Genomic DNA, 58,492 nt, shown 5'->3' with positions numbered 1-58,492 from the left:
GAATCGGCGCCCGGCGCCGGAGCCGCTGCCCAGGCCCCGCTCCTGCCCCGCGGGCGCCGCCAGCCGCTCGTCCCTCTGCTCCTTAGCTGACAGGTTTACGCGCGCGTCGGGCGAACGCCAACTTTGGCAGAACAATTACTAATAAACTCGAAGCACTCGCGGCCCCTTGGTTTCCATCACAGTGGCCAGTGCACAGAATTCTCTAAAGACATTGCATAAACTAGAGTGTAGAGGTCAGACAGCCAAGGACCAGTGCTTGAGCTTAGAAGTAGTTATGGTGAGAGAGAAGCAAGAGCCACGTTAAGAAACTACCTCTGCGCTTTGCAGAAGCGCTTGGGAATGTATTTCATTTTTAGCTGCGCTGGCTAGTAGTGGCATTTTAAAATATATAAGTTTAAGATAACATATATACTATATATGTATATAATATAATACATATTATATAATATACATAGGAATTTCTTACAATACATAGCAGGAACCCCCACGCGATCTGCTCAGTAGTAATAACTGAATATACAGAATGCCACTATAAGTGTCTGAGGCACTGTGTGCTGGAGAGTAAATATGCAGCTTTAAAATCCGTTTGGCTGAGTTATACCTGGATACCTGAACTGAGTTTTAAGTTGACATTCATCAAGGATGTGCTATCAGCACGTCAAAAGAAAAGCAAAACAAAATACAAGTCACTGCTAGGTTTAAGAAGAGAGTACAAGTACCTGAATTGAGTGAGGATAGTGTGTAAACTGTCCCTGAGGGTTTTTTAAACAGTGTGTGTACAAGTTGGATTCCTAAGAACATTAGTTTAACTTACATTGCGGACTGATAAAATACCAACGTCTGACAATTTAACAAGTGGAGGTTAGAAAGAGTTATGAGCAAACACTCAAAACATGTTTTATACATTTTAAAGCAGCAGTAAGCTGCTGTAAGCAGACATCCCATCAGTACAAGCAACACATGGGACTCAGATAAAGGTTTCTATTTGCAAAAAGCCCATCATATATCAATAAGTAAAGAATATTCACCTGCTAAATTAGAATGCACCTAGTTACAGACTAGCAATTCAAGATTATTTTTTTTAATCAAATACTTTGCTATACTTTGCTATTACATACTAAAATTCCTTAAGCTCACTAATGCTGGTATTCTAATCTATTTTTAAATGTTCCCCCTTCATTTAAGAAATATACCATTCCACAACTTAAACATTAAGATCCATTTTCAGTCCTCAGATGTAAAAAGCACGTCAATGAGTTTATATTAAAAATTTACATGGTAAAAAGGCTTGAATTTCAGCCAGAGATTCTAAATACTACTCATTCCCTGAAGGCATAAGGGAGAAAGAATCCCTACCCATTTTCCTTGTGATATATATATTTTTTCAAACTGAACACTAAGCAATGGTCCAAAATGATTTTTCAGTTTGGGAAATATCCCCTTCCCTACCCATCATCCCAGATTCCAAACGCCAAGCCCTGCAATGGCCTATTGAAATGATTAGTTACAATATCAGGCATGCATACATCCCCTGCCTGAACTTCAGAATTTATTGTTGTACTATTCTTTAAAAGACAGACTAGTATCCCAAGAGAACTTGTCATCTGACCTGAAAAGCAGTTAATGATCCTAGATTGTACATTTACAATATCTCATAACCTGAAGACCAGATTTAATTAAGACTCTGGTGTTGTAACAGAAAAAGTGCTGCAGTTATTTATCCCTTTTCTAGTACTTTAGAATCGGTCAGACAAGTGCTTTTATAGTGATGGGGAAGTTTATATGCTTCCATGCAAGCATAAAAAACATCTGCAAAAATATCTGAGAAATGTAGCACCAAGTAGTGGATAAACTGAATTAGTAGTTGTAAAACTAGATTAGTAGTTGTAGTAGTGTTTTCATTATTCCTGCATGGGATAAAACTTTATATCAGATTTACTAGCTAGTGTTTACAGAAATTATTTTCTCATATTAACTTTTCCTGCTCCAGACAGGGTGAAGTCTGTGTTCTAAACCTAAACCCTAAACTCTGTGTCCATCAGACAGACTTTTGAGTCTTTCAGAATTCTACTTACCAATTCTGTAGAGACAAGCATGAGGTTTGTTTGTTTTTAAGAAAGTGAATGAATATCTGGGATAGACTAGAAAAGAATCCCTATTCCTAGTACTTAACCCAGGAAAACATACTTTGCACCTGGAATAATTGCTTTTTGTGAGGATTAAATAAAGCCATCTTAACATGAGGTTTTCCTGATTACACCTGCACGCAGGCATAACTTGTCAGGACATGAAGTCCAAACCTGCTGCTCTAATACTAGTATGCAGACTTGGCCCCTGTTAAACCCAAGAACATGGGACAGAGATGGACACTGGAATGCCATAAATACTTACAGATTTTTCTGGTACACGTGGAATGCATCTATGGATCATTTTGAGTCCATAATATCTCTCTGTTTAGTGATCATCTTGGTATATCTATATAGTTAAAAATAACTATAGTGATTATTGTATTTGCTACATTCAACAGAACTGCAAATAACTAGTAGTAGGTTTTTGTTTGTTTGTTTGTTTTAAGGTTTCTGCAGGTTCTAATTAGTGAGATTTCAATAAAACTCAAGAGCTAGTGGAAACCTTAATAGTACCAAAATTAGGCTCAAAACAGAATTGTATAGGCATAGCTTTTAACACCAATTTTGGGAAACAGTATCTACTGCTGCCGAGAAGAAGCAAGATTTACCTAGACTGAGATTACATTTAATTTCTGACACATTTTGTAGAGAAACACAAAGTTTCTGATCCTCATGAAAATGCAGGAAACAACCCTTCCCATTCTATCTTTAACTTCTGGCAAGGAAGATAAAAACATTGTGAAAAAAGCTTTCAGTAGAAGTTCAAACATTTGCCTTCATAAGAGTTTGGACTCGCAACAGGCGTTCGCATGGTCACACCGAAGAGTTAAAATCCTGTCTTCACTGCAGAAAGAGCTCTCTACTCTACAGATGTAGCCGCACTGTTTTTGAGAAACAAACAAGGGAACTGCTCAGCGTTCCCTTCACTCCGTGCACACCGTGTTCTTCTCCTAATGGCTCAAGGACAGCTCAAGAGAATTAATCCAAACTAAGCTGAAAAGAAGCATACGATAATGCCAGTTTTGCCTGGGTAGCAATTGTTGCAGTTGATATAAAAAGCAGTTCAATGAGAAGGAAAAAGTTGTTGCAACCTATACAAAGCTTACTCAACCCTACGGCCCCTGAATCATTTTGCCGGTTCCTGGGAATTTCCAGGGGGAGGCAACGTGCTCGTCGGGGGTCTCATCAAGGAAATATTTAGACTCCAACGTCGGCCTGCCATGAGACAAAGCACAGACTATTCCTTGTCTGCTCCTAACTGGGCTAAGCACAGACACAGTTGCCTCCAGTGTCTAGGAATACCACTGAGCACGGGAAAGCTCGAGGGAAAATAGGAATTTCTTGAGAGAAATTGATTTCTTGAGAGAAAACTCAGAGGCTGAATGTGTTCCCTTACCAGAGGGACCATCCTGACCGGGTGCATTTGTTAGAAAAACACATTAGCTTTCTGATTTTAATGAAAATTCAGGGTTAGACTTCTGGTCTAGCAGTAGCGTTGGTAATAAGAGCATCAAAACGAGTTCTGCAACAAGAAGAAAGCAAAGGCATATCTGTATTGCTTGTTCAGCAATTTCCGCATTACAGGAAGAAATAAGAAATTTGAAGTGAAACCGTGACTTGAGCATTAAGAAAAAAAAAGATAGAGGATGACTGAGAGTCTTTTGCCAGAAATGAAATGAATTCAAATGCGTGTTCCTAAAACGTCGGAAACGTTCAATTCTTTATAGCTCAAGCATTACGGCCACGATAATGCCTACAACACTGCGGAACGAGGATCCAACTGGCTGAAAGTGAGGTAATAGTTTGTAATAGGTCAGAGTTCTAAAAAAGCACTTTTACACCTTACAAGTCCAAAGAAAAAGAAATAAAAGGACACATTTCATACATGTTGGGCTTTCTCACCAGAACGGTACGATAATTAACTCCACACCAGGACCCCTACCACACTAAGCCTTACTCATCGTCAATTATATGCTGCAGCAAAGATTTACCAAGCGACATCTAAACTTCAGTACAATATGAAACTTGATTCTTAAAACTTTATACACACAAAATAGAAAATTACTTCTCTAGGATAGGGGCAGGGGAGCAGGATTCTCCTTCATGATACTTGGACTGAAAAACTAGTTTTCAGAGACTGCCACAAATATTATTCACAGTTTCTTGCTGTCAGGCTTTTTCAGCTACATCAACATAGTACACAACAATACTGTTAGTCCAAGAACTACATCAGGTGGACGTTCTCAGGAATGAGAGAAAACTAGTGACGAAAAATATCCAAAAGGCCTCCTCCTAAAGATGTCTCCATTTTTACAGGGTTGCAGTTTGTCTATGTTACACGTTAATGCGATCTCAAAAGAGTAGCAGGAGCAAAATTCCAAGCCTTATCTCCTGTCCAAGTGATCCAAGTAACATAAGCATCCACTTACCAGAGATAACATGAGAAACAAGGCTTTTGTTACAAAGACAGCAGTGAACCACACCTTCCCACACCAAAATATGGTCAACCAGGGATTTTGGCCATGCAAACTGCTGGTCAGCAGAAAATTAAGCATGCTAATGGACAAACATTAATTCCAATCATATATTTAAAATGATCTCAAATACTACTAGATAGCTACACTGAAAGCGCCTGTAAAAAACGTAGTGAAAAAAATGAAACAAAATATTATTGATCACTGCAGCACTTAGAGTGATACTAGCCTTACGTGATGAATCACCTCAGAGAAAATACATCAGATGGGACTTTGAAACAAAAAGTTAACATTAAAAGGTGCACCTGAATATTACCGACTAAATTTACAAAACCTACAATAAGGTAAAATATATATCTTTTGAATATTCAGCAGCTTTTTTTTTAAATTTGTTTTTATTTTTTTGAGAGGCTCATGAAATTTTAAAAAGGGACCACTAACTAATCTCAACCATGCTTCACAAAACAATAATGGCTATTTTATATTGCAGTTACCAACGTAATGCAATTAGTGCTTAAAAAATAATCTACACTTTTTTCTTTCTTTTTTTTTTTTTTCCTTTTTAAACAGAGACCTTTGGAGGAAATACAGTTGTTCAAAAGCTTCTTGAAAAAGAAGGATTACCTGAATATTAAGTTATCACAGATCAAGTGTTGTGTTTAAAAGCTTTGCAGACATGAATATTACAATCTTCAGGTCTCAGGACATTTAAACTGAGAAAGTTACGCGTTTGGTTTGTTGTTTTTTTTAAATCCACTTTCTAACCAAAGCAAAGAAAGAGTACTCAACTTCTCACTATCTATTTACAATTCTTAGCCTACAGTCAGAAATGCCAAGACAAATTCTCTTTTAAACTGCAGCATTAAAGGGTAGGCACACCATTCTGCTGCACGATTGTCACCCACTTAAACATACACATACAAAATATTTAGGTTAGTAAAATGAGCACTCCACTTACACTACAGTGAAAAGTTTTACAAAACTCAACTCCTGTTGCTTAAAGAAAGACAACTGCAAAAGGTTAAACCTCTCTGAACAGTAAAACTGTTGCATTTTTGTTTTTGAACTTGCAGCAAACTTTCTACCGTATCCTCCAAGAGCAGATGAAACCGCGTGTTTAACTGCACCTTTATTGCCAACAGCAGCTAAACTGGAATGTGCTGCAGAGCTTAATATACTGCTACTGAGCTTTAACTGCTTTGAGTGCTGAGATGACAACGAGATAGCTGAGAGGAATGGGGATTTTGAGTGCTAAAATATGTTAAGGAAACAAAAGAAACAAAAGAGTATATAGCTGGGGCCAAAAGCCCAATCCTTTTCAAGAATGAGCAGTGCATATTTAAAAGGACAGCAATGGTGTGCCTAACCTTCGACAAGAGTTAGTCGCTGGGGAGGGGAGAGGCCAGGGCTGCCTGTTCCAGAGCCCAGGCAGCATCTCACGGGCCCCGCGGGCCGCCCTCCCTGAACTGCAGAACCCACTTTCAGTCACTGACATCACTTAATGCTCTCTCACACACAAAAAAATAAAAAAATAAAAGATCCAATGCTTCTTTTGGTTGTGCAAGTGGGAAAAGAGATATTTCGATATACTTTTTGCACAGATTAAGACCAAATTATTTCTACCTGAAGAACCTGATTTGGTCAAACTGCAGTAAGTCCAGTAAGCAATATCTAGTTACTGACCACTCCCGTAGAAAGTATTAAAGATAAAAAGTTCTGTACAAAACTTGTCCTGGATCTCAACGATAAAGATATCACCAGAGTGAAAACGACCGGGTTTGTGGTTTACGGAGTGCTTTTACGGTGTTTAAATGCTTTTTCTAGCATGTGCTAAACCACTATCAAAATAGGTTAAATAAAAACAAAATCAAAAAATACACGCAGGATTGAGATTATTTCCTGCTACTGGCAACTGTAGTATTTAAAAAGGAAACACCCATTCACTGGGTGCTCGACCCTGACAGTATTACAGCTAGATATGATGCAGAGCCTGAACCAAATCAGGCTACCAGTGTTTTACTTCTTCCCTGAACATTAACAAGCTCCTTCACTAATGTGGATATTTGGGCAGACTACTGAGGTTGTAACGTTTGAGATCATGTTTTTTTTGTGTGTTTTCTTTTTTTGCGCAAGATCACAGTAGTTTGTTACACACACCCCCCTTCCCCAGATTAGAGTCATTTAAACTAGTTGTTGGAACCACGTAGCTTAGTAAACTCAGAACCAAGTCTGTAAAAAGCGTGAAGGTCACCAAGAACCAGAGTTCGGTTAAAACGAGGCATACCCTAATACATCATTTAGTGTACCCTGACTGCTCCTGACCATGAGAAGCTTGTCTTCCGTGAGATAAGGCTACATCCTCAAGCAGGTGAGTCTAAATATCACCCTTCAAAAGTATCAAACAAAATTACAGCGAAGGTAGTGTTACAAAGTAATTAACCAAAGTATTCCAAGGTAGTGTGTGTAAGGTCTCCCTCCCTCCCCTCCGGGTGAGCACTAAGCAGGCCGTGAACAGCAAGTACATTTAATTTAGAAAAGGAAAGAGCGGAGAGCCTAAGTAGACCCAATTGATTATGCACCTAATATACAAATCTCTGAGTTCAAGAGAGGTACCATTCCTAAATGACTTGATTTAGCTTAAATCTTTCAATCAACTGGATCAAATTAAAGGAGGAAAAAAAAAACCAAAAACAACAAAAAAAACACCTTTCTGAAACATTTTGAAGGACAGTCTGATTCTCAATGAAAAAAGCCTGGTTTTAAGAGAGAATCAGTTTAACCAAGTGGACTTATTTTCTTCCCCTCTAAAGGCAAATATTCCAAAACAAATCCAACAGCAGAAGTTCAGGCAGGCTCTACAGGCAAGGTGTCCACTTCCACAGGTCTGCATTCCTTGTGAGGTAACTCAGCTCTCTATTACAGAGAAACATGCAAAAGGCAAAAGAAAAAAAAAAAAGGAAAAAGGAAAAAAGGGGATAAAGGGTTAGTGGACGGGTGAAGGAGGGGGGAACTGAGCCATACCAGGCTAGAAAAATTTACAAGCGTGACATTCAGAGCACACCTTTCACCTGCGTCCACGCGAGTCTGTGTTAAACTGCAAAGGAAAGTTGCAGTAAACAGAGGAATCAGGTGTGCTCAGGGGTGGTTGAACTATGCAGTAGTGCTCACCCAGTTTGCAAAGTAATTGGCACTCTACAACATCCCTACTCATCTTTCAATTCATTTGCACTTTGTGCTGCTTCTCCCTGGGGATCTAATTCAATCTTCACTGAAACATCCTGCCCCTCCGACCTCATTAATTTCATTTTTTTCTTTGGAGGGTTTTTCAAAGTGCCCAGCCTCTCTTTAACTTTGTACTCCAGTGTACTGTGGGGGATCCCATAAATACTCTGAGCTTTGGAAACACTCATTTTCCCGCTCATAACCACAGAGATTGCTTCCTCCAGTATCTCGCTGTTGTACTGTCTGTATCTCCCTCTCTTCTTCCTAGGTTGCTTGGAGCCAGGATCTCCCTCTTGATCTGAGGTGGGATATGGCTGTCCAGAGGTAGACTGCTCAGCATCTGAGCCCCAGGAATCTGGTCCAGCATCCAGCAAACTTCTCCTGTTCTGTTTTGGAAGGATAGCCCTTAACTTTTTGCTAAGCGCGCTCTCCGTTTGTGAACCCATTACCAAAGAGCTATAGCTGTACTGGTCACCAGTGCGGGACTCCCATGAAAGGTCCATGCCTCGAACTTGTGGTATCTTTAAATCCACAGGAGACGAATGGCTCACGTCCTTTTTCCCATCCTGTTTAGTTTGAAGTGCCATTTTTTGAAAGGCAGAGTTTTCTGTAAGAAAAGGAAGGTCACTGATGTTGCTGAGTGCACCATTTCCCCTGAATTTCATGCGGCTGAAATTGAATTCGTAGTGTGGTTTTGCCCAAGAAGCCTCCCTGGATAATATTAAGTGCTGTCCATGATTCTGTAGTCCAGATGGCCCATGGCTGGCAGCCGTAGCAAACTGGTTTCTGCTCAGCAGTTCTTCACTAATCTGGAGTGATCGAGCCAGCGGAACTTTAAGAGATGTGGAGTGGCCATAACCTTCCCTGGTTCCATCCTGCAAGCTTCTCGGAGGTCCCCCATCACCACTCTGTAGTCCCTCCGGATGGTGCTGGCTGGGTCTCCCAGGTCGCCTAATTGGATGGAAGGAAACTGATGTGAGCAGGACTTGCACAGGTAGGGAGGGATGGGTGAGGGGGCCACTCCTTTATTAGAAGGCCTTGCTTGGGTAACATCACTTTTTGAGTTATTTATTTTTCTCTATTTTTTTATTTTTTAATTTTTTTAAAAAAGTCTCAGCATCAGTCAGTTTTAAAACTTGTTTGCAAAAAAAGAGAAGCTTTTTGGGCAAAGAAAAAAAATGAAACCTGTTGGCTGGTCTCTGGTTGGGTTCACAAATTCTCGGAGTAGAAAAGACTTCGCGCAAGCGTCTGAAAATAGCACCTTAATTACAAAGTAATAGTCAATCTCCATGGATCTATACAGAACTGTGTTACTGGTGTGACGTTACCACTAAACAAGAACAGTAATAAAAGAGTAAGCCAAAATGCAACATGTTCAACATGCAAGTATGACTGCCACCTGCAGCATCTACACACAGGTGGAAAACTTGGATGATGTTTGCTTATATCATATTGAAGATTTTGCTACTCGGAATAAAAATGCTTAGCAGGCCTCGGATATTGTCTGGCTTTCACTAAGCATCAAACACAAAAGCTGGGATACTGCAGATCACACAGACAGACACTGCATTACACCAGACTTACCAAATTGCTCACTCAACCACTAGTTACACGTATACACGTCCCTCATCCTCATTTGATACATGTCATGACTAGAAAAGACACCCCCAACCCACCCCCAAATTCCAACTGTAAACTTTAGTCAAGGTACAGGGTTAATAGTTTAAAAAAAAAAAAAAAAGTAGTGTGCATTATTATTATCCTTACACCTTATGTTTTTTTTTCTCTCTTCTATGACACAAACTGCTACTACTATTGTAGATAAACATATGAATTTTAATATATTCCTTGGTTACGTCCTTCTAATAACTGAGTCACACTGGCCAGGAAATGACATAGTTTCCAAAAACACCTCCAAACTTCTCCACACTCAAGACAGAAATTAATGAAGAGACTAGGAATCAATTATATTGTGATGCCTTAGGACACTATACTGATCTGATGCCATCTAGATCAACCAGCCTTATTTAAAGATAAGCGCTATTGAAAATGTACATTATTGACTGTCACATTTAGACTGTAATAATTTTTTAGAGTAAAAACGTATCCACTGAAAGGACCTGACACGTCACATGTAAGGCACGCAGTGCTCAATACAGGGGCAGGTAACTCCCCTCCAGGAGCTGGTAGGTCTTAGTGGAAGCGGGTAAGGAGTCAATGCGGATTCAGAACAAAATCCAGAAGATGGGAGTACGAGGCAGCCGTGCCAGGCAGCCCTCTCCAGCCACGTGCATCCTGTGCCCCTCGGGCAGCAGCACGAGCCTTGCAGCGTGCACCAGCCTCCCTGCACCCGAGGGCCACGCGGGCAGCTCGCCAGGAGACGGGTGTCCCCCCTGGAAGCGGAGCAGACCGCGTCCCCCTCATGACCACGCACCTACACAGGTGCCTACAGGTGCCAGGATGCCACGTCCTCCCTCGATCCGCAGGAGCCGTGAGGACAGCGCCAGGCGCTGGCCCTGCGCTCCCCACGTGCCGCCCTTGGGCCCTCCCTCGATACGCAAACAGACTACGCAGCCTTGGCCGCTTTTACTGTCCTCATAGGAAGATAAGGCTCAAAATAACCCCTTCTGCATCAAAACGGGGGAGCTGCGAGGGAAGTTTTATGCTGAAGAATTTTTTTTAAAGGACTAAGACTGAATGTTAAGGAAGGACTGAACTATTTTCTTGCTAGAAATTTTAAGATGGAAATGTAATCCTGAAGAGGAAGACTGAGATACTATTGTTTTTCCAAAGACAGCTTAAAAAGTCAAATAAGTTGTTAGCAGAGAGGGGGGAATGGGTGGGTGCACTCGCCTGGGATGGCGTTAGATTAAAAATACATCAAGTCAGAGGCTATTATAAGGTTAGAACCAGGAATTAAGTATTAATTGAATCCATGTACTCCTTCTGTACCTTGCTAAAAAGATGATCACTTGTTCACAATAGCTTCAAACTAAAATTCTTTCATAAGCACCCAAAATACCTCTTACCCCCAGCCAGTCTCTCCAAAAAAGGTAAAATCCTAGCCAAGAGTCAAGGGTTGCCAAGCATATGTAAGCTCTGACCATTAGAAATAGGACATATAATAGTAATTTTGGGGGCAGAACATTCTTTTGCACCTTGAACTAAGGAAGACAAGAGTACACCATATATTTTAAAGTCTTTTAAACTCCTTCCGTGCTACAGTACAATCAGAAATCGAAGAAACTGTAATTAAAGTTTTCTGAACTCTCAGACTTTCTCCCCCCTTTAAGTAGTGATATCTGCTAGGAAATATTAACAAAGATCATTCAGTGACTTAAGTCTAATTCGGCTTGGTTCATCACTCAAATCATTGCTAACTCTAAAATAAATAAATTTGGGGTTATTTAGCCTTCCTCTAAGGAAGGGAATCTAAATTACACTGCCAAAATCTTCATACATTTAACTGCCTCAATCCCCATCTCCATAGACATCACATCACTGAATCCAAGAAGCAGATAATGAAGAGATCTTTGGCTAAATACTAAATTAGCCAAAATAACAGATATTAGACTTCTTAAGTTAAACCTGCTTTGGTTTACAACAGCTCTTATTTGGCAGGTGGGGTGAAGGTTGCCAAAGGTCCACATTGAAATTACTCCAAAGGGTTAAAACCAAAAATCAGTTAACATTAACAGGAGGCAGACAACACAATATTTTAGTACAAAGCAGTTTAAAAGGTTGTAGAAAGTTGCTCTCTCTTACCCATTCCCTGGAGTAGTAGAGCACCCTGGAGAATGACTCAGAGAGGTGCTGCCGGCACAAGGACTCTTCTTAGTGGATAAATCAAGCACTCCGTCTATGGAGACAAAAGAATGACTTGAGCACGTGAAGAAACGGGATCAGGCATATTCGCACGGGTAGGATAGCACATGGATTTTTCTTTTCTAAAAAAGTTGGGTTTATTAACAATTTGGTTACAAACTTCTTCAACATAGTCATCAAGAGTCTCAAAAAATGGCAAAGTTAAAAGTACATCCCTGTTACCAGTGTCAGGGCATACAAATGACAGTTCAGGATACAACACAAGCTACAGTGCAACTAATCCTCAGAGGTCCCAAAATGAGACAGTCTCCCAACTCCTGAGACTTTGGAGGTTTTAAGCCAATATTTGAAAAATTCTTGATCCAAATCCATGGAGGAAAGGTCATGTCAGAATTTCATATTCTAAATTTGTTCTCAAGTGCAAAGTGAAAAGCACCATACCTGACTTGATCCTTTCTCCGTATCTCTGTTGGGCACTTCCTGGCAAAGCTGTTGTTACTTTTCCCCTTTCCATCCCGTCACTTTGAATCTCTCTCTCCTTCCACATCCCAAAGTGTTTCTCCTGCTAGTCTGCTGCTTCCACTCTCGTCTGGACACACACTAATGGCACTTCCCCTTACCCAGGCAGGCTCCTCTGCAAGCCCTTATGCGAGCTATGTGCTTCCAGACAACAGAAAGGGGAGAGGAGAGCACTTTGCTAGGCAAGCCTTGCTTCCGTCTCACTAAAACGATTTGAAATTCTGCTTATTAAAATAGGGCAACATTGCCATAGAAGCAGCACAGCCATCTGAAATTCCTGGAAACTCTGAAATAAGGAATTTATGAAGCAAGGATAAATGAAATCTGTTGGCAAGGTAAACTGCCGACTTTTCAAATCTACTCGCTCTTTCTATTTTACTCAAGTAAGCGCCACCAAATGCACGAACAATACAGGATGGCTTTCACAGTGCTTAGAATTCTCCCCTGACGTATGGAAAAAACACAAAATGATAAACGGTGAGCTAGAACTGACCTCCTATGGAAAGCTGTTCCACTCACCCCTTTTGGGAAGTTACCGTAACCCAAACTTAAGCAAGCAGAGACTTTGGGCTTCCTTTGAACAGGGTGCTGTCCAGGCACAAGATACGGTAACTCAACTCAAGGGGCTCCTCCTTTTCCAGAGGAGGACTAAATCACACAGACTGCTTCCAAACAGGCTTCATCCGGGTGACTATTGGGTCATCAGGACCCTGCAATCTGTGAGAACAAGCTGGACCCAGACTCACTCCCCACAGAGACTGATTCCCTTTGGCCTTCTACAACAGAAACACAGCAGAAAGCCCCAATGGAACTCTCTTGGGATGACCTTTTAAACTGCTCCTAAGTCTGACAAATTCCCTGTCTAGATATGTTAATATAAATTGAAATAAAATACATCAGCTAAGGGATTACTGCATAAGTTAATATGCGCATGCTCTAATTCTGACAAGTGTATGAACATTGTAAGTTATCTTGAAGCTTTTTCATAGGTTGGGAGCTAGATAACAACTCAACCTCATTCTCAACATCTATGGGTAGGTATATGTTCTCTCTCTCAGCACTGAATGCTCATTAAAAAAACAGAATCAAAACTCAGAAACAGAGTCTCTGTCTTTCAGGGAAGAGCTTCACAAATGTTAAACTGCTTTGATCATTATAAATACATATGTTAAAGACACTAGTTAATTACATCTATTATAAAATCAGCTACAAAGATAAGTGTATCAGCTAAACAAACGTATAGAATTTATTCTAAAGAAGTCATCCTACCACAGAACTTTCCTTACAATATTTTAACTGAAGTGTTGAGGCTTTAGCAGTAAGTGATACAAACAGCAACTTCCCACATGTCCAAGCTGTATATCGTAGGACACACAAAATTAACCTTCTCACAAAAGACTCCATAACCCAAGTGTAAAAGAGAACAAAAAGATACCCACAAACACTGTCCAAGCTAGCACATGGCTTTTCTACTTGAGGATGAACAGCCTACCTTGTGTTGGATAGAATTGTATTTGATTTCAGGCACTTAGCAACACATTTCTAAAGAAGGGTAAAAGGGCTAATTTTAACCCCATCAGTAAGATGCTCTGATAACCTCTATTCCATATTTCAGAAAAAGAAACATTCACATAATCTCCTGCAAAATTTGCTTGTTAATTTTTTTTGATAGAAAGCAAGTTTCCCATTTGAAACAAGCCCTGCAACAGTACTACAAGTTATTCATCTGTGCTCTGCAGAACAAGTCTATTTTTAAGATTGAAAAAAGACATTTCTTGTAAACACATAAACAGGGAATCTATTATACAGTTCATGGGTATCATTTTTACAGCCTTTACCAGGCTGTCCCAGAATTAGTATCTTTAAAAGACACTGCTTTCACACTATGAGCAGAAAGAAAATAAATCAATCAGTCCTTTAGTCAAATTATGTATTGATCATCAGAACAAGGGACAACATTATAATTTCCACGACCACGTGACCTTGCCTTAGCAGCAAGTGTGCAGTCTATTTGATACACTACTTCTTGCAGCTCCCAGCAGCAACAGCACACTTGTCCCCAGAGTTTGGAGCACGTCCAGCCCTTTTGCCCTTCTTCAGAAAGACTCGTGTCTGCGAGCCTCCAATCTTTCAACAGGTCTTTTCTCTAGGGGCCGTATCGAACTAGTCATCGTTTTCCTGTAATGACATCTACCACTTTTCCATTTAACATTTTAGGTAAACGTGCAAACGCCGAGGTGTCTGTCTTGGCGACAAGAACGTCGCTAGTGGATCGTGATAGGATGCAAGACACTTTGGTAACAGTCCTACCTTGTTCACTGGGTTCTGACTGAGACTTTCTGACAGTAAGGTCCAGAGGTGAGTCTTGGTCAGCCATGAGAAGTTTGCTGAGCACAGGGTTCTGAGCAGTTGCAGCCGTGGGAGAGGAGGCGACCAGAGATGCTTTCAGCAGGCTTTGGTTCTTTGTGCTATTGGGCTGGCTGGAGTCCTGAGTAGAGCTATTTTTTGAGGTATATTCAGCAGCAAACTGTCGGATCATTCGCTGCATGATCTCACGGGCCACTAGGGGAATATTGGGGTCAGAGACCCTAGGACTGTCTGCAAACATTAGAGATTTTTTTTTTAAAAGGATGCACTTCAAGTAAAACCGCTTTTATATTAAATCAGTTTATTAAAAAAAAAATCTATAAAAAAAGACAGAAATAAAATAGTTTCTGTAGAATATGTACCTTAGCCTTAGGATACCTCCATGAGAAGCATTACTATTTCTAATATAATATATAAGAATATATACGATATATCTATATATCTCTAATATATAACCCAAATAAGAGTTTCCTACATGAAATACTCAATCTTGCATTTTGCTTCAATTATATCCAATCAGGCCTTAATAAAGGGTGGAAATGTAAAGGTGAGCTGGACTCAAGAAAAGCACCAAGCAAAGAAATTCATTACAAAAAGTAGAACAGATTATTCATGGAAGAACTGAGCAACTTACCTGCAGCTACAGAGGGGAGCGGAGAGAAAGGGGAAGGGGGAGCAGGGCCCTACAAAATTACCTGGAAATAAAGCTCAGTAGCTCTCATCCACACACAATATTTTACCTTAAAACATAAAGAGTTCAAGTGCCTTCCATCCCATTCTACCTATTTCTTGTCATTTTTATCATTATAATCAAAGCAGCATCAAATACTACCCAGAGGACTTTCAGATACACACAAAAAAGATATCAGACTGTCTAAAACAGTTACTAAACCTATTAGTAAGAAATGTGAATTGGAAGCTTTTTTTTTCTTCAATAATACAGCATAAATACAAAAGTATTTGAGGATATGGGCAACAAAAGTACACGAATACAAACCAGTGTTTCACACAAGTATTGATTCATCATGTCAGAGCAAATGTGACCCCACTCCTGAACAGTCTCCAAACAAATCTTTACAATCTCAAAAAAATCCTTAAAAAGAACTTTGAAAAGGAGTAATAGCAAAGTTTTTACTTGTCCTTCCAACAGCAGGGAAAAAAAAAAATGCTCAGATTGAAAGGTAATCTATCAAGATTGAACTAAAGTATCAGAATTAACTGATATAAAGTAGCAGTATTAACTGTGATAGATTTACCTTTTGCTGCATTTTTTACAAAAAATGGCTCAACAGCACAGCTGTTTTAGAGCTATCAGTAAAGGATGCCCGAGTTGAACGTCTGAGCAGGGAGCTGTGCACAAACCAGACAGCAGCACTAGGCACTCGCTGCTTTTCTTGATGAGCAGCCGTACTGAGCTTCAAATAAACATATAGCAAGCTCAGGTTCCTTCCTGTGAAATATAACTTTCTAAATCTAAAAGCTTATAAAATCATCATGTGTGATCTTACACTAATACGGTAGCTGTAAATTCTGAGGGATTTATGTAAATACTTAGTCATTTTTCTGTATTTTCTGATTCTGAAATAGCATCCTGTCATTTTTCTGCAGGATGTTTTATTGTTGCTAAGTACACGGTACACCAGAATTTTAAGAAATCCCCAAGAGATGAGCAATATCTAAATTTAAGTATGGCTCATATTCCAAATTTCTTCCCAAACAGTCCACAAGGAAGCGAGCCATAACTGGGAGGAAGGTGTTTCTCAGCTAGGACGAGATTTCCCCTCTTTTCCAAGCTCTCTGCTCAAGCCTGTAAAAGGCACAAGGAGAGCCCAAAGAATGAAATTCTGGGGCACAAACCAAAGACCTTTCCCCACTGCGGCCGACACTTCAGCAGGTGCCGGGAACACAAACACGTGCTGCAGAGAAGGACCAGAGCTCCCGCTAACCGTGTTTCCTGAACAAGAGTCACACTTCTTGTGTGCCTCTCTGGAGTGTCTGCCATATACACACAACTGTAGATCAACAACACCTACAGTTGGACATATTCCAATTTCCAAGAAAATATCATTTTATAACCACAGCCATAAGACTCTAATCTCTCAACTTTAAAGACATGGCACAGAGTGGTTAGTAAGAGGTTTTCCAGGCTTGCTCAAGACAAAAATCACTACACAAAACTAATTTTTCAAATAGAAGAGTAGTTACCTTTAAGACTTCTTGCTAAATAGAGAGCATGAATTTTAAATGCTAAGTATTAAAGTTGTTCAAAAGCAAGTGCAAAATACTTGCTGGTGACTGCAGCACCACTTGAAGCCAACCAGAGGTTTATTTTGACCTTGTTTGTTTGTTTGAAATAATGATTTAACTAAAACAGAGATGACATCACAGAAAAAAAAATACTGCAAATCTTTATCAGCTTTTTATAAAATAGTACATGTGAGCTTTAAAAGTGTAACATGCTTTATGTATTTTATCTATGCACAAACCCTAGAAAGGAAATAGCAACCCAAGGAGATTTGATTTCATTAAACCATCATAAGAGAGTCCTATCCTGCCAAAAGGTGAAAGTATCAGAGAACTGAAAACTGAGAAGTAGGAATAGTTGACAGAAGCATTACTGAGTCTGAGTGCCTTGGCCACAAGGCAGAAAAAGCAGCCCAGATGAGTTTATGCTAAACCTGTTTACAAAGTTTGCTGCTATTGATAACTATCTATGTATGTTAAACATATGAACGCATGTGCTTGACCTGCAACAGGCAGCTGTTCACTGAACATCTGCAGCTTCCTCTGATCTGCTTGAGCTGCAAAATATCACTCTTAAATGTTAGTGGCAGGGGGGATGGAAAGAAAAAAAGAAGTTATCACTGGCATGAAGCCAGGAGAGCCAAGTCTCTGTGGGCAACGAGCAGACTCAGAATATTGGCCACGTTATATCCTCTGGTAGGACATTGTCTGGAGATCTCGTGGCACCTGCGAATAACCCTTAAAACAATCTAAATACAGGCCAGCTTGATAATGATGCACTAAGGAATCAGAACTGACTTCCTTCCAGGCTCTTTATCCTTCCTTATGTTACTCTTGCGCCAAGCACAGCCTTAACAGAGGAAGGAAGAAAGTGCATATTAAAAAAATAAAGAAAAACAATACCCAGTGAGTCTTAGCTGCCTGAAGTGATTTCATTATCCTCATTCTGTGCATCTGATCATGGACAGAGTGTTAAATCCATTATTAGCACATTATAGTATCTGACAATTTTATTTCCCTCAAAATTAGGAAAAATATATACTGACCACTTTTTCCATATTTTCTAATTGAAAAATCACTCCCTCTTCATCACTTCCATTTTTTAATGCCTTATCTATTTAATATTAAATTTAAATTTTCACATTTGATCCTTATGTGTGACTCTAGAGAAATTGATACTTTCCTGTTTTTTTTCCTTTTTCTGAAATTACTCCTGCAGTTAAAGTAGGGTGGGGAGTAGGGGGAGGTGGAAAGCAACCTCAACTTTAAAGGAAATAAAGGGCCTGAAAAGGGAGACTTGGAATAAAAGAATTATCTGAACTATCTGTAGTAATGCAATAACTATCCTTCACACCATCCTATGTGCTTTATGCAATACATCATGAGGTGTAGTTTGTATTTATTCATATAAATCATAAAAGCAAGGCTAAAATACTGTTATCTACTTAAAACACCTTTAAATATTTTGGTCACTGGGAGGATGGGCTGAGGACTGGTTGCAGTAATTTCTAATTTGTTAAACTGAAGCTGTGCATTGTGCCCCAACAGACGTGTTGGAATTACTGATTTGGCAGATTTTCCTCACACATGGGTTATGCTGATAAGTACAACATACTGTCATTCAGGATGCATTTGGAAGCAACCTCTGGATTGCTGTTGCCCAGATAGGTCGAATACAGTGAAATGAGTTTTGTTCCCTCTTAGTTTAACTTGCATAACTCTCCTGCCAAGATTTACAAGATTTTTCTATTATTTAGCTATTTTTACAGTTCTCTGGATATTTTATAGTAAAAGTTTTCCAATTCTTTTGCTGATCACTTCTCATATCATCCATGTATTGCCCTGGTCCAGCAATATTTTGTATTGTGGGGCGGGGGGGAAGAATTCACTACAGACCATAGTCAGAAAGAAGAGTGCTGACCTTTAAGAAAAGCTGCATTACAATAGAAACCATCAAAAACAAACAAATAAAAACGCACACACCAAACAAATCGACCAAAATAAAACACTCCTCACATCACTCTCTCACCTTGCCTCCAAAGAGCACGCTCACCTAACACCATTTGTTTCAGAGGAACAGTTCTGCTTGGGAAGAATCGAGTAAACCCCCCAAAATTACAAAGCACCAGTGTTCTCAGGGAGGGTTTTGTTTTAGGGTTAAACGTGATGCCTTCCCTTCCTCCCTCCCAAGCCTACAGTGTCAGACTCATACATTATTAGAGAGAGAATTGATATTCCTGATAAATACGCAAGATAACTGAAAAATATTGAGTATACAATGACACCTTGAACATCCCATCTTTGAGATACCTGCATTGCATGCAAAAAAAAGACCAGTAAGAGATACCATTTCCCCCCACCCCACTCCGTTAAAACCAACCTTTTCTGTAAAAGACTGCATTGAGGAACTCTTCCGCTTGCCTCTCAAACCGAATGATTTTTGCTTGCTCTTGTCTAAGCAGAGCTTCTTGTCCAGCTTCCGAGGCTGGCTCATCCAGACTGACTAAGTGTTCCTGCAAAGATATTTAATATTTGTAAGTTCTTTCTGCCTGCAGAATTAGAGAGTCATAGGCATTGAATATTTTAATACGCTCAAAACTTTCTAGACACGCAGCACAAAGTTAGATCTGTTTAAATCATAACTTGAATTTTTGGCCTCTCCAGTACACTGGACTTTGCCCTGTTTTGTTGTCATAAACGTAATAGAAGACTAAAAGATTTGATAGCAGTATGAGAAACAAGAGCTTACCATTAAGGAAATTATTCAGATATTTTACCTTGCATTTTGGTCACAAGCCTGATTTCTAACATTTGCTCTTCAGCTAGTACTTTTAGTTCTATATGAACTAACTGCTAAGGACAAAATAGACAGAAAATTCTACTTACTCTACACAGCATTCTTGCAAAGAGAGCAACAAATGACTAAGCAGTAGCAACAAACAGGTCTGCCAAAAGTCTTAGTAGTAGCTACTCTTAACTTAAAAAAAACACTTAGGTTTGCTGCCTGCAACACCTCTAATTAATTCAAGTTCATTATATGTCTTATAGTTGAACTGAAGCAACTCAGTTATAGCAAAAAATATTTCTTTATTTCAATAATAAAAACCAGTGCTTTAGCTAGGAATTGTGCAAAATGCCAGAGTAAGCTATACATTTTAAACATAATTCAAGAACTACAAGACTATAGTTATAAAAATACAAACCTTAAATGTTTGAGAGCTTTTTCTCTTTTCTGCCTTTTTTCCCCCCCTCCTCTCCACTTTGATGTCTTGTTCCAGCTCAAGAGAATAATAATAATTCCCTTCCTGGCCTTTCCCTCCCACTTTCATTTTAAGTAATATTAAAATTACTTATATTTACCTACGGCAGGAATGCATACAAAACCACTCTTTGAGTTTAGGGAGTGTTTTGCTTTGTTAACCTTTACATAGTATCAGTTACCATAATATCCAGGCTTCCTTTTTTTTTTTTTTTTTGGCCACTAGCATACAAGCCACTTTCAGATAAGTTTCATTATGAGGCAGAAAGGGAAGGAAACTGGATTTGCAATTTCTTTATAACTCACAAAAAATGAAAAAAAAAAAATCTTAAGTTTATCCCGTCTCAACCTCAGGAAGTTTAATGAAATGTGGTTACATAAGCAGCATATAGCAAGGTAATGAACTCAGCAGTCACATGAATTATGCAGTGGACTCTGACATGTACAATATGGCCTCTGGCCGTAAGAATTCTAATTTAACAGCTTCCAAAAGTTTTCCCCATCCAAAGCAATAGGGATCACTATCTCAGACAGGATATGAAGACAAAGTTGTAGCTGATCTGAAAAAATCAAAAGAAGAGAAGCGTGCCACCATAGAGGTAACAGGTGAATAAACCAAGATATTTTTCTAAGAAGGCAGGATTTTGAGGAAGTTGTAAAAGTCACAAAATCACTTCAGCTTTTGCATATCAGATAGACTCCAAGCTTGCTCTTAAACCCATCAGCTCTCATGGGAAAGACCAGCACTTTTGAGATATGCTTTTAAGGAATATGAACTCCAGCTCTCTGGTTAACTACTGAAGAGCTGACTGGTGTCCCAGCTGCTGCTGTGACAGCAGAGCTCCCAGGCACACTGGAATCCTACAAAAGCTTCACAAAACTATAATTGCTTTTTTGAGTCTTAAATATAAAAAGTGTCAATATAGGATTCCCCAGTGAAATATATGTGGAAAATAAGCCTAACATTTTTGTAAGAGTTGTTCTTCAGGTGCGACTTTACAGAACATATTTGCACTTTCTTTTTGAGACTGCTTTTGTCCCTGAGAAAACTTGATATAAGATCCATCCTGACATAAGATCCATCCTGGTTATTAACTGCCATCTTGAATCTAGGCTATCCCCGAGTTACGATCTTTAATATGATTGTATGAAATAATCAGGATAGTTGCAAACCCAGCTTATCAGTTTGCATAAAAAGGAGACATTTTTGCAAATTAACTAATAACATCACTAATCTAGGCACAACAAACACATGAAGACATTGCAATATCATCTAAGCAGACAAAGACAAATGCTTTTCAAGTTTTACTTTAAGAGGAACTTCAGCAATTTTATGTGCAGAAGACTTGACTAGATGAGGTCTATTACATTTAGTTAGCATCCTCTAGCTAATATCCCACAAGCTATGGCAAAAAGTTTATCTCTAATTCAAAGGACAAAAATCTAGAAAGAAAGCAAATATTATCCCTTCAATCTGGTCAGACATTTTGCCCTTTCACAGATTGCAACTATGAAAGAAGCCCAGAAACACAGCAACCCTCATCCCAAGTAATATATTTAAAGTTTTTCTAGTACTTCTTACAACTAAGATGTTACATAACAAGAATCACAGCTTAGTGAGACTGTGCAAACCAAGTTCAGTGGCAGCAGGCCTCAGCACAAGCAACCTTCCCCCAAATTATTCATACACAAATAATGCACAAAGAGTGCAACTAAGTTACCTAGGCTAACACCAATTTACTAAAGTATCTATTTTCTACACAGAGGGGAAAAAAAATGAAAATAAGATTTGGAAGACAAAACTAAGCAAATCACAGGTGAATATCTGAATAAAGGATTATTGCATCTGCTTTCAAGAGAAGCAGGGAGAAGTAGGGGGGCCAGGGCTCAGTTCTTACCTTCAAACTAACACACACCTTTACCTGTATGGATCTTTATCAGTGTCAAATTGCAAATTGTGAAGAAAGACACAGTTATATAAATGTCAGATTTAATTTTGTACATTAAAACAAAAAGAGCTCAGCTGTTTACTAGCATCCTCAGTGTAACGCTGACTAGATGAGCCATATATGCTAGAAAAATTTCTGTTTCAACTTTGTTTTTGCATTTCTTTATTTTCTTAGTATGCCACAATTATTCCAGCAGTCTTTGCAACCACTTGCCCCTAAAGGGAAAGCTAGTAAGTTTTCACAGTACATATTTGATTGTGATTATTATCACGAGTCTACCTCAAAAGAGGTTTTCTTCTTCCCTCCCCCCCCGCCTTTTTACCATTTCTTCACAGCAACTGTTTTTCAATCTACTAACTTCAGTCTTATCTTCTCACTCTGCAGTACTGAGTCATATCAAAGTTTCCAAATTCAACATACAGGTAATAGGAAATATAAGTTATTATTAATCCTAGGTAGAATTGCCATTAGTTAGAAATAGCCTAGAAGATTCAGTTATTTTTACAGGCTATTTATAACACCCCATTTCTTCCGTTCACTTTGTACTTCTCTTCACATGAGAAAAGACTCCCCAAGCATCACCCAAATTTCTTCACAACACTCAGAATCCCTGGATTGAACAGTAATGCTTTAGGAAAGGTTTCCTGGAGCGGCCTCTGCAGAATCCAAAAGAATCAAAGAACTTTCTGTATATTAGGATATATAACATAACAAGACAATTAAGTCAAAAAGGCTCAAAAACACAGGGCCCCAGCCTTCAAAATACAAGGTCAATGCACGACCTGGAGAAGCCGCCTAACCCCGGACAGCCCGGCCTCATTACCTGCAGGGCTGGATCCACACCTAGAGACCCTCCTCGAAGGCAACTTGGACACAGCGGTTCTGCCCCCATACGGCAGGTGTGGGAGAGAGGTAGGATGCTTCTGGCTTCAGGCTTCGGCCCCACGGAGATGGGGCAGGGAGCACCTGTGACCTGCAGCAGTCCAAGCTAATTCCTACCTGCGTGGACAGACAGCGGGAGGCAGCAGGCCCGGCTGCAGGCCGGACCCGGGCCGAGCTCCGCACCCAGCGCCCGGCAAGGCTGGGAACAGCGAGCAGGAAAGGAGCCTTTCGGCACCCCTAGCTCGTCTTCCCCAACGCAACGGAAACGAGAATAATCTATTAATAAAATAAATGAAAAAAAAAAGAAACTACTACTATTATTTTCTGCGGACAGCAGAGATGTTGCTTGTTTTCTTTCCTGCTTTTCCTCCTGCCTTCAAAACCAGATCAACCCAATTTCTTTAATCCATCCTTAGAGAAACCAAAAACACAACCTAGCCATTCTTACTACTTCAATATTATCCAGTTTATTCATATCTTCTTTAAAAAACATGCATCCAGCTGAGGCTTCACCAGCATTTAGAGAGAAGAATAATTTCCTCTCCATGTATTAAGCAAATACCTCACTTGACATACCCCCAAAAGAGTTTTCTACTTTTGTGACCCTAACACCTTTTAGGCATCTTTAGCTCAGGATGTGATAAATAATTTTTGTCTCTTCTATGCAGTTTCTCTAGCATATCAAGATCATTTTCAATTCTGAGCATCCTCTTGAACAATTTGCAACCTTTCCTACCTGAACATACATACTTTCATACTTAAGAAATATTATTTCCTTATTAACCGAGACAATTGAGGTCAGATTTATCAAAATCAAACCAGTTCTAACTGATGCACAGTTACTGATTATAATTATCTATGCTAGGAGAAAAAGAAAAGTCAACAGAAAAAAAAAAAAAAAGCTTACATTCACATTTGTGTACCAGCAAAACTGTTACCCAGTGTTACTAGTGAACATAGCTGGAGATTATTACAAACTGCCTCTTCAGGCTTTAACCTCCATAACAAATTATTTTAAAATCACCCAATATAAAATTGACAGTCTAAATGCCTGAGTTTTTTTTAAAGTGATGAAATCCATTAAAAAAATGTTTTAAAGAATCTCTCAGCGCACTTAGGATCACTGTACACAGTTTAAACACACTTTAAACCCATCAAAACCTTAAGAGTTCTGCAACTTCAACTCATTTTCAGATATTTCCTTCTCCATCTTCAATTATTTCAGGAGTTAACACTTTAATAGCAGTAGGTTCTCATCGGAATTCTTCAGACACTTACCACAGTTCATTTTTCATTGTTTACGCTCCTTCACAGTAAAAAGATATCAGATTCAGAGGGCACTATTATGACTTATCATAATGAAGTAATGGCATAATATTACTTTTAAGGTTGCTTGTTCGTTTAAAGAAATTAGGAGCTTTTAAAATATCCTAAATATTTTACAATTCAAAGTTATTCCGATATGACTCCTTCAAAGGTTGGAAACGTTAGAGATCCTGACACTGGATCCAGGGCACTTTATAGTACTACAAAGACTAGACTCAACTTTCTGCCATCAGCAACATGAGACTCCAGAAAATGGCCCTAGCAAGAGAGAAGATGACTCCTATTTTTGTAGTTTAAATATATCTGTAGCTAAAATAGTTAACATGCTTAAGAGCATTGCTCTTCTTGCTCTAATTACATTAGTCCCCAAATTTTTTATAAATATGAATTACTTCATATATCTGTAAACAATGGTCTTTTTTTTTTCTACAGAGGAATATACTCAACTCTCAATCCTTCTTTAAAAGGCTCCTTCGCATCTGCCCCTTCATTATTGGGGCTTTCTTCTCCATTTATCTACCTGAATCCTTAGCTAGGCACTGCACTCCAAATTGGAGCAAATTACAGCAGAACAGTAGATACTACCTGATTTGATGCAAATGTTCTAGATTGAGCCTCCAATTCCCTTTGCACCAACAGCTTAGTTAATTTTTCAGGGCTGGCTAAGTAAAATAAGACCTAGAACTAAGAGAAAAAAAAAAAATCAAGCACACTTAAATCTCTATTTGTCCAAATCCATAGTCTTCTCTGTACTGAAAGATTTTAGAAGGAAAAAACATCAGATAAAAGAGACTTTGCAAACTTAAATCATCCTATAAAGGATGAAGACTAAGAAATTGAGAGTTGCCACATTTTCAGATTATTCAAGCTGTTCATCATGTTTGATAACACAGAACATGATTTACTTTCACGGCGAGACAGGTACAGCTAAGAACTCTTTTTGTCTTTCATGTCCATCAATGTACATGAATTTCTGTATACAGACACCCGTGTTATTAACCTAGTGGCAGATCCTCATATAACTAATTATTCTCCATCTGATCATTGAGACAGCTGTGGTAAATGAAAAATAAAAGAGGGAAGAAAATCAGAAATTTCTAAAAGTTTTACATCATTGTATAACTCTATGGAAGTGGGCAGAAATGTCTGGGGGATTTTTCTGCCTACTTTATCATCCCTTTCAAAGGGCATTTAATTCTCCTTCTCTATCAAAAAACTGTCTTGTATTTTGATGAAAAAAAAAAAAAAAAAAAAAAAAAAAAAGGACAGGCATTTGCTTAGTATGCTCCAGCCTCACAGCCTCCATGTCAGAACTATTGCTACAAATAAATTCATCTTTCCAGAATACTTCAGCAGATGGTTCCCTGTCCTTTGAAGAATGCATGTAATTGAATCTGATTGCTTGTAAAAGCAAGAATTAACATCATCGAATGGGGTGGGAGAGCAAGCGCATGTTTCTTCCTCAAACATCTCTGCCAATAAACTAATCATGACCTCCAACTTTCATCCTAGAGGCCAGAGCTAAATAACAGGTCATATGGACAAATGTAATCCAGGAAAAAGCTCAAGATTGTTTACTGTTTTTTTTTATGCTGGCAAACCAAGTACATAGATGTGCTCAAATGCAAAATCTAGTACACTGCTTAACTATTCCCCTAATCCAAGCGGGAAACTGGTAGAGATGTAGTCACTGGAAAAAAAGGCCGCAATTACACCCAGCTACGCGGTTTGTGGCCATCTGGCCCCCACCTGCCACAATATCTGTTACAGAGTGTTTAAATCACCCCTATACAGGCCCAAACCCAAAGTCATCCCATATCACCCACTTCTGTCAAACAGGTAAAAAGATGCACATGAACAAAAACAGAAAAACAAACCACAATGAGGAAAACTCCGGAGAGAGGATGAGGCAGAGCACAACTGCAACCATGCCGGGTAATGGAACAGACAAGGTGGACTCGAGCTCAAACCTCAAACACCTTAAGAAGAGTTAAGGATATCACCACAGCTGTTGCAAGGAAGAATTTTCAAACAAAACCAGTGTATTCTGAATTAAATTGTATGCATCAGTTGAAGATCTACATATCAAATGAAATTATCAAGTTCTCAAATAAGAATCAGAGGTTTCCTTTCAAATTATGATGCTGTTAAATTCAGACCATTTGAAGACATCCCCAAGAAAAGAGAGGGGAGAAAAAAAAAAAAAAAAAAAAAAAAAAAAAGGGTGATGACTGATGCTGAATTGGAAGCTAATGGTCTCAGCAATGGTCAGCAGTTTGGTCTACCCACAAGGGCAAGGAAGCACTCGCACTTCAGCCTTTCTTAGGGGACACGAGGAACAGGACTCAAGGACTCACTAGTCCTAAAAGGACACATTCCTCCTTCCCTCAAAAAATCCACAACAGAACCAATATAAGCAGGACAGGCAAGGGAAAGAGGACAATAAGAGTCTTACATCATCCAAAGAGGCCTCAGAAACACCAGTGGCAATGAGGAGAAAGAGTCACAAGTCTGATTTGGAGAGGTTCAATATCCCCTCTACTCACCTTCCAGAAAACTCAGCAATACCCAGCCATCCAGCAAACAGGCATGCATAGAAAGCTCTCCTTGCTACCTCAGTTTAATCAATCAGCAGCTAGAAAATGGCTTCAAAAAGCACTTTTGGCTGCCAAAATGGAAAGTGACAGAAAAGGCTGTGCAAGTCCATAGTGCTCTGTTCTAACTCACTCTGGCCTACTCAGAGCCTGTAACCTGCTTCCCCCTCATCCATGGCTTCTAACAGAGCTGCGAGACCCCGTGCTGCGTCCCATCTCGTTCTGCATATAGGGTCTATAGTCTCTTTACACCACTGATGCCAAAGCGCCAGGGCGCACCAGATGGGACCACATCTGCATCTTCCTTTTGCCCATTTAAAATCCCCACACGGCACAGCAAGTAACCATGTGAGAATCTTTAAAGAAAATAACTGTCAATAGCATAAGGTATACATCACCAGTTTGCAGTGATATTCATAATTATGGGCTACGTTTTACTAAGTGAAACTAGAAGACTAGCACAGTACCTTCAAAACAAACAGTGATATCTAAGCTTTTGACTGAAGGTTGTGTAGGAGCTTGAGAAGACCAAGAGGACCTTGGATAGGATATCTAATCTGTACACTCCATAGTGGACACCTAAGCCCTAGGTTTTCATCTTCACCCCAGTGGCAGATTTTTAGCAGCTTTATTTTAGACACCGTGGGCCTGTGAGGACAATTCAAATGTAAACAGTCTTTTTAGGAGATCCTTATCTGCTAGCCTACAACCAGCTCCTGACCATGCAGCAAAATTCATTTCTGGGTTAAATTCAATGGCTTAGCTAGAACTGCAATAAACACTGAATTCTGACTTTTCTGAGATGACGGAAGCCAAACAGGACAGAACAAGCAGCACAATCATCCATAGAACTTACCTGCTGTCAGTCACAATGAAAGATTTGTAACTTAAATTGGTTCTAAAGGTTTTCCTCCTCACCCCAAAGTCTTAATAAAAAGGGTAATACAAAGCAAACAAATAAATAAGTGGGCAACGTGGCAAGTAGTGTCAACAGCAAGGAACTTCCTTTACAGAAGAGCCAGGCTTCCATACTGGCTAACTGCTGCAGCTGAAAGGGTGTTTGCGTTTCACCTGTGAGTGCACAGAGATCCAGCCTGCATATCACATTACCTCGTGCAGGAAGCAGCAGTCCCCAAGCCTTCCAAGCAACTGAAGTTTCTCCCAGACTGCTGAGCCTCCCTCGCTATGCTGCAGAGCAGTCATTACTGCAACACGCGGGATGAGCAACGGTGACGTGTAGCGTGTTGGCCACTGCTTCACGTACAGCTATAATCTAAAAGCACAGGCTGCAAGTGCATCACAGCAGCCAAGCTGACTTGCCCACGTTTAGGCTGTGACCTGGTTATAAACAAGTAAAAACGTTGCCAAATATGAGCCTTTTAACAAAAGGACATGGCCCAAAGGGAGAAGAGATTCTAAGATATGGAACACGACTCAGTTGTTAAAACAGACCACATTTTCATAGCAAGAGAAGGCCAGTCTCTGATTGTAGTAGAGGCATATAAGTCACAGTTTGCCCTCCTCAGCAGAGAGTTACATGATCCCTACAAGATCTCTCTTACAAAGAACTCTAAATAAATAAAAATAAATCATGAAGAGCCACTGCACAGAAAAATCCACCTTACATACCACCCAGGAAAGTAGAAGAGGAAAGTCTCTGTCCATTAACTGAATTATTTTATTCATAAAACCTGTTCCCAAGGGTAGGAGGTTGCAGATCTTCTGCGTTCGGTTCACCAGGAGCAGCAAACTCCCCCCACCTTGTCCCTCCCCTACAACTGCCAGCTTCACACATCTGCATTGTTACCTTCACTTTTTCTCTTCTCAGGCAGCAGAAAAGACAATTTTCATCAAAAGACCAATCAGAAACACCTTCAGGCTCACAGTCTGTAAATCAGAGGAATAGCAGATTACTTCATATTCATAAACCGCGACATAACTGGAGCCAAAAGAGAAATGCCAAATTAAATACCTGCTTCACAACAGTCTCGCCTGCATTCTGAAGCTGCAAGCTTCATTTCGGCCATATTTCTAAATCCCCAGATTACCAAACTGTATGCATTTGATCTGTGCACAACAAATCTGTTTTTTCTGAGCACTGCCAAATACACTCCCAGCTACATAAAGATGAACGCACACTCATTAGTAATTTTAGCCAATATGAAACTAACTGGGAGCACTGCCTGGGGGAGGGGGGGGAAGCACAAATCACCACGGTAACACACATTTTCTAGAGGCAGAGCTGGGGCTGCTTCTGTCATTAGAAATGCAGAACAAGATACAAACAGAGAGATTGAATACCTTTAAACAAACTGAGATCTTTTAATAATCCGGGTCCAAACAGGCCTTCTAGAATACTTTCAAACCCTAAAAGCAAATAAAAGAATTGTTAGCTTTCTAGATCAAGCACGTCACTACAAGAATATTCACAACAGCAGTTCTATATTTATCTGTTCCAAGAACACAGCTCAACGTGTTTTCTCTTAGTATTACAAGATGCAGGGGTCAGTCGTGATGACTGAACTCCTGACAAACCACAGCAGAACCTAGAGCCCGCTGACTCGTGCACTTCTGTAAATAGCTAGGTAAAAACAGAGTTACAACATTGAAATAAACCAATTGGAAAAGAAAAGGGTAAGTTATAGCTTCTACAATATGCTTCTCAATGCCAGGTAATTTCTGTAGGAGAATATTCTCTTGCTTAAGCCTCCAAACTGAAATAATGTAAGCTTTCCCAATTAAATCATCATTGTAATTATTTAAAATTTCTCTTCCACTTCCGATTGGCACTCAGTTAATTTTCTGAATTTCAGGAAGTTTTAGGATCATTTTTTCTTCCTGAAAAGTTGCACATTTTCAAAGAGAAAATACTAAGGAAAGATTGAGCAATGCCATTTCCTTAAGGAATCAAATACCAATCACGATACTGCTCATGCCATAGAGCTGCATCTAACATACACAGTTTGATTTACTTCAATGTCATGATTTATGTCTCACTTAATCTAACCCATTTTAGTTTATTCCAAAAGAGTAAAACCTTTCTCAAAATTACTGCCATTATTTGGAAATGTTAAATCAATATTACACTAAACCCCTGCTGGGAATAAAATCTACAGACCCATTAACTACCCAATACTGTGAGAAGACAAGTTAACAGAGTGAATATGAAAAGTGCAAAGACTATTTTAAAGGGGACAGACAAATTCCACCTGCCCATAAAAATGTATTCCCTAATATGGCTACAAAACTCAAGATTTTCTCACTCCCTCTGTGTATGTATTTATCCCCCCACTCTGCCCAATACTTCTGCTTTGTATGTTTTATAACAGTTTGCATCTAGCTGGTAAGCCAACTTCTCCTACTTCCCTGGATCTCTGAGAGGCAGAGAAAGAAATAACAGATTTTTTTTTTTCTTTTTAAAGAAATGAAAGCTTTAACCTTGGAGAAACTTGTATGGGTGAATCAGGGACGTATAAACTACCTGAAAGAGCCTTTTTAAGAAACCAGGCTAAAACTAAGCACATGTGGTGAGAGAAATCAATTATTACATTGCAAAACAGCAATAATTCTAAAATAACCCTGACTAATACAAATCTAATATTGCAGTTATCATTCAGACAGCAGTCTCATCTTCAGAAGGAAAGGACAAGTAGCATTATCCCCCACTGGGTGTCAGCAAGAGTTCCAGTGCACTAACATCATTAGATGACAGATGCTGGACCCTACTGAATTTTTAGCCTGTAACACTAGTTAAAATGGCCAAAAGCTTTGCCAGGGCATAACACAAGCTTTGATATAACATCTAGCAAAGACCGATGCTAAAAATCTGATTGTAAATAGCACCGAGTGGGGAACACACTAAAAACATGCAAGAGTTAGGGGGAAGTAACAATCAAGAGCAAAAAGAAATAGGGGAGAGATTAGAGAGCAATTTGTGAAAGGAGAACCCGGAAAAAAAACAATCCTACTGAACAGCACCTTGTCAGGCAGAGAAGTAGCACTGCCTCCCAAAAAAGCCAATTCAGGCTTCAGGAAGTGGCAGGAACAGTGGGAAAGGGCCGATCAACCTGACCTAGAAGAAAAATAGGAGAATCAGGGTATTGACCCAGAGGTTTATAACGCTGACACTTTTATGGGTAGTCACCCCTCAAAATTCATAACTGAAATGCAGCTTGAAGTACAACAAGAGTAGCCAGCCTCTCTTATTGTTAAAAGCCAAAAGAGCTCAAAAATTTTACTCAAATTCCCCACACTTAAAATAGCATCTGCCAGTGACTCATGCCCCCCAGTTTGCCATGCGTGCAATAGCACAATGAAATCCCTGCCAAGTTTTGCAGCTTGGATATTGTACAACCAGAGTTTGCTAGCCCACTGTTCTCAGTGATGCTAATGCCACTCAGTTTTTTATTAATATTAAATATTGGATTTAGCAGTTGCATAGCAACAGCAGAACATCTTATGTGCAATGCTTGACATTAAAAAAGGCAAATAAGGGAAGCATGAATGTATTCAAAAATTACACTAAAGACTGGCAGAACCGCCAAGACGCCCCGTTCCCCCCACAAAATGCAGAGTGCAATGCAGTCAGGTCAGTGTCAGCCCTACCATGTAATATCCAGTCATCCAAGACTCCAAAGGAGAAACTGTGTATAGTTAATCATGCACAACATATTGAAAACGAAGTCTTGTAAACGGAACTGCCTCCTTTCTATATTTTTCTTCTCTCCATTGTCACTGCTCTTAGAAGGCTGCACAGAACATTGCTTTTTCTACCAATTGTCCTTTGCCATTTGGCAGATGATGTTTTCCATATTTTAAGTGGAACAGAAATTCACATGGCTGCTGCTGCTAAACTCCTTGTTTTTACAGCTTCATCATCTATATTTTGACATTTGACACTTTGCAGCAGCTGAAGAGCAGGACCGATGGACAAGTTGTAGGAATAGCACAATAAAAAGAAAGGAGAAGATCCCAGTATTTTGGTGGTTTATCTTTTAGAGAGGTTCTTTGCAATTACAGTAGCCATACGGCTGAAAACCCTTACAGTGCTACCACTGTTCTATAAATGAAAAACTTTTTTTTTTTTTTGTCAGTAACACCCAAAGATGTCTGGAGCATTGTGAATGTTGTATTCTATAGAATTAAAAATCCATCTGCTGTATCTTGGAAGAGAGGAATTAGTTAAAATAAAGAAAAAAAAAAAAAAAAGCCTAAACCAAAAGAACAAAGAAAGCACTTAGCACTAAAGCAAGCCTGAAACATTTTCATAACTGTTTATATTATTACATAATTATTAATTCTAAAAATAAAGTGGCACTTAGAATATTCCGTCAAATGACAAAAGTCAGAGTACAGATGCACCATTCTTATGCTAACAGCAACAAGCACAGAAACCCAAACAAAATGAGTCAACTGTTCTGTTTTCAATACGGTCAAATTTCACCAGAGTTTTTCCTCTACACCTAAATAATTTTGTTCTGCTCTCATTTCTGGTATTTGGTTACAGACGGGAGGATGAAAATACTTTAAATCATAACCAACAAGATTTAGTTGAAGTTTAAAACCGAACACTGCTCAAGAAAACAACAGTTCATGAAGCTTTGCAAAAGATTCCAGTGGATCCTTGTGCCTTCTTTCGCCTTGAAGTGTCTCCCAGTCCCCCCGTGCACACAGCACCTTCCAGCCCACGCTGCGCCTTTGCCTCCCGTGATGCCCAGGACGGAAGGATGGACTTCAAGGGTCATCCAAAGTTTGACTTGTGCAGACAGGGGTCGAGGTGTGTGCACACACGTGGCACATGTGCATGCACTGACTGCTCAGACAGCAAAAGCCAACGGAGGAAAATTAAGCTCAGTCCAAGGTTTTCCCCTCGGTGGAAGCCTTACAATTGGGTTGCTATTCAGTACTTACCCCTTACAGATGGTAAAACTTGGGGAAAGCTTTGAGCTATTTAATTGTTACTGCTTTGTTAAGTTCAGATGAAACTGGCCAGTAAATACATAAGTCAGGAGTTGGGAGAGGGAGAGAAGCAAAAGGGATCAATCCTGACTTGCCTCCTTGCAGAGGAAGGGGTAGAAAATAATCAAGCTGGGATTACTATCAACTATTTAACTTTTCTACCACTTCAGACAGAAACTAGCTCCAAAACAGTTGGCATCTAGCCAGGACTGTCATCACTCCAAGTAGAGACAAAGATCTAACCAAGTTCCCAGCCCCATCCTCACACCATGAGGAGCCATGAAGGGCCAAGCTGAGCTTTGGGGTCTTGCAGGGTATTGCACGCAGTATTGCAGCGAGAAGACAGCTCCAGGTAAAGCCTCACTTCTCACAAGGTCCTCTTTTGGGAAGAGACTTTATCCAAGAAAAACATCTGAGGACCAAGTCCTGATCAGAGATGAATGCTGTTCTGTGAGAGGCTATGGAGGCAGAACCTCCTTCATTCAGGCACAGGCTTAGAAATGGAAACGCACTGAGAAAAGGAGACACAGGATTCCTCCAAAGAGCACTGGCAGTGTAATCAGCCAACCCTTTACTAAAGGCACATAAAAGGGACACTTTGGCACGTTACTACTCACATGAAAGTTGCATCAAAGATAGAGATCAAGTTCTTTACCTCTCCTCCTTTTCCTTTGTCACTACACGCAAAGGGAAAGCTGATGCTCTGCAGCCTTCCTCGCAGCTCCCGCGCTGCAGGAGGGTGTTCCCAGGAGCCCAAACACCATCACCCAAACACGCTGCGGCTTTTGACGTCTGCTCTCTTGTGCTATTGCCACCTGTGGAGCTTACTTACTAATTTATTCTTCTCTGACAAGTTAGTACAACAGAAGCAGGGAGACTTACAGCTGTTCTGTCTCAAGATGAGAACTGGAGGGAAGCAGTCTGATGGCTTTGCTGCTGTTTTCAGGGCTACTTGCGCTTGGGCAGCTGAGAAAGGGCGACACCAACTAATCTCCAGCAATATGAATACACCAATATCACTCTCTTCAAATCTTCTTATGAAGGAAACGGGGAGATACTTCTGAACTGCCTCTGCCATGGCTGAATTTCAAACATTCAACCCCTCTGCTGCAGCCCCAACAGCACAGCTCAAACATACTCTTTAATAGTCACTACATATTCCCATTCCAACCATGTAGCTAGCCAAAGTAGTAAAGTATGTGTCACTTATCAGAAGCCAAATTATATTTGGTGTGGGAAACAAACATTGAAACTCATCTTTACTATTGTTAAATGACTCAAAAAAGGTCAATGCCACAAGGACCATGAAAAGAGAAATTAAAATAAACGTAAAATGCATCTGCTGTTCAGCCCTACAAATGTAATTTTGAGATCTAGTTTATGATTTGATATTTACAGATAAAGATAAATAAGTGCTAGCGAGGGTGACAGTTAAGTTTACTGGATATTATAGACAATGTCCCATGAGAAAACAAGACAACCAACTCCTCCACTATATTTATAGTAAATATCAACCTGAGATGTTTACATTTTGCACTTTAAAAGACCAACTTGAAAACATCTAAAAATAATTGAGCCAAGGGAGATGATAATAAATTTCTACAAAGATGCAGACAATTAACTGTTTCAGAACTTTTTACTATATATCCCTGATGTTGCTTTCAGGGTATAAAAAAATCTGTTCTATTAATAAAAACAAGGTCCAAAAGGAGACAAAATGAGAAGCTGTGGGGATCCACAGAGAAGAACAGAAATCACAATTCAGAAGCGGTCAGGAATCTGAGCAAAGATACACATGAAAATCTAGGGTGAGCAAAGTTGAAACCAAGAAGGTGGCACATACGCATGTTAGCTTAAAAAAACAGAGGAATCTGGTAGTATATTAACAAGCATTCAATGCAATGACATACGATCATTCAACAGAACTAAACAAGTAGGTGTTACTTAACATTTATAAATTGACAGTCTTAAAATGCTAGTTTTCTGGGAGCTGATCAAGAAATATTTGAAGCAGTGTTCAATTACAGAAAGCACTGAAATAATGAGCAAGTTCAAAGGGACTGGTAAAAGAAAATATGCCCCTGAAACGTCAAAACGCTCAACTGAAAATTACTGGGGTCTCAATCTGATATCAATTTTCAGAAACAAAGGAGCAGCCCATAGAGAACTTGACAACTGAAGAATTAAGAGTAAAACCAGTATCTGTCAACATGGGCTTACAAAAACAAAAACCAAAACAAAAAACTCCCCCATACCCTACTTTACTTTTATGAGACTACCAGTTTGATGAACAACGGTAGTGGGTTCAATAAAATATTTTTGGATTTATGTAGCATGTTTGGTCTGGCACCACATATTTTCACAAGCATTATCAAAAAAAAAAAAAAAAGTCATAGCTATTGAAGCATTAGTATCACTTGACTACCAAGAACATAGCTAGGGGGGGTCCACCAAGTGTTGGTTCGTGGCCCTCTACCATTTCACTCTGACTTGGAAGAAAAGTCACTAAGTTTGCAGAACATAAAGACTGAAAGAGTAAAAAATAACAAAAAGGCTGTGTCACTGAGGCTGCTTACCAGTGCAGATGCAATCCAACACTGCTGCTGGGAAGGTGGGAGGGGAGAGGAGGGGACACAGAAAAAACACACAAAAAGCCCATATTTAGAAACAGGAAAAAGAGCTTCTCAAATAGATAACAAGATGCCGTGGCTAAAATCGGAAGCTAGTCCAATTGTTTGACATAAGATACCCTTCATTTTACAGATATGCAACAAAATCCACAATTGCTGGATGAGACCAACGCTCACCTATACCAGGATTCTGGAGAGGCTGTTCAGGGTGAGTATGTGGGCTGGCTGCTTTAAGATCTCTTCCACTTGTACCCTCTCCAGCATTTACATTCATAATATTCAGAGTCTCATTAACTAGTAAGAAGCAACCACCACCATCACACCAAGCTTTTAATGGATTTCACATACCCAGATTCTTTGGTCAAGATTGGATATATTTATCTACTGCTATGGGATTTGAAGGAGAAATTAATTCAGAAAAATCCTACAGTCTACATGCAACCGGGAATTCTGTTCCTTTTAGGACAAAAATCTATTAAACTTAAATGCTTCTGACACAGGCAACTTAATAGAAAGGCAAGACCAAGGAACAAGGGAGAATTTACAAAAAAAAAGTAACAGGACAGTTATTAATATACATCAAGCCTCAGCACATGTATATAATTACGTTGAACATATTCTTTATTCATGCAACATAATAAAAGATTGCATCCACCTATTATAGATCTTTTTATAAGAATCTCAAGTAGAAATGAAAACAACTGTCTCAAGTCTATGTTGTAGAGAACAAAGGAAAAAGCAGCACATCTTCAGTAATTTTTCAGAGTTCAAGCCCATACATTTTTTTTTTATGCTAGTTGAAACTGCACTGCTCAGGGACTAATTGTAGACATCCCTGCTCCAAAGGCAACAGAAAAGTTGAGTAAGCACAAGGGCTTTCCCCTGTGCACCTTCAAGATCAACAGAAGGTTTTTTAAGAGCAGTATAAACACATGCAGACAGAAAAGTCCTACCTATAGAAAGGAGGTAGGATAACAACTGCTTAAAACAGCACTTCGACGATGAGAACAGGTGTAGAACTAAGTCCTATATGGTAATGCCTACTTCTTCTATACTGCTTGTTGCTAGAATACCTTGGGAGCACAAGGCAAAAAAAAAAAAAAAGGGAAATAATCTGCCAAGGTCCCTCAACAGGCCACCAGAGCTGGAGAGAAAAGCAGCCCTCGAGCCCAGGCTAACGCTTTATTCGCTACGGAGCAGCATCTCCAGCACACAGAGTTCACATGAAGCAGTCAAGAGGCCAGCGAGGCCCCATGGCTGCCAAACAGCCATTTCACTGTTTCGGTAGCACATCACAGTAGTAAGATGAGAAACAAAAAAGGCATGAAAAGCTAACAGAGCAGTAGACTGCGTGCGAGTGCTTTTAGCCGTCCGCACCCCCAGGTTGATTCACTGCATTCCACCACTGGCCTGTAACTTTATTAAACATGAAACTGTAGCAGCCCATCTGCACTTTCCTCTTCAAGCATCCTTTCAGGCAAATGCAATTCTTCTCCCTTGGAGAATTAAGTCTAAGAGCATTTTCTCTGATGGAATATCATACTCGCAGCAAGGCACTTAAAAGTTAATGAGCTAAGTATGGTGGGAAGGCAGCTACGCGTCCTGACAGCAACGGTGCTGCACTGTACTCGTCTGCACAACGGAGAGCCCTGCCAACCACCTACAAACCAGTTTCTAAATGGGTAGACGTATCCCTGCACTCCAGAATTTAGGTACATCAGGTGTCAGCTTGGCTTTTGTTATCAAAGCCCCTCAACATCTCATGCATTTTTTCCTCCCAGCATCTGCTGCAACGGCGAGTTCTCATCTCCTTTACAGGAAGGAAGACGCACAGAGAACAAGTGAAGAAGCAATAACGCAGTCCAAAAAATAGTTCAAAAAATGGAAACAGGTCTTCCCATCCCAGGTCAGTACTAACTGGCAGAAGGATCTCTCCACTCTACAGCCAAAAGAAGAGAAAAAAGGAAATATATATATATATAAATTATAAATTCATGTTGCCAGAGACAAAAGTGGTCCATAATATGGATCGTTTTCCCCCTCCCCACCCCAGGGGAATTTTTGGGATCTGCTATCTAAAAGAGAATTAACACAACCTCCCCATCTGCAAGGAAAAGTCTCCGCAGGAGAGTTCAAGAAAACCCAAGGACTCTTCGCAGTGTCTGCCTTGGTGTCAAGTCAAGGTGCACTGACTGCTGTGGCAGACTGAGCTTTAATCTTCACGGGGATTTGTGGGGGTGGGAAGGACAGAAGATCTTCTGGCTTGTAGATACTGCATCCCTTTAATCTGGCTAGCTGTTCACATCAGAACTGGGGGTTTTGCTTTACATTTTAGCTCAAGTCTAAGGAGCATATTATATGACTAGCTGTCACCACCAGTGCAGGACCTTATCCTGGAGTCTTTTCGCACAAATATTTGCAACTTATTACTTTAGAAAATGAGCCAGAAAACCCAGACATCACAGAATGCCAAAGGACAACAAGAGAAGAATTTCAATAATAGTCCTTTTGCTCTCTCTAACAGAAAAGAAAAAAAAAAAGTTTTTCCTGAATTGTATAATTACATCTAGATAAGAAAAAATGTTTTAACAGCAAAATGTATTCAAAACTATATTTGCCTTTTTTTAGGCTCTCAGTCCAAAGGTGGCACCTTTAATTGTTCTAAGTCCAAAGTCCTAGCAGGCTATCATAGAAAATCTTTCACTGAGAAAAAGCGATACAAGCCAGAGACAGGCAGGTTCTGAAGAGATTAAAAGAGCCAATCAGCCCAAGAATGAGTGCTCTACAGCACAAAACATTAGAGAACCAATAAATATATATATATATTTATCTGGATTACATTAATACTTCTTGGATCCTTTTCCATATATAGTAGTACTGCATTGCTTATTACTGGAAAAAAAAAATCTTGAAACTTTTCTTCTTTGGAGACAGCCTGTTAATGCTACACTGCCAAGCAAAGTTGAGATGACATTCATTAACTACCAGTATTTATCCCGGGATCTTATGTTACCCCCGCACAAGCATTAGAATAGCCTTGCAGTAGAGAGAATTGATCTGTCTGGAAAATACCTCCCACAGAAGAGATTATATTTCCAGCGGGGTCAGGTCCCTGCTCCAGCTGCCTTCATGGCCACAGCAGGGCCGGTACCTGATCAGGCAGTCAGCTGTCCTGGCAGGTGGGTACAGCAGAGGCTCAAATCATTTTCAAAGCCCTCTTTCCCCCAACAAGTTGTATATATGAAGCTTAAAACACCAATGACTTCCACCTTGGCCTCAAAAGATATGTATTGATATTGTACAAAAGGACATTAAAGGTGTGCTTAAACCACCCGAGCTCCCGGCTGCATTTCGAATTCTGCAGCAGCTCTATTTAAACAGGTTCAAGCTCTTCTCCTTAACCCCAGGAGCGCAATCCTTCACCACATCACTCTCTACAACCTAGTGAACCCGACCTAGAACAACTCAGCTGAAGAACAGCCCCAAAAGGGCAGGCACAAACTGCAGAGTCTGCTGAACCATAGACTGCCAGCAGAAAAGGCATCTGCTAAGCCATAGCTGTGATGTAGCAAACACTGCAGAGATCATCTTGGTTTCCCCTCCTTTTCCACCAGAAAGCTCAGTTATAGATTGTCATTCATCACTGGCTTAAATCAATGCCTTTTTACTCTGTCATCTGTGATTGCCAGATCAGAGATTACACAAGACTCAGGTGGTGGTGAGGGGAAAAGGCTGCAACATCTTGCAACAGATAGAGCAAAACAGAGCATCTGTGTGTGTGGCAGCCATGAGGGGACAGAGCAAGAGTCACTGATATAAAGGAATGAAAAAAGGTATATATGGCCTTTTTTTTTTTTTTTATGTTTTAAGGTGGATTCCCTGAAACTCTGGAAAAGCATCCTTACCAAATGGACTGTTCAGGTATAATCTCTACAGCAAAGAAGAAAGGATGATCTAGGCCAAACCCATTGGGCACTGCAAGCAACTGCACAAAAATAGAAGGATAACTTGGGGGCAGTGGAAGGGGGAAAAGGAAGACTGGCATGCGGAGGGAAGCATCTTAAGAGTTTAGGCATTAGCATAGAACTCATATTAGCTACAAAGCAGAACATAATGTCTAAATGTAACAGTTGTCACAGAGACACACTTTCAGTGATGCACGTGTGAATCCACAAGACAAAGCAAAAACAGTGTAATAGGTGCACAGTAAAGCTAACTAACCCCACGAGCTTTAATTTGCACGACAAAAGCTGCAACAGCACAATGGTACAAAGCAAGCACACGATAACTCTTTGGGATAGCACCAAAGATAAAGCTGGATTATCACTATAACGTTAGCAGAAATATCCTTACCTGTGCTTCATTTGCATGTTTATTGCATATATATAACCTTAGAAGTTGCAAGCCCTGATATTCCTTTGGAGGCAGAGTTGCTAGCACAGGTGCTGGGAACTTTATAACTACAGATTATAGCCGTAAAGCAATTTGGTACCATATAAGCAGTTCGTGGGAACTGCCATTGCCAGGCACAGTGGAGCATTACTCAATCCAGACTGGCAGCAGTCTCTTTTGGGAAGCATTCTTCCCAAAGAGCAAGTTTTCGATAAATCTGTCCCATTTCTAAAGCCGTGTAATATCTGCATCATTTCATACAGCAATTCTTTGAACTTTACTAACCTTTTAGCTTCAGATATACATCATCAGTTCCACAAAATATGCCTATAGACACAACTTACACGAGAGCCGCCTACTTTCTCTAGGCTATTTTGTATATGACTAAATTTGGAATTACAGTTAGCTTATCTTTTTCTTCCTCAATAGCAACAATGACTGGAGAAAAGACTGCTTAAAACTAGTCACTTCTACTCACACTCTTCTGTTTGATCTGCAGTACAAATAACTGTACATTCACTGAACCGAAGAGAATACTAACACATGCACACACACATATATATATTTATATAAACACACACACTATTTCTAGAGTAATAAATCCCGACCTGATAGAGTTATGTCAGCAGGAACAAGTGGCAGGACCAGGGACAACTTAGTAACACTGCAGAAACCAAGAGCTCTGTTTAACCTTGCTGTTTGCTCCCTGGGAACACCTTTCACTTTGGCAGATACTTGAACTAGGTACTGGCTCAGAGCTGAAGATCACATTCAGAATAAAGCCCCCAGGATTCAGTGGATGGAAAATTTATAGGATAGGGAATATATCATACTTGATGACCACACAGGATATCAAAATTATGCCCAGTATTTAACTGTAATTGTAGCTCCCACTATCATCATTAAGCCTTCCTCAAGTCAAAGTTTTGTGCCACTTTTCATCACTGCTCAGTCTTTTCAACTGTGCTCACTCCAGAGCTTCTAGAATTCCTAAGTACAGCTCACACTTGGCCTTTTACAAAGTCCAACCTTTAATCAAGGTATTAAAGCAAGGCCAGGCTCCCCTCTCAGAACTTTAGTCTAGTTGGAGTTTTTTCCTTGGAAACAGAGTACGTGAGCAGAACTTAAGACAGCAATTCCATATTTTCCTCTACCCTAAGTTTCTCAACACTACTGCATTGTGGCAGACCCTCAGAACGGTCCCTTACAGCCAATCAACTTATGGGTTTCTGCACATCAGCCATTCTTGATCCAATTTTACAACAGGTACCTCAACAGAAAGGTCTCTAATACTTAGACCATCTTTGGTGTTAAGTAACTGGCCTAAGAAAACAAAGAAACACTAGGAGAATACTCCAGCTTCTAAGGCTCTGCTTACCACTGATCCTTTGTTTGGAGTCTGAATTGAACATCCAGGTAATCTGCACACAAAGCTTTTTCCACTTAGCATTCCACACTAGACTGTGGGACTGAACTCAGTGGAGACTGAAATATCCTGTAACAACCCCTCTATGAAGAAACAGAAGCACTTTACATTTTTGAGTGCTACTTTGCTAGAAAAGCTTCAGCTTTTAAGGTCAGGGTCACTGTCCACTTACATCCAATGCAGCTCTTTTTCTAACTTCTGATCTGTCCTTTCAGGAAAGTATTCCATAAATGGATTTCCTAGTCTACAGCTAGGAATTTCTGGCAGTACAACAATATAAATAACGAAGGAATGCTATACAAATGGTGCTTCTGCAGGCTATGTGCTAATCATCTGATCCTAAGGAAGAAAGTCTGAAGCAGCACTAACTGCAGATATCTTAAGATAAAGTATGGCATGAAGAATGAGCAATGATTGCAGAAGATGGTATAAGCAAGAAGCCAGGAAAACAGAATGTTAGACGAATAGCTTACTCGCCACTTGTGTCAATTTTATAAACTTCAGAGGTGAAAAAGCACTTCAGAAAGTGGTTTTGTTTGTTTTAAAGTGTTCCTTGATAGCATAAACACATTCACAACCACAGCCTCAGGAAGTACTAAACTTCCAGGACATATTTTGCTTAAACAGACTTTGTAAAATTCAAATAATAAGACTCAAAGATGTTTTTTAAAAAACAAACAAACAACAACAACAACACACACAACACAAGAGGGGTGACAAGAAGAATCAAGCCACTACCAAAACAAAGTACCAGTTTTCAAAAATACTACACTTGCCTAGCACAAATTCTTCTAAGAATGTTTGTCAGTGTAGGAGAACACCAAAGGAGAACTGCAATCTTACCTAAAATTACTACCCATATAGAGTTGGACAGCAGAAGTGAGAAACCTAAACGGAGAAACTGTAATTACTTTAACATGTTAGCTAGGAAGATTGATAACAGCTTTAATAACAAAATGAATTCAAACCACATGACGAGAAGGCTCCTTTCATCTAAAAGGGGACAAAAGTGGAAGCACACAAGAACAGTAGGGAGGAGGATCTTGCAAAACCCATGGTTAGGTTCAACATATGTTCCTCTCGATGGTGGCCAGCAACAGAACAACGGGTAAGGAGTATAAATTAAAACACGAGGAGTTCCCATCTCCATATGAGGATGAACTTCTTTCCTGTGAGGGTGACAGAGCCCTGGAACAGGCTGCCCAGAGAGGTTGTGGAGTCTCCTTCTCTGGAGATCTTCAAAACCCGCCTGGATGCCACCCTGTGCCACGTGCTCTAGGTGCCCCTGCTGGAGCAGGGGGTTGGACTAGGGGTCCCTTCAACCTTAACCGTTCGGTGATTCTGTGAACATGTGAGATATCAGCATCAAATTCACTTCTGTAATTCAAGCAGTTGCTTACAATAGTGTTTCAATAAATAATTCAATTAAATATAGTAGTATTTGAATACACGAGATGCTTCAAGAGGTGATCAAGTCAAGAATACATACTTCAAAAATAGTACATTATCTTAACACTGACTTCTTAACACTGACTTCATCAGCTTTGAACTGCTAATTATTGCAAGGCAATTGCTTACATAACAGAAACCATGCAATATCTTGTTTTGCAATAGCTACACGATCACAAAACACATTTAAAAGGCGGCTGTATTATCGCATTTTCAAAAGAAGTCTAGCATAAGATCTTCTTCCAGACAAGTACCAGAATTATCTAATCTGCAATGCAGAGCAAAAAGAAAAGAAAAAAAAAAAAAAAGAAAAAAGCAACTGTTAAAATATTGTGCACTGAGGTTATTTGATGCAGCTATTTCAATAGAATAATAGAATATTTCACTATTCCAAGTATTTAAAATCTCTCCTGGGCTTACACTCATGCATTAAGAAGTCTGAAGTGGTATTTCATAAATATCTATATCTTGAACACATTCTAAAGATTTTATATGTTCCCGAATTAATCTGCAGTAAAGCTTCTCAGACAGGAGCCAAGATTTTCAAGAATGAATACTAAAACAATACTGCTAAATAAGCCTGGCTCATTTAAAAACAACTGTGAAATCCTTTTACTCGTGCATCCATTTTTGAAGTCATTAACAAGCACCAGTCAAACTGTAGAGAAACTGTATCTACCAGCAGGATTCTGAAAATGCATAATTCCAATAAAGCTAATTACATTTCAAAAAATATATTATCTATTTGCATTTAAGATACTGGCAACATTTTAATGAAAAAAAAAATGTTTAAGTATACTAACATCCTAGTCTTGGGATATCCAGTCAAGCTACGCAAAGAGATGTGTTTGTCCCTTGCATACTCCCAAATGTGGAAGTAGGATCAGAAACTGGATCTGGAAGAAAGGGTAAACAGCATGTTAGTTCAATTCACAGAGGATACTACATTTGAAGATGCTACAAACATTAACGAATACAAATACATAAATGACCTAAAGAGAAAACAAAGTTAGTTTAGAAACAAAATGCGTCATGAAAAATTACTTCAAACACTCCATGTTGAGAAAACCTGGGGGTAAGGGAAGAACGAGTAAACCAAAAGTAACCTAGAAGCAGCAGCAGAGGACAGTCAGCTGAATATTTACATTGAAAAACAGTTTGGAGTTGCAGAGGCATCAGGTAGCAGGAAAATCAAAAGTTTTGGGCCATTTTTGAGCCAGTAACAATAGCCATCTCCTCCTCACATAATTGCCAGGGACTGAAAAAATTCCCTTTCACTCCAGCAAAAGGAAAGCTCTTCTCAACAACAAATCGAGTTCTGCAGGAGGTAGGGTTTAATTTTTTTAAAGCAATGTTAACATATGGTTAGCATAAGCCTACGCAGCAGGTTCTTCCAGTACTTGTGCTGCTCATGGCTTTGTGCAGAAGCAGGAGGAAGCTAAGAAAACGAGTCGATTTTTACAGGTGCAACTCAACCTCGTATTGTTCGGATTTATTCATGTGGTCACTGGGGAAAGGAACCAAAACAGCTAGCTCAGCTACTCACAAAAGGGAATAAACCCTCCTCACCCTGGTCTCGCCTTTAAGTTACTTTCCCAATAACGACAACACCCCCTTACCTATCACATTGGACACCTGCAGCATTCTGCTGCAAGGGCAGGCAACAGGAGGACAGAACTGACTGCACCTTTGGAAAATCTGTAAGAGATTTACTTCTCAGCCACATATGCTGAAATGCAGAAGTTTAAATAACTAGTATTCATCTTTCAAGGGCTGTCAGGCCTTTGCTTTTCAGGAAGACTTATGCACAGAGGAAAAACACCCCCACAGAAGCCACATTTCTGCCTATCAAGTCACTGTATCTAAAGAACAAGCTCCAGTCTGGAGGCTTGTGCTTCAGTTGCTCTGCACCATCACGAGGAAACAGGAGACTGAAGATCTTCCCTCCTCTTGACAACTGCTAAGCAGATTGATTTCTGAAGCAAGCTATCCTTTGGACATCTATAGCCAAGACATCCACAGTTTCTGCTTGTGGAGTGATGGAAAGGAACAGGAATCCTATCCGTCTCCCAAAGAGGAGTTTGATACTTGGCGAAGATTGGTTGGTCCTGCATATTCCAGCAAAAAGGAACAGCCACACAGGGGTTGTCTTGGATGAAAAATATCTACCGAGTGGAGACCTATCACAACCTGATGCTCACTAACAAGGCAGCAGCTAAGTAAGTTTTAAAGACGGAGAGGGAGGAAGCAACAACAGCAAAATACGTGCATGCATGGGTGTGAAAAGTATGCGTAAATTAACCATAAAAACAGGGCAAAGCAACTAAAAATTTCACAACTCCTTTATCCAAAGTTACCGTAAGACAGATTATTGTGCAGATGACTAGACTGGAACCTTCATGCCAGCTTCAAAGCCATGCAGGCTTTCTGGTCTATGATTTACCTGGCACGTTAATTCACTGTAAATCCACACTTACACTGCAAGGTCGTTCCCACTCTTCTCCTCTCGCATTTGCACAGTGGGACAAGACGAGTCAGGGATCAGTTCCCTACCTGGTTCATCGGGCACCTACACGAGCGAGGGCAGGAGCACAAAGACAGTGGTAAGAGGGTCCCCTCTCTGCAACAGTTCAAGTTTACACTAGATTAAAAACAACTGTGCAAAACCATGAACTGTGTTTTTATAGGAAAAGTCACTTCCAGTTACACATCCCTTAGATGTATTTTGTTTTCCTGGGGTGGAATTGCAGCATTGCTTATTTTAGGATAAGTGAGGTACAGTCCTCATTTGTCAGGCAACGGTATCTGAGTTATTGCTCACCCCTTTATCTCCTGGAGGGACTCGCTGCTTGTTCAGAGCCACACGGAGATGTGTTATTACAGCAGCTCCAGCGTGACGAGATTATCCGGACAGGTCTCCCTCCCCTGTGCAGAGGAAAAGCCTACTGAATGTTTCTTGCTGCCTCTTCTACATATATTAAATGTCACGTTTAGGAAGATAATACTGTACCCAATAAGTTTCAATATTTTCCAGTCAAAAAGTGATTTTGTACAGAGAATAATTCCGTACCTTTTCAGAATCTCTACAGATTTCTTACATTACTTTGATGCAATATACTCAAAAAAGGAGCATAATGTTTAGCTTTGCCTTGAAAAAAAAATAATTGCTTGAAAGTAAGTGAATTCTATTAAATATTCTTGTATACCATTTTCTGCTGCAGCTTTCCTTAGAAAGGTACTCTTGAAGCATCTATCTAGGCAAGTCTCTAATCTGCCCTAACCCTTAACTCATGAACTGAAAACAGTAAGCTATTAGAAGAGCTTTTTTTCCAGATAATTTCTATTTGGCTTCCTAAGCTTTACAAATAAAAGGCAGAACCTACCCATCTTCTCCTTCCAGTCCTTCCTCAAACACTACCCTAAGTTTCATGCTAGGATATGAAGAAGCGAAGGCTTCAGAAGAATATACTGCCTGATCTCTCATAAGAGGAAAGGTCAAATCTATTTGTCTAAGGAGGGAGAAGTATTTTGCCTCTTTCCAAAATTGCTTAAGAGGCATCTGGAAGACTACCAGTTTAATCTAGTTCCAGCACCTGCAAATGAAGTCACACTTTCCCCTCAGACACGTCGTTTTATGTTTGGTTAGGCTTACCACGGAAAAAAGAAAACTAGAAACATCTATCTAAGGATAGATTTATTCACCAGTTTTCTTTTGTTGCTCAGACTGGCCTTTGCTTTTGCCTGTCTCTTGATTTGTCAGAAATATTTCTCAGCTAAATTAACTACACCACCTAGTATGGTACTCATACCTCATTTAATTCGGAAGAACAACAACAAAAATATTTTAATTCTTTGTTTGAGCTACACGGTTATTCTGTCAGTGGTTTCAAACAAGGCAAGTAATGAAACAGCACTTAAAGTTATCACCTCCTTTTCTAAAGGCATCCTTTGCCAGGTTTGACCTAACTTTGTGCAGTTTGATAAATCCGGATTTTCGAGAGAGACCTAATTTTAGAGGAGGGCATTTTTCCTTCACTTGTTCCTAACAGAAAGACTCGTGGGATGTTTTAAGGCTATGGTGTCCCTTTAGCTCACGTTCAGCTCTATCTTATTTAGCCTCCCTTTAGGCTGAACTAATAGGGGAAAATCACCTGAGTAAAAGAACACATTACCAAGGAGACTGAAAGCCTGGAGACAGCTATTCTGCATGCTGATAAAAACGGCTGTGAGTATATGACCTTCCGCACGGCCACTTGAAGTGAAAGATCACATTCCTAAGAGCAGCACTGGAATTACTCTGCCTTTGCCTCCAGCTCTAGGCTGCTGGGGAACAGGACTGCAAAGAGAGGGGAGCCAGTCAGTTACTGCATGAACAGCCCAAGCCTATTTACCTGCTTCACTAACTGAAAGCCAAGGCTGCTCAAATCTTGATTTCGGGGTCCAGTTTCCAATCACACCCACATGCAGCTGCACAGGAAAACTAGAAAACTATCAGGCAGATTTGAGGGGGGAAAAAAAAAAAAAAAAAGCTTTGTTGCAAATGAGGGAATCTCAAAACCACGCTATGAATTCAGTGCTCCCACCTTACAAATGTGCCAGTACAAACCAGCTCCCAGATCAGCTGCGTGTGCTGCTTTCAGGCAGAATCATGGCAATCTTTGCTCTCAGCATGCTGTAGTGCTGCCCAGAAAGATGTACCCACCTCAAAGATGAGATGACAAGAATCTCTCATCTCTTCCCCCAAGCTGAGCATGAAAGAATTACACCTGTTTGCTTACAGAAGGGGAAAGCCCTTCGAGCTCCCCATGCTAGGCAAAGGTGAGAGAGCCTCAAGCAGCTTCCAGGGTCAGCATGCTAACAGGGAAAGCCTTTTTTGGAAACTAGCATTTTCACTTTTTTTTTTTTTTTTTTTTTTGTAGATCTAGTAGTTTTAGTCCTGAAAAATGCAGAATGAAGTGCTTCCAAATATAACTGCTTACTTTCCTGAAGTGCTGAGGTGTCATCACAAGTGCACTAGCTGCTAAAGTTCAGCACACCAACCAGCATGGACCAAACTGTGCCTCGCTTCTCCGCACACGCCTTCCCCTCCGCGCTCCTCCGGAATTCCCATCTGCGTCGTAGCCTTCCAGTGCACTTAACCTCTTTTTTTTTTTTTTTTTTTTTTTTTGATAATATGGACAGATCAGCTGACAATACCAAATAAAAAATCTCCAGATTAATATATCCTACCAAGTCTTAGTAAGATAATTAAGATGCTCAAACATTGTACATTCCTGAGGAGCTGGACTCAGTGGAAACAGATAGTGAGAAATGATACATAGGAAGCAGGAAGAATTATGACATTGAAGGTCTTAATATTCTTGGAGTGGGGGGAGTTACAGAACAACAATATCACAGTAAAACATCTTTTTCCTTATTTTTTTTAATAATGTTTCTTTATAAGTTAAAAATAGAGTATCAGATTCTATTAAACGCATGTTCCAACGAAATAAAGTCCCCATTAGGACTCCTTAAAATGGAAATGCTATAGCACTGCTCTTACATGGTTCCGTTCTGAAGTTACATGCTTGGGGGTTAAAAAAGAGGCACCAGCTACAAAAAGTATCTGCTATCCTAAGGACAGGATGAGTCCTCAGGCTACTGAAGGCTGAGGAAATTTAAAGGCCTATGTGCTGTTCTCATTTGGAGCACAAAATTCAGTACAAAGCAGGAAGATACGAATTCAAGATTAGTCACAGGCAAACAGATGATTTAGGAACAAGAACCAATCTGTTTATTCCAGGCAAGGAGCACAGCCGCCATGGCAAAGGGGACCACAATTCTGCAACATCTTTAACTTATGAAGTCAATTTTTAATCTAATTTGAAACTGAGTAACTTGCTGAGCAGAGCAACCCCCAATCTCTACATTCAGTTTGGTGCTGCGGGTGCATTCGGCCTGTGACATCCACTAATATTCTAGGAAAAGTGACTGAGCTGCAAGAGTGGGCAGGATGCAGGCTCTTTGGGCTCCGGGAACTGCAACGTGCCCAGGGAGTATCAACAGCTTAGTGTGAACTCCTACTTCAAACACCTTTTAGTCACAGAAAAACCAAACGTCCTCCTGAGACCAGGAGGGCCGTTTTACCTGTTGTTTCAGGACGTCTGCCAAGGCCCGGCACCGGCACCGCAGCAGCTGACACTCACGCTCCTGTATTCTGGGTTCCCCTCACAACCACGAGGGGAAAATACTAACGGAATCTGTAGATCTGGCACAAGTTGTATGGCAGGAGTTTGGACTTCTCAGCAAGTTTCTTGGAAGGAAAAATACGGGGGCCTGAATATAGGGGATGCAGCACTTAAATAGACCTACTTACACCACTCTAACCTTTTTCCAAAAGTTAGCTTTCAAGACGAAGATTTCTGGAGTTAGTCTCTTCATCAATACCCATTTCTGGATAAAATATATTTTGATATAGTTATGTACCAGAAGAGAAAGAAAAGGTAAAGTTCAAGCCTTACCTAATAGATGACTAAACATCAGCTCTAAAACACCTACAAACACTTTGGCAAGGAAAAGTCTTCATCTAGAAATAATTCAGAGCAGTAATTTTCAGACTGTGGGCTCCTAAGAAGTGTGAAGGCCCCACATATTTTAAATCTATTGGTAATAGGTTTGAATTTGCAAAATTTCTTCTCGACAGCTCCAGGCTGAAAACTGCTGATTTCAGAGACCCCAGCAAGAAAACACAGGCCTTCTTTCAACAGCAAGAGCGTTTTTCAAGAGATAAACATTGAGTTCCTGCAGAATTCAAAGTGCATACCCAAAAAACAGATCTCAGCATACCCTGTCTCAACTGAGCACTGAACTCGTGTACTGCCAATTCGTTGCGTATTTCTCAAGAAAAACTTCAGAAGCAAGAGCGATCGCAAGGGGCTGCGATTTCTGTAAACTCTTCAGGAATATTCCTGAGAGGCATGTGAGCCAGATTCTCATAGCACCTTCCCATACAGTTTCAAGTGATTATATGTGTGCTATTGTGTATGAATGCACAGGATAAGGAGAATAGAAGAGCATTTAAAACACATGCAAAAAAAAAATATATATATATATATACACACACACACATGAAAAACATACAAAGAGTAGTTAAGTATTTGATCAAAAATATCAGAATTAGGACTATACATACTGCAGTTATCCCCCAAGTATAAATTAGAACAATCTAAACATTCATGGGAGACACTTCAAAGAGCAAAAACAAAAACACATATTCCTCCAAGAGATTTTGGCCCCTCCTGGTTACAGAGACACAGCATACGTGTGCCATGCAGCAGTTCTGAAGTGCAGAACTTGCCTAGAGCTGCACATAGGCATCACCTCGCACGCGGCCGTGCCCTCGGAAGGGCGCTGAGCCGCCGCGCACCGATGAGCGACACCGCTGCCCACGGGCACCACGTCCCGCTCGCGGCTGTGCGAGGAGAACAGCGGCTCCACGGGGAGCTCGAGAAAGTTTAAAACCAGGAACAGGCCCTTACTTAGCTGTGAGGTTAATTAGATTGGGAAGTTGTCATCAAACAACAACTGCTGAATATTTTTTTCTAAGGGAAGTTTTCCTCATTGCCCGTTTTGTACGACTAAGATGTCCTCTTTTGTTTTTCTCACTCTTTTTTAAACATTCAGCAAGACCTTTGGTAGAAACACCTAAAGAGAGATTACAGTACCTCATGAAGTACGTTCCCCTCCTCACTTCAAAATATAAAAGGGAAAGCTAGGGACAAAGTAGTTATGCTACCTCCTTTTGCAAAAGATGCAAGTGGGATCCCTACTTTAAGACGACTGCTTTTAAATTTCTTTAGGTTAAAAAAAAAAGGAAACGACTCCCATGGATTTCTAGTTTCTTGGTTATGCAGAGCAAAATGAAAGTTGAGCATCCACCTCTACAAAAGAAAAAAATCTTTAAGTATACAGTGGCATGTTTTCAGAAATGTATCAAGAGATACATGATTAAGCGGCAACTAGAAAGCAGCTTTCAGCACTTTGGTCACAACCACAAATCAGGAGACCAAACTTGAAACAAAGTCTACTAGATCACTAGCCTGCCTTCAACCTGTTCATGAAAGGATAAAACTGCCAAATCACCAGAGGAACCAAGTATAAGGCAAAAGCCAAGCAAGCCAGTTAGTTGTGAGCAGTCAAACTACGCTAATTAGCTCTAATCACAGTCTTGTCTTTTTTTTTTTTTTTTTTTTTTTTTTTTTAAACACACATTCCAATACATTTCCTAAGGAATCCATCACTGGAGGACAGCAGACAGAGGCTAAGAAGGCTCTCCCAAGTGCAAGAGTCCTAAAACGCACAAGTACCTTGCTCTGATCAACCCTGCAGCGATCCAGGGACCAAGCCTCAAAAGTCACCCTACATTAAGGGGAGGCTGGGTATGCGAGAGGCTCTTCTACATGAATTGCCATGGGGAGTTTAACAGCTGCAGAAGTGGCCTGTTCTTGCAAGGCAGAGGCTCCGTGCAGTGTATAGGTAACACAGGTACCACAGTAAGCTGCTGCTTCTGACATACACACGGTAGCAAAGCAAGTCAAACAGCAGTGGCCTGCAGGGGAATGACTTGGAACCGACGGTGATCTTAGGGGAACAGTAGGGACAGCAATAGTGTCACATACTGAGAAGTAGGGTCAGCAATCGCAGGCTGCGGGGTGGAGCTGTCACATCCTTTTGTTAATGTAACAACAAAAAGTCAAGAAATGGAGAACTTTTTAATCTTGATTAGCTGTTCCTCTTCCTACCTGCTAGCTAGCACACTTTCATAACAAGACCACCATCACTCTAACCTAAAAACAGCAGCTCTTTATAGAGATTGCTCTATGTAATCCTTCAGGTAAATATTAAATGTCTGTATTATAAGTGTATATATTTTAAAAGTTCAAAGAGAACCAGGAGATTTTTCATTAGTAAACTCTGCTCAAGAGTTAAGATTGCCTGGTGGCCTCTGATGTCTTTCCACGCTGATGGATTCAGTTCCTGAAAGCTTCCTTTGTTAATGAATACTGGGCTCTTGTCCAGTCCTCTCTTCTCCCTCCCATAAAATATCATGGTCCCCAGGGCATAAGGAACATCCTTTGTCTCCCTGCAAGTCTTCCCTGTGTGGCCACTTTGCTCCAGCCTCTAGCACACGCATCAGGAGGGCCATCTTTTCTCTTTAAGAGGAGTGGCAAATTAAACGGACATGTCATCTAATTGTGATTTTGCTGAATGAGAAGAGACATCCTGCAGAAACGCTGAAATGCTGTAACCTTCACTTCATCTTCAAGGTGTGGGCAGCGTCGGCCTCTAACTTAAGCCTCCTACTCAGTTCAAGAGCTGAGTTTTGGTAAGGTTGCCATAAGAGAACACCTGGTACTACACCACACACTAAAAACTAAATCTAAGCTGAAGGTAGATGTTCTGAAGATTACCAGAGGAAAAACAGCACACACGCTTCTCCAAGAAAGGAGGAGGAAGCTGAAGCTCTCGTTTCCCAAAAGAGGCTGAGGCCCCATGGACTTGTTGGAAGGAAGCCTGAGGAACCACAGAAGCCTGTAAAGATATTGGGAAGAGCTGGAAAAAAATGCAGTGTATTAATGGATGCTGCAGACAAGGGCACCCAGCAAGAAGGTTGGGACAGCAAAGCCCACAGTTCCCTCTCAGGGAGCGAGCAGGGTACAACCCGCAATGCCCTGGAGAAAGAGAATGAAGCGGTCTGCTCTACAGCAAGGGAGTGAACATGCACGGAGTAGTCTGTGCTTAGTCAAAAAAACCCTCCTTAGACTCGCTTAATAAGAGCTAAATAACACAACTCTTCCTCCTCTGCCTTTCCCCATGCATGGGGGAAGTCTTGTATCCATCAGAGAACTAGAAATATCCATCCAGGTAAGTTATTAGAACTGCAGCTTCATTCTCTTAATGAGGATGAAGACGTGTTCATGGGAGGGTAAGGAAGAGGACTGGGAACATCCCACAAAGCACTGCAGCCTTTTCATCTTTATATTTCCGTATTTATTTGCAGTATTTACCACTCCCTCTCCTTGTCGGTACAAGACCTCTGCCTTTCTTTAACCTTATAAAACAGCCATTTTTCAGAAACATTGCCCAAACTGACTTATAGGGAAGACTCCCATTGTTGCTTCTACATTAGTCCTGCAAGAACACAACTTTCTGGATACAAAATATGAATGCCTGCCACAAAGTCGTGCGTATGCTGCAGTAGGGATTCCTAGGGATTGCAGAGGGCAATCGAGCACAGGGGTTTGCATATCACCCATCAGTAATGAAAATATATGCTAGATTTCTCAACACGACAGCATTTGGACTAACATCAGTATGTGACACAAACTGCCAAAAAATAGCTCAAGAATTTGAACAGCGTCACAGACGCTCCTAAAATGGTGCCGTTGCTGCAAACTTGTATATCTGTAATACACATATCAATACAAACTCTGCAGAGATTTATCTAGATGTTTTGGGCTAACTTCTGCATGCACAGGATGCATTGCTATAATTTATTTTCATAAATTTTACTAAGAGCAGATGAACTCAATGCCATTAACTTTTAGTTAAGTTGTTAAAAAAAATAAAAAACCCCCAAACAAACAGACAAAAAAATCCCCACTGTACTTCCTGGAGGAGGATCGTTTCCCGAGAAGCCTCTCTCCTCGAGGCCATAGTTATTATTTTGCACAAATTAAAACCAACTTACATTCAAGGGTTGTGTTAAAACAAACTAGATCATTTGGCCTAATCCAAAAATCTCATGCCACAGCCATAAGAAGAATTCAAGATGCAGTAATACAAGACAAAATGATTTTTCATGATTTTTTTCCCCTTGAGTATGCTTTTGTTTGGTTGACTATGAAGCTAACCTGAATTCAGATATTCAGATCACTTCAAAGAAAAAAAAAATAGTATTCATACAATGTCTTGTATCCTACATTAACTGGTATCGTCCCTGTGAGGCCAGAGGTTATTCTCTATTTTCAAGTAGTGAAACAAGGACAAATACACAGCAATTTATTCAAAATCGAAAGAGATATCAGAAGGAGATCTAGATTCCTCCTCTTCAATTTAACTTTTACTATTGTACTTCAGATTCACACCACCCTTTCATGCACATTTAAAATAAAGCTAAATAGCAAGCTGCAAAAATTTCATTCCTTATAACTCGAGCTTTTTATTTTTAAATGACAGCTGCCTTGAATATTTTTTTCTTGGCATAACTTCATCACAAAAGGGCAGATCTCCCTCCCTACATCCACAGCGCCAACAGGCAAAAATATTTGTGTGTAGATTGTATCTTAGTGAACAAGCCTTTAGCTACCACCATGGAAAGTTTTTGTACCAGGGATTCCTATTAATGCAAATTGCCTTAATACAACTTGTCACAAGCTGCGTCTACATTACAGGCAGGCTGAAATAAGGCAGAGCACCATTTGCGGGGGGGAATGGGGGTAGATACCGCTGTTTAGAAATATCCTATACTTGCCTTTTTTATATTAGCCCAATTTCAGCTAACTTGTTATTTTTATTATTACTTTCCATCACCATGAGTGCAATAACTAATAAGCTTCCTTATTCTGGTACAAAGAAATACAATCTACCCTTTGAACTAGAACTCTGTTAAACACTCGGAGATTCAAAGCCTGCTTCCAAAACAATGGGATAACACAGCCAACTGCTCCATATTTTGGAAGCAACAACTAATTCATATCAGCTGTAGTATCACATAGCAGCTGGAACTATACCCAAGTAATATACAAGATAAGAAAAATCTAATAAAGATTTCTGAATTATTCAACTGTTACACAGCTTCTCCTGGTTAGTATTAGCTGATCAGTATTTCCTGCTGAATAATACTGGTTTTTTCCAGTGAAGCTCACACTTTAGCTAGATGCCTAAACTCAAGGAAGGGCACCACTGTTCAGCCAGTCAGCACCAAGGAACAGCTCAGGTACTTGGGTTGCAATGCTTTACCAACAGCGTTTACTTCAAAACAAACAAACAAACCCCACAGAAATTAGTCCAGCTTATTCTGACAGTTTAAGAGGCTTAAAAAAAATGCTGAAGATGCTCACAATTAAACACAGAGCTCAGGATGGTTGAAAAGCTAATGTGGGAGCTGGTTTTGCCTTTTAAATCACCATTTTGCTCCTAAAATTAGCATCATTGCTGAAGACGGCTAACGCATACCTGTGCCTCCACCCCCTACACAGGTTGTAATTCAAAGAGTCTCCAAGAGCGCAGCTAATATTTAACAAAGGCCAAGCACCAGCAGCTAGGAGAAGTGCATGCAATCACCTGAAACTATCACTCCAGTAACTGCACAGAATTGCAGTGCTATTACTGCCCATAAAGGAAGTGTCAGGAAGGTTTCAGGGATCTGTAGGGTCTCTCCCCCCTCTGTGTCCTCATTCCTTCGCTGAGCTGGTCTCACTTGCAAGTGTCTGGACAGAAAGCGAATGGAAGCTGGAAAGAGGAGTAGGGGAAAAACAAAACCCCAAACCACTCCTCATGCTCGTGGATGAATCCTCACCAAGTGTAACAAGTTTTAGGATCTCAGCGCTGCCATCACAGCGTGAGCTCGCTGCTCTCCATTCCTGCTCAGCTCCTCACGCTGCCGTTTGACAGCCAGCACGTTCCACAGCACCGAGAGCTTGAACTCTGTAACTACATCCCTTCTCCACATTTTGCCCCCATGTTCAGGCCACAGCTTGCGGTCCTCTCACGCACCCCCCTCCGCTCACCAAAGAGACCTTCAAATACATATGAGAAGGAAGGGAGGTTTAAGCCTTATCTATCCCCCCGCTCCAGGCCGTGCTGGCGCAACTGCAGGTGCAGCTCGAGAGGTTTGAGAGGACCTGCGCCTCCGCTGCTGCATTCCCGCCCTCCAGCCTTCCTCCAGCCACGCACTCGCATATCTTCCTCATGCTAATGCTTGGATTTGTGTCCCCCTCAACGGCGAGCCAGCGCCGAGAGCTGTGCAGGCTGCAGGAGCGAGGAACCCGAGGAGGAAGACAGCGACTTAAGCCATTTTTGCTGCCCCCGACACTTGTTCAAACCACAGGCTCTGTGTGCTTTTGACTACCACATTGTGTGCTATCCAAATGACTTTTCCAGGGAAGATGCTAACGACAGGATCCCACACACTGCACGCTGGCTTTCAGGACTAAATATGAATGGCTATTTCTGGAGCGACACGAAGGATTTTCTCATACTTTACTTCCTCGTGTTTATATGTTTGCATTTGTTCTAGGCACAATCTCTTAAGACTTTTACGAAAGGCCAAGATAAAATAGAGCACTGCACCGTTTAGTAGGTCAAATTTCAAGCCTCATATAACGTTGTCAAAATCCACTGAGAGAGACAACTGAGATATGTTTGGAGCTAGGAGTAGAGATCACAGTACAGTTTTCACTGGATATTCCGAGTAGTGTGATATTTTTCCCCCCATAGACTTATTACAAAGGGTTTAAAAAAAATAAAAAAGTCAAAAAAAGAAACAGGCTACAATTAACACATTTATATGACCTTACAATTTATGCAAGATTGATACTAGGAACAGGGCAGGTCCCGAGATCTCATAAAACTGATCAATTTGAGGTTCAAACTATTTATGACACAGTACCATCAAGATAAAGTCTCACAGTACTGTTACACTTTGGACTTTTTTTTTATGTTTTTGTACTTTACCTCCAAAAAACCCCCAGCCAGCTCCATGCCTACCAGCATTCACAACATCTTTTGTTAAACACATACAGAGGGACTTTCACATAAGGAAATTTTTCACAAGGACAAAAAGCCTATCAATTTAAGTGTTCAGCAGAGATATGGAAGGCACGGAGGAGAAAGCAGGTTCTCCAGGGGCTGGCGATGTAAATGGGCACAGGGAAGTTGAACAGGGTGTGTATACATGGGGTGGGGGGGAAAGAGTTGTTTGTTTTAAGTTTTAGCACTCGGGGTTGCTAAGAACTTTAACAGCCTGGTGTTTTCTTTCAGGCTGTAGATAACTTGTGCAGCTACCCACGTCGTTCCCAAAGAGCAGCAGAAGGAACAGACAATTTGTGTGTTTGAAGCCAGGACAAGCTCTTCAGCAGCAGCTCTTGAACCGCCAGTGCCTTCTTCCCCCCTTCACCCCTCACAGTTATCTGGGCAAGTTCTGGGCAGCAGGACAGCAGCATCGGAGCACTCGGGATGACCCAATTCCTAAGCATCAAGGAGGAGGCAGGAAGACAAGGTGACATACAGCAAGCAGGGAGCTTAGAAAGGACTAGAACAGGTGATCTCCAGCAGTCAAAGTAAGAGGCAACAAGAACAGGAGACAGAAGTCAAAAACAGCCTCCTCAGGTGGATACAGGAGGTAACAAGCTATTCCTAATAAAGCAAAGTTACTGTCTGGAATCAAAATAAACCTGCCTAGATCAGATCTAGAAACATCAGTAATCAACTGCAAAGAAAACCCAACACTTGCAGAAAAAAAGTCTGCAGTTCCCAGCAATTACATTACCCTTGAATCCCTGTGTGCTTCAAAATTAAAAAAAAAAAAAAAAAAGTTAATTGCTCATATTAATCTGGAGTTAACAAGCATCTAACATGTGCTTCCCATTACAGAAATTTACACATGAAGACGGAGCCCAAAATATCCCTGGCAGCAGCTCGCGTTTCTGCTGCGATGAAAAATGGTGCTTCCAATCCCCGGTATCGAAGCGGGGCGCGGAGCTAACTGACAATAAGAGGTTTAAGTCGGCGCGCGAGGAACCCAAGTGCGGCCGCCGGTGCAGATTACCCACGCGGCGCGCGGCGCGCAGATTACGGCCACATTTGCATATTTAAAAATAACGCGAGGAGGATTTACGCTCAGTTAGAAGCCCTCGGGAGCGCGGGCGAGGAGGGCGAGAGCCGCGCGGGCTGCGGGGCTCGGGGAGCGCGCCCGAAGTTGCGGCTTGGCCGTCGCCAGCCCCGCTGCGTGGCGAGCCGGGCACCGCGCCGGGCACCGCGCGGGGCGAGGAGGCCTCGGTGACCCCCGGGAGCGCTGCGAGCTGCGGAGGAAAGTTCCTCGAGATGGAAGGGCGCTGGGGCCTCCCCTCCCCGCACAAAAAGGGAAAATGAAAATAAAGAAAGATTAAAGGAATAAAGCGAGGGGTGACACCAGGAGGGGGAGCGCAGGGGAAGGGGGGGCCCGCACATCCTCCCGCCGCCCCCGCCCGGCCGAGCGCGCAACTTTCCGCCGCCGCGCGGTGACAGGGGCCGCCGCGGCGCGCACGAGCCCGCCGGGCCCGCGGCGCTGACAGGGGCCGCACAAAAGGGCAGCACCCGGCGGCGGCGGCGCCCCCCACCCCCCGCGCAGGGCAGGGCGGGGCGCGGCGGTAACGGCGGCGGCGGGGGGAGGGGGCGGGCCCGCAGGCCGCCGTTACCGCCCGGCGCCGCCGCCGCCGCCGCTAGGGGCCCGTCCCGGCCTCCCCGCCGCGCCGCTGTCCCTCACCTACACAGTGAACGAGCTTGTGTCGCCACGAATCGAGCTGGTGGCGGACGCCGCGCCTCTCGATGGAGCACTGCTGCCGCCCGCACGGGCTCGCCATCTTGTGGGCGGCGGGCGGGGGGCGGGCGGGGTGGGGGCGGCGGGCCCGGCCGCGGCGGGGGCGGGGGGGGGGGGGGCAGGCACGGGAAGAAGGAAGGAAGGGAGGAAGGAAGGAAGGGCCGCGCGCCGCGCCGCGCCACGCCCACCGCGTCAGCGCGCCACGCCCACCGCGTCAGCGCGCCACGCCCACCGCGTCAGCGCGCCACGCCCACCGCGTCAGCGCGCCACGCCCACCGCGTCAGCGCG

General features: G+C 41.0%; 1 protein-coding gene across 6 annotated transcripts; it reads right to left on the bottom strand.

Moving 5' to 3' along the window:
- Positions 1–7,427: 7,427 nt before the first annotated feature.
- On the bottom strand, positions 7,428–58,276 carry LOC104566645 (ligand-dependent corepressor). Of its 6 annotated transcripts, none has more exons than XM_088528695.1 (7): positions 58,151–58,276; positions 43,449–43,541; positions 42,040–42,084; positions 19,161–19,293; positions 14,480–14,767; positions 11,591–11,684; positions 7,428–8,776 (listed from the first exon to the last, which is right to left on the bottom strand). In XM_088528695.1, exons 5-7 carry the CDS (start codon positions 14,715–14,717, stop codon positions 7,807–7,809), a joined length of 1,302 nt encoding a protein of 433 aa, XP_088384821.1. In that variant the 5' UTR covers positions 14,718–14,767; positions 19,161–19,293; positions 42,040–42,084; positions 43,449–43,541; positions 58,151–58,276; the 3' UTR covers positions 7,428–7,806. The 6 variants fall into 6 exon arrangements, with proteins under 6 accessions (XP_088384821.1, XP_088384822.1, XP_010211757.1 ...); XM_088528696.1 differs by having other exon boundaries at positions 58,155–58,231; XM_010213455.2 differs by lacking the exons at positions 42,040–42,084; positions 43,449–43,541; positions 58,151–58,276 and adding exons at positions 28,598–28,677; positions 29,092–29,157; positions 30,769–30,853.
- Positions 58,277–58,492: the final 216 nt, after the last annotated feature.

Source organism: Tinamus guttatus, unplaced genomic scaffold, assembly GCF_059628265.1.
Source record: "Tinamus guttatus ecotype Peru unplaced genomic scaffold, ASM5962826v1 Tinamus_guttatus_pri_ptg000314l, whole genome shotgun sequence".
NCBI lineage: Eukaryota > Metazoa > Chordata > Aves > Tinamiformes > Tinamidae > Tinamus > Tinamus guttatus.
This window is presented reverse-complemented; position numbering and strand designations above follow the sequence as displayed.

What these genes read in the sequence shown, in the direction of transcription:
- LOC104566645 (XM_088528694.1), bottom strand. Translation starts at nt 58,247, where the DNA reads ATGGCGAGCCCGTGCGGGCGGCAGCAGTGCTCCATCGAGAGGCGCGGC. An exon ending in GACACAAGCTCGTTCACTGT is followed by an intron (nt 19,294 to 58,154) that starts GTAGGTGAGGGA and finishes ATATCTTTGCAG; the next exon opens with GAACACTTAGTCAGTCTGGA. An exon ending in TGCAGTCTTTTACAGAAAAG is followed by an intron (nt 14,768 to 19,160) that starts GTTGGTTTTAAC and finishes TAATGTTTGCAG; the next exon opens with ACAGTCCTAGGGTCTCTGAC.